The sequence below is a fragment of the Hipposideros armiger genome, unplaced genomic scaffold (assembly GCF_001890085.2).
Source record: "Hipposideros armiger isolate ML-2016 unplaced genomic scaffold, ASM189008v1 scaffold_523, whole genome shotgun sequence".
NCBI lineage: Eukaryota > Metazoa > Chordata > Mammalia > Chiroptera > Hipposideridae > Hipposideros > Hipposideros armiger.
Window position 1 is genome coordinate 1,040,385 of NW_017731873.1, and position 72,089 is coordinate 1,112,473.

The 72,089-nt window shown below is 39.4% G+C and overlaps 1 protein-coding gene across 1 annotated transcript; it reads left to right on the forward strand.

Annotated features, from left to right (window-relative positions):
- The first annotated feature begins 9,932 nt into the window (after nt 1–9,932).
- Nucleotides 9,933–34,771, forward strand: NUS1 (NUS1 dehydrodolichyl diphosphate synthase subunit). The gene is made up of 5 exons (XM_019668299.1): nt 9,933–10,529; nt 23,647–23,772; nt 24,638–24,787; nt 30,227–30,326; nt 33,951–34,771. The coding sequence occupies exons 1-5, from the start codon at nt 10,115–10,117 to the stop codon at nt 34,039–34,041; spliced, it is 882 nt and encodes a 293-aa protein (XP_019523844.1). The 5' UTR covers nt 9,933–10,114; the 3' UTR covers nt 34,042–34,771.
- Nucleotides 34,772–72,089: the final 37,318 nt, after the last annotated feature.

Consider the following 72,089-nt stretch of genomic DNA (forward strand, 5'->3'; position numbering starts at 1 on the left):
AAAAAGTTGCCCGTAATTGTTTAATGAGAGCCTATGTCTAAACATAATTTGTTTTTCTCTATTTGGGATCCTTCAATTTTGTATTCTAACTTTTCTACTTAACATTATAGATTTTGTTTTCAGTCCTTTTTCCCTTTTCTCTCTATTTTTCCTAAGTATCACTATGGACCCATGGATCTTAATTTATTCAGTGTGTTATGTATAGTTGCTAGTCTATTTTCATGTTGAAATTGTCCCAAATTTGGCTAGTGGGAGCCTTTCCTAGTTGGTTCTTGTGTTCATGAGACATGACTTCTTTATCTTTTTTTTTTTAATTGTAGTAAAATACACATAATATAAAATGTACCATTGTAACTATTTTTTTTTTTAAGCTGAGCCCTCCTGCCACCTGTTGGCAGCTCAGCGGCTGCTCAGCTCGGGCTGGACTTGAACTGCTGTTGCTCAGAGCTCAAACTCTTGAGCGAGCTCTTAACCAACTGAGCCACTCAGCCGGCCCTCCATTGTAACCATTTTTAAGTGTACAGATCACTATTGCTAAATATCTTCACGTTGTGCAGCTGATCTCCAGAACATTTTCATGTTATGAAACTGAAATTCTAGCCAGTTCAATTCCTGGCCCAAGCTGAGCTGCCTCTGAGCTGCCAACAGGTGGCAGGATGGCTCAGCTAAACAAACAAACAAACAAACAAACAAAAACCCAAAACTGAAATATACCCATTAAACAACAACTCCTCATTTCCATTCTCTTCAGCCCCTAGCAACCAGCATTGTACTTTCTGTTTCCATGAATTTGACTACTCTAGATATCTTAAGTAAGTGGAATCATACTATAGTTGTCTTTTTGTGACAGGTTTTTTCCATTTAGTATAATGTCCTCAAGGTTTATCCATTTTTTAGCATGTTTCAGAATTTACTTTTTAAAGCTGGATAACATTTATTGTATGTACATATAGCAAAATATGATATGTATGCTTATATATTCATCTGTTAATGAACAGTTTGGTTGCTTCCACATTTTAGCTACTGTGAATTCAATATGGGTGTTTGAGTGCATGAATATGTCTTCAAGACCCTGCTTTCAATTCTTTTGAGTATATACCCAGAAGTGGAACTGCTGGATCATATTGTAATTCCATTTATAATTTTTTGAGGAACCACAACACGTATGGATAAATACCATATGTGTTCCATAGCAACTGTACCGTTTTACATCCCCACCAACAGTATACGCGGGTTCCAGTTTCTCTACATTTTTGCCCATGCTTCTTATTTTGTTTTTTGTTTGTTTGTTTGTTTTTGTAGTAGCCATCCTGATGGGTATTCCATTAATCTTTAAACATTTTATTGCATTCTGGCTCAGAAGTTCTAGCTTACCTCACCCCAGATATGGGATCAGCCATTTCTCCAAGAAACCTTGGTTCTTTTAAGTGGAGATTGGAATTCTGAAACTAACATCTATGTGTGTGTGTGTGTGTGTGGTGTGTATGGTATTGGAGCAGTGCCGCTAGTAGGGTGTAATATTGCTTCTATTGTAATATTGCTTCTAGGTCCTTTCAGCATACAGAGCTAGAAAATATATTTTGAAAATTATAAATTCACATGGACATTTCCAATTCATAGTTAACATTAGAGATGGTTTTACATCTTCTATTTTATATTTGTATCTTTTTCTCTTACAGTGAAAATCTTGGTTTCTAATAACATTTATTTACTTGTTTTGTCTTACTGTGTTCATTAAAAAGTTTCAAAATTTTGTTACTAACATTAACAGTAAACAAACTGAGAAAAGTTTCTTTCAGGTCCTTTTATCCTTAGACCATAAGATATCACCACTAAGGATGTTCAGTCAGAGTCCTTTTTTCTTTTCTCTCTATGTTTATGTTACCAACATAAACATTTGAATTTTAGATTTGTTTGATTCTGTTTGTGTTCAATTTTAGGACTTGACTTTGTTTTCCTTTTTTGCTTTGTTTTGTGGACATGTAAAACATTAATGTGATTCAAACATTAAAACCATATGGAACCAAACACTCCCTATCAGTAACCATTTTTACTCACTACTGGTTTATCTTGTTTTTCCCCCAAATATAAGCAAATATGTGTATATGTATTCTTATTTCCCTTTTTCTTGCACAAAAACTAGCATATTATATATGCTGTTCTGCTTCTTGTGTTTTTTTCCCTTTAACAGTACTTTCTGAAAATCATTTTGGTAGTTCATATGGATCAGCTCCTTTCTTTTTTAGGGCTGCATACCTGTTCTTTTCTGATGTACTGGCTGTTTCCAATCTTTGCTATGATCAATAATACCATAATAAAGGCCACATACACTGTTTTATATTTGTGAAGTCATGTCTTCAGAGTATATACCTAGAAGTAAGATTGCTGGGTCAAAGGGTAAAAGCATATGTAATTTACTTAGGCTTTACTGAATTCTCCTCCACAGGAGCTGTGCCATTTTAGGACTCCCACAAGCTATGTATGAGAGTGTCTGTTTCTTCACAGCTTTGCTCACAGAATGTATTCTTTTTTTGTAAGATTTTTTATTAAAAATATAGTTAGCATACAATATTATATTAATTTCAGGTGTACACAATTGTTAGTCAACATTTATATACTTAAAGAAGTGATCACCATAAGTTTAGCAACCATCTGACACAGTACCATGCTATCACAATAGTATTGATTATATTCCCTATGCTGTACATTACATCCCCATGACTTATTTGTTTTATACCTGGAAATTTGGACCACTTATTCCCCTTCACCTTTCCCCCACCCTTTTTAATTTTTCATTACAGTTGACATTCAACCACTTTTGTCTAACCACTATGCTATACACCTGAAATTAATATAAAATAATAATGTATGTCAGAATGTATTTTTTTTTAAGATTTTATTGGGGAATTGGGGAAGGGGAACAGTGTTGGGGAATTGGGGAAGGGGAACAGCCAAGTTGTTGTCCTTCAATCTCTGTTGTGGAGGGCGCAGCAAGCTCAGCTCCAAGTCCAGTCGCGCAGTCGCGCCACTCAGCTCAAGGTGCCGAGTTCAGTCTTTAGTTGTGAGTGGGCGTAGCCACCATCCCATGCAGGAGTCGAAACCGGCAGCCTTGTTGTTAAGAGCGCACGCTCTAGCCACTGAGCCATCCGGGCGGCAGCTAAGCTCAAGTTGCCGAGTTCAGTCTTTAGTTGTATGTAGGCATAGCCACCATCGTACAAGCAACCTTGTTGTTACACCAGCTGAGCCATCCTGCCACCTGTTGGCAGCTCAGCAGCAGCTCAGCTCGGGTGCAGCTCACTGGCCCATGTGGGAATCCAACCGGTGGCCCTGTTGCTCAGAGTTCGCACTCTTAAGCTAACTCTTAACCAACTGAGCCACTTGGCTGGCCCCCAGAATGTATTCTTGAAGACTGGGATTTTTACCAGTCTGCTGGGTGAGAAACGGCATGGTTTTATTTTTCATTTCTCTTTCCTGAATATGGTTGAAGTTTCCAGTCCGATTTAAAACATTTATTTTCAAGAGTCCTTTATCAGCTCTTTGTCTGGGATATAAGTTGCAGTCTCCCAATTTATCATTTGGTTTTTGACTGTGCATATGTCTTTTGCCATACCTAATTTCTTTTAAATTATTTTTAGTATAGTTGACTTACTAATTTTTTGTTTGTTTGTTTTTGTTTTTAAGATTTTATTGGGGAATTGGGGGGCTAATTTTTTTATAGCTTCTGGATTTTAAACCATAGCTAGAAAAACTTTCACAGAATTTGTATTTTAAACATTTTTTGAAAACATGATTTTTATGAGCACATAATAGTCTATTATCTCTTAATTTCCATTAGTGGACATTCATCTTTTTTGTTTTTGCTGTTATAAATATGATCAAATATGTAACAAACATATTTGTAAATATGTCTCTATTTATTTCTCCTATTATCGCCAAGGTCAAAAGTCATGACATTATTTAAATTTGATACATGTTTTCAAATTGTTTCCAAAGTAGTACCAATTTACACTCCCAGCAACAGTGTTTAAGGTCTTACCTCATTACACCCTCAGTAGCAATAAGTTTTAAAATTTAAACCAAAACCGTTTTCTCATTTGATACATAAAAATATTGCATTATTTTTTCATTTGCCTTTTATTATTTATGATTTATAATTAAGAACATTTTTTCCATATTGTCATTTCTATAAATTATTATTCATGGCCTTTGTCAACTAAAAAATTGGGAACTTAGTGTTTTTCTTATTAATTTATTTATGTGATCCCATTTGACAAGAAAAATATTAAAGAGTTTTATGACTAAGAACCAGAAAAAAACAGCAAGTTAGAAAATAAGACATATGAGGAAAGGTTAAAGACATAAATAAGACTGAGGCTTGCATGTCTTCAGAAACAAGTTTGTTTTCTAGCTTCAGAAGGGACAGAGCTATAGAAAAGGCGGGTGTTGCTCAATCTGAGTTGCTTTGCAGTTATGGACTAATGGTCATGACCTTCTCTCGCATCCTGTTTCCCTGCTTTTGCAGGCTTCCCGGGACCTTAGCCAGGCTGGACCTAAAAGGCAATGCCATCCGGGACATTGCTGAGAGGGAGCTCAAGGATCTAAAGCAGCTTCAGGTTCTAAACCTTAGGAACAATAAGATCTCGGCCTTAGACCTCAAAGCCTTGGAGGGGCTACCTCGCCTCAGGCACCTGTATCTGGATGGAAATCCATGGAATTGCACCTGCAGTCTCCTAAGAGCAAGGGAGGTCCTGAAGGCCAAGGGAACAGACGTGAGGGGAGGACAATGTGCAGCACCCGCTGAAAGACAAGGGGAGAGCTGGATGTCTTCCAAGAAGATCATGAGGCAATGTGAGCATCACTTACATCTGACCGAGAAAAGCAAAGAGACCAAAAAGAAATCAAAACCTGAAGAGCACCCCAGCATCAGAATCAACATAGATGATGATTATTATGATTATGAAATTGATTAACTGTGAGCTTTGCTTATAGTTTAGAAAAAGGCTTTGTTTCTTTTTTTTTTTTTTAAATAGACTTCATTTTGGAGCAGTTTTAGGCTCACAGCAACATTGAGAGGAGGGTACAGAGATTTTCCATACATCCCCTCTCCCACGCATGTACAGCCTCCCCCATTACAAATGCCCCCACCAGAGTGGCACATTTATTATAATCAATGACACATCATAATCACCTAAAGGCCACAGTTTACATTGGAGTTCACTCTTGGTGGTGTACATTCTATGGGTTTGGACAATGTACACGTGTGACATGTATCTACCATTATATTATACAAAGTAGTTTCACTGCCCTAAAAATCTGTGCTCCAGAAAAGCCTTTTAATCTTCAATCTTTTAAACAGAAATATTTTATACATTTAGATATAGAAAAGACTCTTTTTTGTAAGTTTTTCTTTTTTAAAGAATGAAATGAGGTTAAGATAAGTTCAGATGGGAGGGGTAGGTAGAGAAGAACAATGGTAAGATGATATAAGATTCCTTGCATGTTAAAAATAATTTGATTGTGTTTTATACTGAAACCTAGATAAATAACAATGCCAAATAAAACTGCCATCTGGCTAACTTCCTGCAAATAAAGTTCATTTTATCAAATTAAAAGTGATGATTTTTGTATATCAAGTTAATATAGAGATATAGACCTACACTATCATAGGCTTTTTGACTGCAAGCAATAAAAACTGACTCTGACCTAAGCAAGAAGGAATTTTTGGAAAGATAAGGGACTAGGTCACAGAATCAAAGGAAAACCTGAAGAAACTGGAGAGGACAGGGAGCAGAATTGCTCTGTTGCCCCAGGCACAAGGACTTAATGAGGAGACCTCCAGCTTCTGGAGGTTTCTCTCTGCAGGAGGCACTCCTGCTACTCTTTTAAGTGTTAGAGTCCCTCAAGATTCATATCCTCAGAGGGAAAGGTTAACTGGCCTCGCAGGAGTCACATGTTTGCCCTTGGCTAAAGGAAGGTAGTAGGTCTTGTTTGACATTGTTACCAAGACCGAAGGGAAACAAGAAAGGAAAATATAAACTGGCACCTTATATGTCCCTACATTTAAGATGTCCCTACACAGGCAGATGTCCCTACACAGGCCTTCTTGAAAAGAATTGTGCTTTGAGCTAGATTCACTTCTCCTGGAGTTGACCACAATCCCGACACTGCCTGCCTTTCGATTACTGAATGCTTTTGAGAGTTGCCTGTCTGGGGATAGAGGTGGGACTGTAGAATTTTTTTGTTTCTATCCATCTACTTGTGAACACAATCTACTTACAAATAAAACTGAAACCCCATTCAAATTATTTTCTGTTGCAGTATTTTATAAATACCCCCAATGGCAGCGAAAGTGAACAGTGGAGATTGAGTAGCTGAGCAAAGATGCCCACCAACACTCTCTCCAAAGTGTCATGTTTCAAGTTAAACTTTTATGCAAAATTTGCATTACTTGCTTTATGTCCATGTTTTCTTCTTCCAACATCTTTATACAATTGACACTCTTGGAGAAGATGCCTTTTTATATTATGGTTTCTAGCACTCCCTGGCACATTAACAGGTATCCCACCCAAGTCCATGAAGCACAGAAGTAAGGGAACTCGGACGTGATTTTCCATTATTGTGTAGGGCTTCAACTCTTTTAATGTGTTAGACCTACAGTTTTCTCTAAGAAAGGCTAATGATGTTTGATGTGTAACGGTTTATACCCACTGACATTGACTAGATGTTAATAATCAGGATCTCCAAGCTGTGAAGACTTTGAGAAAGAATCCAGTCTGAGGGCGCTGAGGGACTCAGGCTCATAGGAGTGAAGTGACCATCAGTTCACTCACACAGGAAGTGGCAGAGCTAGAATTTGCAAATCTGCCTCTCTCTCTCTCCACATGGAGACATTGCTCTATCCCAGGGTGCCAATCACATGGTGCCATATGTTAGTGGTATCCCCTAGAGCTATGCAGTGGACAGTGTGTGTCCTACTGAAGGCCCTCTCGTCCCTCACTGGGTCCCCCCCCCAACCACTCAAATCATACCTGCTTAGCCCTGCCAAATGTCAGGACTAAACCACTGCCTGGTCACCCCCCTCCTCCCCCCTACTGGCTGCTCCCTTGGTCATGCAAATCCTGGCTGAAGCTTTTAGAATCCACCCTGTGGAGGCTTGATTGTTTCTTAGATGAAAGATTAGCCTCCCTTTCATCCTTGAGGAAGGGGGTGAGAATCCTAGTTTGGAACCCCTAAAGGAATAACTGAAATGAATGGTCTGAAAAGAAGGCATTGGTACTCCTGGTACACACACATGGTCACACGGAACCATAATGCTTTTATCAGATCTGATATTTTCATTCAGGAGCATTCTTAGTTCCTACTCAGACTTGCTCAGAATTTATAAACTTTAAAGAGATTTTTCCTCACAGACTTTATAAATTTCTGTTATAGCAGGAAACTGTAGACTTGTCTTCTTTTGATGTGTGGGCTTTCTGCTAATGCCTTTGCAAAGGGGCTCACAAGTCTGCTCAAATCTCTGCTTGGTGGTATCTGTGGGTCTCCTCCCTTACTTCAGAGAGAGGAGGTTCATGGATGTTCTGGCTTTAGATGGGAAAGGTGTCTTTAAGGCTGATGCTCAGAAAACTCCTTCCTGTGAGAGAGTCCTTTGTCTCTATAGTTGTTTACTATGTCCCTTCATCAAATAATGCTCTGGTGTTGAGGCCGTAGCCAAAAATTCTGGTTTACTCATTATAAAACAGCCAGAGAGGGGGGAGGGGATCTGTCTGTTGATGTTTAACTCTTTCATGGTTTTTTTTTTTTGTTTTTGTACATAGGTTGTACAGAATTCACCAGCCCTGAGAAAATGTATAATAATAATTTTTTTAAAGCTCTACTTTGCCAGCGGTCGGGGCTATTATGTCACTCATTTAACTAGATATTTTGCTCTTAGCTAAATTTGCTTCAATAAATATGGACACAAATGAAATAACTTCCATCTTTATAAGTCAACCAGAAACTCCGTGTTTTTCCATCATACAGTTGTGTAGTGAATGTTAAAAGTTGGATTCTTGCCAGCTTATCAGTCTGAAATCTCAAGGAATGGTAAAAGTACCCACAGCAGTTTTATGAGAATAAACTTTGTAGAGCTGGTGCCATCCCAGTAATAATAGTGGATTAGCTTAACATTTTGATTCAGGAACATTACTAGCACTGTCTCTGAGCTCTGGTATCTGCTCCTGACAGGGAAGAGCTGCTGTGATGGATTTCCCTACCTTTTTCTCTCTAAGGCAAGATATTGTTCTAATAGTCTCTATAGGCTTTCACAAAACACTGTTTCTATAAATCCAATATAAAGGATTTGATTTAATATCCTTTATCCAACTTTCAAAACAGTCACTGACAACTGCTTTTAGAGTATTTTTATCCCAATCTATTTTGGTTTTAGAAAAATACTTAGTAAATAGTCCATCCTTCCCACCTATTTTCTCCCTACAACACAAACCCCCACAATCTCCACTACCCAATATTGGATTATTGAGGCTGATAGTACTCATTGCTGCTGTAGGGTTTATCATCTACTTTAAAAAAATAAAATAAAAAATGCACTGAAAAGAATACTGTGAATAGAAAAAAAAATCCAAGTTATATGAAAAGTAGCTCATGATAATTATTCACTTGAAAATACAATGAAGTTCCAAAATGGGATCCCTTTGTTAAAGGCTATGTATATTTTTAACTTCAATTGATCCCAATAGATTATTTTACAAAGATTACTTCTTCCAAATGTTGTATAAACTCATTAGCAATGTTTGTAGACACTTGTTTTGAAACAGTCATCAGCATTTATCCTCAGTCTCTACAATGTTGCCAGTCTGATGGGTGAAAAAAGAGTATCTCATTGTTTGGCCGTTCACATACCTGACGACCAGTGAGGTTGAGCTTCTTTTCTATGTATTTGCAAGCCTTTGCATTTCCTCTTTAGTTTACAACCTGTTCCTGTACTTTGGTACTTTAAAAAAGAATTCAGTTTTCTGTTCTAAAAATCAAATTACAGGATTTCTTTGTATAGTAGAGATATCTCTGTTTTGTCAGTAATATTACTAATATTTTCTTCCAGGCTATTCTTTTTCTTTTGGCTTGGTTTATATCTTTTGCTTTACAGAAAATTTTAACCTTTAAATAGTCAAACTAGTCATGTTTTTATATACAAAGTATACATTATGCACATGTGTGAATATATACACTAAGATACATTTTAATGTGTATATATGTACTTACATGTGTGTATATGTATATATAGTGTATATATATCTATCTCTATGTATAGATATGTATCTTAGTAACCTGTTTTTCAGTATTCTGTTACTTAGAAGTTATCTTCCCTTTAGAGGGGAGTGACATGCGCTGAATTGTTTCAGGAATATTAATTACTAAGGATCTTTATTCTCACTCTTGGAAAATTAGCCTAGCTAGAAGGCTTGACCAAAGAACAATAGCAGGACCTCTTTAAGGGGCTCACTCCCACCTCTGCAGACACTTCCTTTCGCGGAGCCTGGATGATCCCAGCATCAACACTTGTTGAGAGCTATTTTCTACCCCTAGGTTTTTCTCTGGCATTTGTAATTCCAATCCATTTGAGCCACTTTTACTCCTTGGAAACCGTTTCTGGCGGGGTCATGAGATTAAACAGACAGTCTAGGACGCCCAGGACCCGAGAGATGCTGTTGTCCCTTGAAATCACCCTCTCCTACTGGATCCAGCTCTGGTGTCAGCAGCGTCTGCTCCTAGCCCTCCACACGACCAGGGGGCGCACTCGGTCACTGGCCCACCTACTTCGGAGTCGCGCGCTATCCCTCGCCGCGCCGGGCTAGGCTACATCCTCGAACCCAGAAGCCACGTCAGAGTTCCACGCCGACCAATCAGAGTTGTCTATGTACTAGCGGGGGTGGGACTGCCAAGGGCGGAGGAAGATGGCGGCGGGGGCGAGGTGAGGTGTTGGCAGTAAAAAGGGTTTGGGCGCGGGGGGAGGGGGACGCGGAGCGATGGCCCGCGCCGGCCGTAGGGGTAGATAAGAAGCCGTCGTGCCGCCGGTGTGGGACGGAGGGAGGGTAGGACACCTGGGCGCCACGAGAGTATGACGGGGCTGTACGAGTTGGTGTGGCGGGTGCTGCACGCTCTGCTCTGCCTGCACCGCACGCTCACCTACTGGCTCCGCGTTCGGTTTGGCACTTGGAACTGGATCTGGCGGCGCTGCTGCCGCGCCGCATCCGCCGCGGTCCTAGCGCCGCTCGGCTTCACGCTCCGAAAGACCCGGGCTGTAGGCAGAAACCGCCGTCAGCACCGGCACCCACGAGGGGGCCCGGGAGCGGCCGCCGCCCACCCCCGGCTACGCTGGCGCGCAGACGGCCGTTCTCTGGAGAAGCTGCCTGTACACATGGGCCTGCTGATCACCGAGGAGGAGCAGGAGACCAGCTACTCGGACATCGCAAGCCTCGTGGTGTGGTGTATGGCCGTGGGCATCTCCTACATTAGTGTCTACGACCACCAAGGTGAGATCCAGCGCAGGTAGGGGGACCGGGGCGTCTCCGACCGCGGGGACCTTACGGCGGGCTGGTGTGTACCCGGGGCGCACCGCTGCTCGCAAGCCCTCCCCGCTCCGCGAGTTTCCCGTCCTGCGGCCCTTACGTGCAAGTTACCGTGTTCGCGCTTTCGAGGAAGGGAGATGAGCTTTATTGAACACCTACTAAGTCTCTGAATTCGATTAAGTCGCTTTCTATACATTTAAAAAGTATGTATTAATGCCCCAGTAAGGTAAATAGCATTTGTATACCCTTGTTTCTTTCACAAGTGAAAGAAACAGAGCTGAGGATCAGCAACATTCACTGATTTGTCTAAAGTCACCAAGGTGGTAAAATAGGGAGATTGAAATTTGAGCCAGTCTGTGCTTTTCTACATCTTTGCCCTTTTATTACGCTACAGCGTTTCTTCAGAGGTTCAAGGCTCTGATCTTAAGTCACAGTCAGGCTGTGGAGGATTTATGTTTAAGCTGAATGTTTGGAGCCAGGTGGCATTTGAATTGGGCTTGTGAAAACGATGTGAGAGACTGGATAGGCAGAAAAGAAAACATCACCTTTTGTCTTGGAGGTCTGGGATGGAACCTTCATCCTCAGTGGCCAACACAGTACTTGACACAATAATTGTCCTTCCATGGTTTTGATTGAGGGAATTTTCACTCTAGGGAATTTTTGTAAACACCAGGTGGCTACAGACCTAAAGCACTGTGCTAGGCATTATGCTTGGAATCTTACATCGAAGTCCATGGAGTCGCAGGCTTGCAGGGAGTAGACACATGCTCACGGAAGTGACATGGCCATTAACAAGAAATGTTGAGAGTAAGGAACCACTAAGGAGAATGGGGGAGAGAAATTCTGAATGGAGGAACTTGAGAAGTTCATGCAGAGAGAGGGATTTCAGCAGGACATGAAAGAATGAGTAGGAGATGAGGTTATGGAATGCTCTGACTGTCAGGTTTGGGTTTCAGTCAAGTCCTGAAAGCAGGGGAATTTCCTTAGAGAAAAAGGTGTGACGAAAAGAATGATTTAGACGTATTGGTATGAAGGACAGAAACTAATGTTTTATTCTCTGTTCAATAACTTAAATTACTGGTATGATCCACAGAAGCTACAACTTGATTTTTAATCTTTACATCTTTGTCAGATGGGTAGGTTTAAGTGTGGATTTAGTCAGAAAGTGTAGGTTGAGGTCTGACTAACTCTTAACAGGACATTAGAGTTATCTTTGATCTATAACCTTTCTTTCAGCCAGTGAGAAATATGGGGACTAGGTAGCCTATCATCATCAAATGATGATTTGACCTGTAGGGTAAAGTTTAATATACTCAGGGACTGACATTTCATGGAACTTGCCGAAGAACTCAGCAGAGGAATAGAAATCAGACTGTTACTAGGAGACATATCTTTGCTTAAAGCAGTGCAGCAGATAGATTTATTGCCTTGGGAACAAAATAGGGAAGCAGAAATGGAAATTAGTTAAGGCCTTTAAGCAGTGTGGTGAATTTACTTATAAGTGAATCACTAATATCCAAGTGGTTCTTTTAAAGCGAGGTCCTTTACCTTCTAGTAGGGAAGGAAAATGTGGAGCAAACAGTTTAACTTGGTGACAGTGCCTGCTAACACAGATTATAATATTGTCACACTTCCTTGTTCTGACAATTCCTGTTATTGAATTGCTTATGGGATTCAGAAATATCCTGTGCCATATTCTGTAAAATAAAAATGATTGGTAATGAAGAGGAGGAAGTCAAGCTGACCAAGTATTGACTGACAACTGAAAGGAGTTTTAAAGAGCATTTTCAGTGAATGGACTTAGAGCACTTGGTGTCTACTATACAAGCAATTTTACTACTTCTTAAGGGATAAGGAATAATTTCATTGTCTAAAATAAGAGACTTTCCATTTACCCATTCTTGGTTTTGATTGATTGAGTCATTCATCCATTCATTTACCAGCTGACAATTGGGCATCTGTTAAGTACCAGATACTGTTCTGTACATGAGGGTACACCAGTAAACAAAACAGACAAAAATCTCTGTGTTTATGAAACTTAAATTTTAGTGGAAGTCTGACAAGTATTATAAACGAGTAAAATATGTAGTATATTAGATCATAAATAATAAGGAAAAATAAAACAGGGAAGGAGGATAGGAATGTTGCAAGTCAATGGTGGAGGAGGGGCTGTAGTTTTAAATAGACTGGCCTAGGACAGCCTCAGTGACTTTTGATCATAGACGTGGAGGACGTGAGGGAGCAAGTCATGTGGATATGTGAGAAACTTTGTCCTTAGAGATCCTTTAGCTTTGCTTGGTTTTCTCCAACTAACTTTAAGCTGTTTCTATGTAGATATTTAACTTATAAAAAACTCTATTGACATACTCACAAATGCCAGATTTCTTGAGCACCTTCTGTGATGTAAAGCACTGAGATACAAAGGAATACAAGAAGTTGTGTCCCTTAAGGAGTATGCACTCAAGTTAGGGGCATCTACTAAATATTAATACCAGCAAATACATAAATGCTAGTGAGTGGCACTTTTAAAAATGAGTATTCCTTCTATAATAATTATAATTGGATCTAGATTATATTTAATCTAAAAAAACCCATTGATATTTACCATGGTTTGACTCTGACAGCAACCTGAGCCTTTTATTTTCATCTACCTGCAATACTACTTGATTATAATAATTTCTGCCAGTATTTCTTTAATCTGTTGGAAATTGGAGTTTTCTCAGGAATTTCTAGAGCTCAGAATTCTAGTAAGGAAACTTGGCTGTTTTTGTTACGAGATTATAATCAAGAAATGACCGTAACTGGATAGTACAAAAATTGCAGTTTGGGAGCTTTTGGTGCTCTAACAGTGTGGGTGCTCTGCGTGCCTAGGTCTCACTTGAAGCATACTAGATCCAGGTTATCTGGATATGTATTATTATCTTCAGTGATGGAGCCTGTTCATATTGCCCAGCTGTGTTGGTGCCATGCTGGGAACCTTGCTATAGGGCAGTATTTTCAAAACATGGTCTGTGGGCCATCTGTGAATGAGTCATTGGGGATACTTATAAGAAATACAGATTCAACACAATTGATCAGACCTAATTAGGGAATGGGACCTGAGCATCTGTATTTTTATCAAACGATCTAGACGATACAGCTGTACACTGAAGTTTGACCCTAAAACAAGTCAAAGGATACTCTGCTACCTACCTTAAATGAAATCATTCATCCTTCATGTTCCTCTTCGTGAATGAGGATAATCTGGGTGGGTCTTAATATTACTGTACTTAGTGTAAATTTGAGAGATCCAGAATAGGCTTGCCTTCTATGCGAGAATTCAGTAAAAGACAAAATGTAGCTCTTTTTAGTGTCACATATGTTCATTGTACATCCACACTAGGTGTTTTATGAAATGGTTTTTGTGTACAGGTTTCTCATGCTTGCAGTTAAAAGGTCTGCCCACTGTACTGCCAACCTTCCAACCTATTCCTCACTATCTTATATACCTTTTGCTTAATCCATAATCAGGTTACTAGATGTTCCCTCATCCTCAAGTGTATTCTTGTCCTTTTCCTGGCAAATGGCTGTGACCTGTCAAAAGACTATCCTTGATCATTGTAAGTCTATCCTGTTACCTCTTACACATTCTCTACTATTCCTTTCCTAATCTTGTTCTATCCTTGAGTCTACTTAAAACTGTACACCTGTAAAGGTACTTCTTTTGTCTGTTTTTTTTTTAAATTGGGGAATTGGGGGATGGGAACAGTGCTGGGGGATTGGGGGAAGGGGAACAGACAAGTTGCTGTCGTTTTGTTCTTCAGTCTCATTGTGGAGGACGTTGCTTCACTGCCCCAAGTTGGCACCATCATTGTGCTCTTCCCAGGCGAGGCAGATCAGTTGCCGGCTTCTGGACGGCCGCTCACTGCGGCTGNAAAATAAATTGACTTTTTAGTTCTTCAATTATGAGAAGCTAAAATTTTTAAAATCCTTTGGAAAGGTTGAAGTCAGTTCAGAAGTCTGAATTGGGGCTTCAGTTATCCCCAAATAAATCTTTTTTTTTTTTAAAGATTTTTATTGGGGAATTGGGGGGATGGGAACAGTGCTGGGGAATTGGGGAAGGGGAACAGAAAAGTGGCCCTCATATGTGGGATCCGAACCGGGGCCCTCTGGCGTCCCAAGCCAGTTCTTAACCATCGCGCCACTCGGCCGGCCCCTTTTGTCTGTTTTTTAAAGTAGTAGTCATATGTATTTGTGCCTGAATTTTCTTCCTAGATTATAAGCTCCACAGATGGTATCCTTCTCATTTGCGTTTCTCCTACATAATGGAGCTTGGTGTTAAGCATATAATGAGTAGTCAGTATGTATTCCTTGAATTGAAAGGAAGGCTGCATTTTCTGTAGATAAGAATAATGAACTGAGTTGCAATTTGTTTCCTGACACAAATACTACCGACAAGCCTTAAAATAATGGAGAAAAATAACATAGTTTTCCCCTGGTTTACTTATCTGGCATACTGACACATGCTATTGGCAAATATGATTTTATTAAGTACGCTATTGTCCTTGTTTTGAAATACAGAGTTGCTGGAAGTGGTGAAAATCCAAATGTAAATGTCATTACGTTTTAATACACCAGACAGTGCAAACTAGGGTACCTGGCTTCCCTTATGCGGTCACTCATGTAAAGGAGCATTCGAGTCCCAGTCTCCACCTTGTATAGTTCACTTCTAGCACAGAATTTTACATCTATCTCAGCATTTGGGAATGTCCTCTTCTCCTTTTGCTGCCATAAGGCTAGCAACTAGCCAACAGGCTGTCATCAATCCTTGTCTATCCAGTCTGACTGTCACCTCCTGGGTAACCTTTCTCAACTGTTCCACCCCCAGTTTTACTCTGTCTTTGTCAAGTTCTATCCTGCTTTTGTTACCTTTTGAAATAACCTCATGCTCTGAGTATCCTTCTGTTTAACCGTACTGCTGGATCAATGTGTGAAAATAAAACCTTACTTGACAGTAATAATTACTCTGTTGAACTCTTACTGTGTACCACACACCATGCAGAGAATCTTTTATTTATTTATTTATTTATTTATTTATTTTTTAGCTGAGCCATCCTGCTACCTGTTGGCAGCTCAGCGGCTGCTCAGCTCGGGCTGGACTCGAACCGCTGTTGCTCAGAGCTCAAACTCTTGAGCGAGCTCTTAACCAACTGAGCCACTCGGCCGGCCCCAGAGAATCTTGATGTGAGGATTTAGGGCGACTCATGGCAGCCCAGCTCCAGGTCGAGCTGTTGTTCACCATCTTAGCTGTAGAGGGTGCAGCGTCACTGGCCCTCATGTGGGATCCGAACTGGCGGCGCTGCTGCTCAGAGCTGGCATCCCAAGCCAACTCCTAACCAACCCGCCGCTCGGCCGGCCCCGATATTCTCACTTTTTAAATGTGCAACCAGAGGCTGAGAAAGAGCATGAGCCTGTTCATTTTACACATCTCTTCTGTTGAAGGGCTGGGATTTAAACCCCAGCCCTCATTCCGTTATATATACATTGCCGCCACTGTACATATCCGTTCCCTTGCCACAAAATGCTAATTCCAGTAAAATTGTTTTCTGTGAGGTATCCTGGGGCTCTCTTTTGAGGTAAAGTTGTTTAGTGGCTTATAAGATTTATTTTATTATGACTACATTCACTCATGTAAAATTTTAATGGCAGATTTTTTTTCATTTTAAAATAATTGCTCTATAAGTATATGTTTTCCTTTCAGAAGTTTGCCTCCAGTAGTGTTATAATTTGATTGTTAGAGAATTAAATGAGAGTAACCACTAGATAACTTACATAGATGTCTAGTTTAAAAAGAAAAAAGGCTACTTTAATGACTGCATTTATTTATAAAGAGGTATTACTTGAATTCCATAGCTGGAGAGATGCTTTATAACTTAGATATTGTTTAAGTGTTTATCTCACTTTTTCCCCTTTTGCTTCCCTTGTTCTTATACATACTTGCTGTTAAGATACTTTTTAAAAAATCTTTTTGTATAGAAGGAAAGAATAACCACAGTAAAAATTCTAATTTCAGATTTAGAAGAACATATATTAAATGTGTATTTTAAAAGTCCCATTTTATAGAATTGATTCATTTCACATAAATTTTAAAGGAAGCAGTATTTAAGGGATACAGATAAGATTTGCTGACTGAATACTTGTTTAATTAAACTCCTTGTTACGTGGTTTTCTTAAGTTGAAAAAGTATGTATGTCATGGCGTTATGACCCAGTTACTGTGTACATGCTTGAGAGTATAGGTAGACTAAATATCGATACCAATGTGTAATTCTAAAATGTCATTTTAGCTAATATAGTAGAGATTTTTAAAGACTCCAATAATGTACCTGAGTATAGTATGAGGTTTCATTAAAAAACGGTGAATGTTTAAATAAAAAAATGTATTACAGTAAAAGACACATTGCCATTAATCCTCCTCAAAATATTTCCTCTCACTTCGAATACACTTATCCCATTGTTCTTGCCACTTTCTGAAGCAGGTCTGGAAGTCCTCTTTCATGTGTCTTTACTTCATCCTCCATCATGACCATGCTCCATGTCACACATCGCCTCTAGTATGGCAATATGTAGAGCCTATTGCTCCTAGGCTACAAACCTGTGCAGCATGTTACTCTACTGAATACTGTAGGCAATTGTAACACAATGGAAAGTATTTGTGTATCTAAACATATCTAAACATAGAAAAGGTGCAGTAAAAATACAGTATAAAAGAGAAATTGTGTGTGTGTGTGTGTGTGCGTGTATGTGTTTTAAAATTTTTTGGCTCTTTCATGTATCTTTTCTACCAATATATGTATTTCCATATAGTTTACACTTGGGAAATTGAGAGTGCCTAAAATATAGTCGTAGAGCAATGAAACATAATGTAACATTCTTTAAATCATTATTGCAAAAACTCATTTTATATTCCCAAGTCAGTCTTAAAGAATTCAATTATCTGGTAGCCCTGGGAAACCTTCTTCAAAACCCTTTTAAAAACAAACTGTAGTCCTGGTTTTTTCAAAAGAGACGGTTCATTTATAAAAACAAAAAACAAAAACAAAAAAACAGTTTCATTTATTTTATGGAATATAACTTTTTTGAAAGAATTCAAAATTTAATAGTGAAGTAGATTTATCATTGTTTATTAGCATTAGAAATCACTACTGAACTGAATAATTAGAAGCCAGAAGATCTGGATTTCAGTCCAAAGCCTTAAACTCTTGACCAAGGACAATTGCTTGACCTTTCTGGGTGTTATATCTGTAAAAGGATGGGATAAAATAATCCTTGCAGTTCATTACTGTATAATTCTAAAAAAATTGAGTATTTGCAAATGTTTTTCTCTCAGATCAGTTATTCCTGAATGAATGTAATCTCAACTTTCTTTTACATAAAATGACTTCTGTGATCATTTCTTTACTTTTATTATATCATTTTGGCTTTAGTTTAGATTCTATGAAGGTGAACAGATGAATTATGATACAAGAAAAAGAATCTCCACATAAACTATGATATTTCCTATCTTATTCAAAGGCTCACGTACCTTGTCGCATTTCTTTTGTATCATGTGAATGTGTACGTGTATGTGTGGACTTTGAATCCTGAACAGAATTGTAATCTGATAATATTGCTTATGGATAAGTGAGGTAAGTACCACAGAGTATAATCAGATTTCTGGATGGGAGTGAGGCTATGAGGTATCAGGAATCATCCTGCGGATAATCTGTCTTGTCTATGCATTTAGCATATCTCAGAAACTGTGCTTTTTAAAATTTCATCTCTTCATCCAAATCAGCCAAGACAAAGGTTCTGTTTAAAATAACTTTATGAAAATCTTCTTTATAAAAAATACTTGTAGCTATGCTTTTGTGTATTATTCTTCCTTTTTAACAGAATTTCTGCCTGTGTGCAATAAGGAAGTGTCTGCTTTATTGTGAGAGGTTCCTGGAAACTTTAAGAACATTCCATTCAGTGACATGTCTGTTAAGGTTTTGTTGTTACGTGGCACTCTGCACTGATAATTCAGTTTATTAAAATTGAATTCCTGCTATAATGGAAGGTGCCTTAGGGGAAAAGAGATGAGTAAGACACAAGTTCACAGCTAACACTGTAGTTTGTTTGTTTGTTTTTTTAAAGATTTTTATTGGGGAATTGGGGGGATGGGAACAGACAAGTTGCTGTCGTTTTGTTCTTCAGTCTAGTTGTGGAGGACGTTGCTTCACTGGCCCAAGTTGGCACCATCATTGCGCTCTTCCCGGGTAAGACAATCAGTCGCCGGCTTCTGGACGGCCGCTCACGCTGGCTGCTGGCTACATACGATAGCCCATGGCAACCCACTGCAGCAGGGGCTGCAGCCTACGCCGTTGCCAGCGACTCAAGGCAGCCCAGCTCCAGGTTGTTCAGCATCTTAGCTGTGGAGGGCAGTGTCACTGGCCCTCATATGTGGGATCCGAACTGGGGCCCTCTGGCATCCCAAGCCAGTTCTTAACCATCGCGCCACTCGGCTGGCCCAACACTGTAGTTTAATATGGAGTTAAACTATCACTATAGATAGTAAAAAGTAGAATATTGGTTTGTTAAAGAGTTTGAACAAAATGTGTATATTTGGAGTAGGTGAGGGCCAGTCAGAGGAATGAGGCACATCTGGCTGGGGGACTGAGGGTAAGTGACATTTCAGGTAGCCTGTGAAAAATTAGGAGAATTTTACAGATGTGGGACTGGCTAGGTTACATAACAAAGGCTGGAAGTTGGGAGTCACTGTTTTTTGGAGGAATGTAAGACAATCTGATTTGCTGAGGATAGAGCACTATAGAGAAATAGATTCATTTATTTTATAAACAAATTATTTCCACCCACCGAGTGCAGAAGTATGGGCTGGAATGTTAATACTGACCTGAGCAGCTTGTTCTTAATACATTAAGCATTTTGGGAGTCACTGAAGATATTCAAGTTGGAATGTGCCGGGTTTGAAGATGTACCCAAAGAAAACTGATCTTGTAGTCAATCTAGTGATATGAGAAGAGGCAGGAAAGACCCATTAGAAAGAAGGTGGTTGTAAAATTATAAAGAAGACTGTTGCTTGAAACAGTGGGGATAATGGACAAAAGGAGATGGGTGCAGGAAACATTGCTGTAGAAGAGCATATGGGTTCAGCATATTAACAGGGTACTGGCGGGTGGTGCCGATAATGCTGGAGGGTAGAGAAGGGACCTGGGTGACTGGGCAGGTAATGATGCCTTTATTAGAAATAGAACAAGAAGAGCCGGCCGAGTGGCGCGTTGTTTAAGAGCTGGCTTGGGACGCCAGCTCTGAGCAGCAGGGCCCCGGTTTGGATCCCACATGGGGTCCAGTGACACTGCCCTCTACAGCTAAGATGGTGAAAAACAGCTCGACCTGGAGCTGGGCTGCCATGAGTCTCCTGCGACGGCGTAGGCTGCAGCTCCTGCTGCAGTGGGCTGCTATAAGCTACCATGTGTGGCTGGCAGCCAGCGTGAGCTGCAAAGAGCCGCCCTGAGCGGCTGTCCAGAGGCCAGCGACCAATCTGCCTCACCCGGGAAGGGCGCAATGATAATACCAACATGGGCCAGTGAAGCGACGTCCTCCACAACTAGACTGAAGAACAAAACGATAGCAACTTGTCTGTTCCCCTTCCCCCGATTCCCCAGCACTGTTCACCTCCCCCAATTCCCCAATAAAATCTTTAAAAAAAAAAATTTTTTTTTGAACAAGAAGGGCAATTTTTTTATTTTTTTCATGCTATAAACAGGTTTATAGCAGTTATATTTTTAAATCACCTATTGTCTCATTACCCTTATACATTACTGTTCTCATATTGCCTTTTGTCCTCCAAGCCTTGTCCCTAAGTACATATAAGTTTCACACTTACAGACTGCTCCATTTCTTTTAACTTGATGTAATAATATAAGTGTTTGAGAGCTAGCTTTAAAATATAAGCTGCCAGGTTTTAGATTTGTTTCTTTTCAGATGCTTACAGAACTTCTGGGTAGGATTAGATGTTTGAATGCACTGGAAATGTTAGGAACCAAATGCTCTTCTTAAAATTTTAACGTTTTATTCTTCAAGGGTGTCGTGCATTAATTTTAAGTTTTTAAAGATAATGCATTATTGTTATGTATCTCAATTACTGAGTTTTTGGCACGCCCATAAATTTTGCCTCACAGATTTTACTCTTGTCCTGTTCCTGAGTGGTTTTAAAATCCTGTAACTAGAATCAGAGCAGGAGGAGTACTTGGACAGAAAGAGAGGGCTGAAGTAGGAACTTTGAGGAGCAATCTCCATTTAGGAGTGGAAGGAGGCAAAGGATTCAGTGCAGAGTGAGAAGGGGCCACTCAAGGAGCAGGCTGGGAGTTGAACCAGGAGAAGACATTTCAGATAAGCATGACTGAGGATAGAATTTTGAGAGGAAGCAGTGTGGTCATGATGCTTCAGAAAGGTTGAGAAGGAAAGACTAAAGATTGAAAAGACATAGTGACTATTTTGTTGATGAAGAATGTCATCCATTGCCTTGGAGAGAGCTGGAGAGGAAGGGAAAGATGAGTGAATTGGTGAGAATTGAAGCATAGGTCTTTTAAAGAATCAAAGAAAGGAAACAGTGTGATGTGAAGAGACAAAAGCAAGGGTTCCTAGTGTTGGGTTACTATTAAAATGAATAAATCATAGTTCATATGAGAAATAGATTTGTTTAACATTTTAGTTTTCATAAACTCATTGTCCTAGCAGTAGTGTTGTAGAAATTGTACATTTTTAGCATAAGAAAATTTTGAAATTCACATGCATTCTCCAGTTTAACCCTATAATATAGACCTAAGTGTGGTCTAAACTATTCTTTTTCCTTTACTTGTGTAGGTAATTGGAAATCTTGTAATAGTTGTAAACCTTTATCATATATTTATATGCTGTTTTTGTATCATACATGTGAATTTTAGGATTGACTTGAGGATAATGACTATATCCTGTACATCTGTATTGCTACACAAAGTATTGCTATTCTAAACATCGTTATTCTAATAGCTCCTGATATTAATCACCTGCCTTTAAGGATTTTCTTTGTATTTGGGAGTATCTTTTTTTTGGTTTAATCTTGCCCTGGATATGGCTGTTAAAGAATGTTCACTGTTATCTTTGCCAGCTTAGCATCTTAATGATTCTGAACTTTCATAAGGAGCCACACCTTCAGCCCTCTGTCCCTCTCCATGGACACTCTTTTACCTTCGGAAATCTTCTTTATTATTTCGTGTGTGTATGCTCTCAGCTTTGGGGGGATGACTCCCAAATGTGTGTCTACATCTTCATCCTCCATTTTTGTTGTGTTACCGTCCCAGCTTCAACCTGTAAAATTCTCATTCTTCAAGGGGCCAGGTGACATGTCACTTACCCTGAAGAGGCCTTCCCCAGTCCTCCAGTCATCTCTGACCTGTCATCTTTCATTAAGTGTTTATTTGAGTGTCTGTTCTGTGTCAGGCGCTGTGCTAGCTCCTAGTAAGCAAAACAGTTAAGATCCCGACATACTGGTGCTTATATGACGACCTCTTTTGAACATCCTTCCCTCATGTCTCTAATCACTTTTACAGTAAACTCTTAACCTAAGTAGTCTGTCATCAGCTATGTTAATCTTTTTCTTCACACCAGTTCTCTTTGTAGAATTGCCTTACTTTAAAAAAATGTTAGCGTTTTCTATTACCCAGGATTAAAGCCATGGAATTTTATGTGTTCACCTCTAATTAAGTCATGTTCTTTATTTTATCAATTCTTCTTTTCAGTGACTCCTTTTCCATTGCTTCATCACATTATACATGGTCTTCTGCAGTAGTCTACTGCCGGGCCTTGTCTGTACTTTTACTAGGTTAATTTTCCTAAAGAAAAAAATTTCCATACCTTTCCACATTACTCAGAAATGGTTGGTTACCTTTTGAGCAGGCAAAATGGAATAAAAATTAGGCCTATCCCCTGGTCCTTTTTCTCAGATCTTTTGTACCGGCAGCATTTGTCTGTCTTTTGAGCGTCCAGTGTTTTTTCTTATGCGTTTTCTCCATCTTAATATCCTGACCATTTTCTTCTCTAACTTTCTGAGGTCAGCTCAGCTTAAGTCTTGCTTATTTACAAAGCCTTTTCCTACAAAAGGAGATGGCTTTTATCTTTGAATTGCTAATACACGTATACTACCAAGTAGGCATTTATATACAGCATATTCAATAGATTCTGTGCTATATTCTCTCACAGTTAATCCCTGAACTGTTTTTAAACAATCTATGTCTGAGAGGAAGGAACACTTGGTAAAGGCCAAAAGGCAGTAGCCACTAGAAGGTTAGACTCTATGAAAATAACCAAAAACTTGTTTATTTTTAGTTAGAGCTCCTTATATTAGTTTTATATTAAATGTATGTCACATAGTTCCTTCATCCTCATCAATGACATGATAGTAATTAAAATTTTAACTTTTCTGTGCATGGTTGGAGGATCAAAAACAATTTTAAGTGGTGTATTTCATACTTTGTTGAATTTATTAAATTTTGTTAGTTTTGTCTATTTTCTACTTTTTACATAATTTATGGCCCCTCTTATTTAAAACTAATCAAATGGAGATAATAGTTTTGAATGCACTAAGTAAATCTGCAGGAAAATTACATGAGCTTGGGAGTCAGGAAGATATGGGCTATAGACCACTGCTGCAGTTTATAAATTCTTGGACAAGTCCCAAGGACATTGGGTCACAGTTTCTTAATCTGTAAATAAAGATGTCAAGTACATTGATCTCTTAAAATTTCTTTGTATGGCTAAATTTCTATCATATTCATTTTGACACTAAGTAGTTACCCCTATTTTGTTTTGTTTCTGACTTCAGCCTGAAGCCAGGCTTGTGTATTAACAAAGTTTTGTAGTTAATGTTTTCTGTTCAGATTCTAGTTTAGAATTAGCCATCAGTACTTCATTTGGAATTTGTTTAGTTCTGAATCCAGTGTTATTTTCACAGCAACATCCACTAATTATTAAAGAGGATACATTAACCTAGTTGGGATTTACTTGCTTTTATTCTTTTTAAGGTATTTTCAAAAGAAACAATTCCAGATTGATGGATGAAATTTTAAAACAACAGCAGGAACTTCTGGGCTTAGATTGTTCCAAATACTCAACAGAGTTTGCAAATAGTAATGACAAAGATGATCAAGGTAAGCATGAATGTAAAATGGAACACCTAACATAGGCAGATGTGTTTTGTGTTTCAAGGCAAATTCTGTCATTCATTCATTGATCCATTCATTTTGCCGTTAGTCTTTATTGTCACCATCTTTAATGATCAGATTTAGGATTTTCTTTCTTCATCTTGTTAAAAGATAATTTTCAGAAAAAGAGAAAATCATGACTTTCGTAGATACTAAAAAATAAACACATGTTCAAGTTTTTATTTAACTCATAAACTACCAGGCAAATTTTATAACTGGCTCAAAAGAGAATCCAAAGAATGGACACATTTCTAGATCAGGACTATTGAAATGGTGTTTATGTGGAGTGTGGAGTTAGAGGGAACTTCTGTAGACAAAATTTGGCATTGCTGTTACTTACCTAGAATCCTATCAGTTGTAAAATAGCTTTGATAGAATCATAGAATTTGATAAGGTGGGTATGAACTATAGACAATGCATATTCCATTGAAACACATTTTTTTGTCTTCAGTTCCGTGTTACTGCTAACTGTATTGTGATTGTAGATGCCATTTTAGACTTGCAGAAATTGTAACTTACCCTATAATTAAAATTTGTATTTTCTAGAGGATTTATTCACAGATACAGGTCATTCTGAGTACTTTGAAAAGACACTATTTAAATAGGTACACAAATACCATGTGTTTGTCCATTCAAAGGAGAGTAGCTTAAGTATGTTTTGATATGGAAATTGAAGGGCTTAAATGGAGTTTTGTTTACTCTAAGAACTGTACCTTTATCTTGATCTGAATGTAATATATCTTGAGACAGATTTTGAAATATATCTGGAAGAGGATGTTTCTTTTAATGTCTTGTTTGTGTTTTCCTCCAGTTTTAAATTGCCAATCAGCAGTGAAAGTCCTGTCCCCAGAAGATGGAAAAGCAGATATTGTGAGAGCTGCTCAGGAATTTTGCGAGTTAGTAGCACAGCAGCAAAAGAAATCCACAGATTTGGATGTACATATGTTAGACAGTTTACTTAGTAAGTCATATGCGTTTGTTTTTAGTTTTGTCCCACAAATATACAGCATGAAGGAGACTGTCTAGGTTCCTTTCACATTATAAAGCCTGATTTTTGTTATTGTTATATGTGTTATATTTTTGAAGTTTAAAGACCCCTATTGTGAAAATGGTTTGGGGATAATAAAATATGTACTCTACTCACTTATATGAGGACATACTGGTAAAGGAGAGGACCTAAGAGGACTTTGGTGGGCGTGGGGGTGGAGGCGTAATGAATTTTCTTAAAAGGAGGACATCTTGTCAGCCTGCCTCCCTCTGGGATGTTGTCTAACACTGACAGTGAATTTTCTAACTCTCCAGACACCAGCTGGGTGTAATTCCAATACTAACTACCCAGAGTTAGTGTCAGAGCCTACCAGCTTTAAGGGCTCAGTCGTACAAGACCGCCGCCCCCACTTCAGACGCCAGCTACAATTCTCTGGCCACCTGTACTTCTGATCAATTGGCTATAAATAGGGGGTTCCCATGACTCCCTCCTAAGGTTTGATAGTTTGCTAGAATGGCTCCCAGAACTGAGGAAGGCACTCATGTTTACAAGTTTATTAGAAAGCATACAACTAAGCAACAGCCAAATATAAAAGATATATAGGGCAAGGTAGCAGTAGGAGGTGGTGGTGGGGCGCATCCTCTGATGTAGGTATCAGGTAGCCATGCCCTCTTTGAGTACACCACCTCTCAGTACCTCTTACCAACTTGGACGCTCTCTGAATCCTGACCTCTAGGGGGTTTTACTGAGGCTCTATTACCTGGAATGATTAATCGTGGGCCATTAGTGATTGAGCTCAATGTCCAGCCCCTCTCCCCTACCTGAAGGTTGGTGGCTGAAAGGTACAACCCTCTAATCACATGATTCCTCTGGCAACTGGGCCCCATTATGAAGCTATCTAGAGGCCTACCCAGAATCACCTCATTAACATAAACTGCTGTGGTTGAAAGGGGTTTATGAATAACAACATATACCGCTTTTACCTCTATCACTCAGGAAATTCCAAAGGTTTTAGGGGCTCTGTGCTAAGAAACTGAGACAAAGACCAAATATATATTTTTTATTAGACTATAAAATCACACTGCCCTTTTCTCTCTTTTTAGTTTGAACTCTCTATTAAGTTTGAACTTAATAGCTATTTAGGAAGTGGTCCCAAGAATATAATCTTACTGTCATCCGTGAGTCCTTTTTAGTGTTCCTTCTAGTATGGTATAACAAATATACCACTATATTTGTCATGTTGTACCAAATACAACTTTATATAATTTATTTTTCTTCAACTGTTTATATAAAAGCCTTTAGTTTTTTTATTCTTTCTAGAGCTCTCTAGGAACTTTTTGCCTTAATGTTATGGTCCCCCTGTTTATAGCATTATCCTTGATCTTCTTCAAGAAAGGCAATACTTCTAACAAATTCATGTTCATTGCACTTCCGTAGTCATACAATTTCAGACATATATTTTTATTCATTCACATGGAGTCTCCATTTACCTTAGCTATTAATCATGCATTTCCATCTTATTTATTTAACTCTCCATTCTTTGTTTCTCCACTTTGACACATGTCCATCACAGAGCTCAGCCCTTGTCTGGCCTCTTGGTCTCACTAACTCTCTACTTTGATTGACTGCTCACTTCAGACCCCACTCTTCTCTGCTCTGTCATTGCCTAGCTGTATTCAGGCTGCATGAATAGTAGACCATTGTAAGGCTGTCTGCTCAGAGGATACTGTGATGTTGACTGTTCCCTGGATCCTGTAAGGCCCCAACCAGAGAGTGATGTGTGAGGATGTCCTGAAAGTGCTGCAGACACCAAAGGTGGTCCTTCAGGTAGCCAGCCTGTGGAGAAGTGCTGAGCCCAGATGTTGCTGTCAGGGGTTGAAGACCCACGATAAATGAAAATGTACGGTCTATAAGTTAACTCATTCTGACAGCAACAAACCCTCTGAATATTGTCATCCCCCAAAGTTTCCCTGTGACTGCAGTTAAACTCCCTCCTACCCTCAACATGAGGCAACTACTGATCTGTTTTCTGACTCTGTTTAGCTTTTTAAGGAATTTTATATAAATAGAATCATATATAGCCTTTTATGTCTTGCTGTGTTTATTCAGCATAACATTTTAGAGGTTCATCTATATTGCATGTATTAGTAGTTCATTGCTTTTTGTTGCTGAATAGTATTTTATTTTATGGATATACCACATTTTGTTCATTCATTCATCGGCTGATGTACATTTGGTTTGTTTGAATAATACTGTGACCATTCATATCCTAGTCTTTGTGTGGACATGTTTTCCTTTCTCTTGGGTATATAACTTATAATGGAATTGTTAGATTGTGTGGCAAGTGAATGTTTATCTGTTAAGAAACTACCAAACTGTACCATTTTACATCCCACCAGCAAAGTAGAGGAGTCTAGATTCTCCATATCTTTGCCAAAACATAATTGTTCTGTTGTTGTTGTTCTTGTTTATTTTTACCCATTCTAGTGGGCATGTAATAGTATCTCATTGTGGTTTTAGTTTATATTTTCCTAATGATTCATGATAGTAAGCATTTTTTATTTGTATTTTCTTTGGTGAAGTGTTTATTCATATCTTTTTCTTATTTTTAATCCATTATTTATCTTATAATTGTGTTTTAAGAGGTCTTTATATAATGGTATAAGTCTTTTTTTTTAATCAGTGATAAGATAATGTAATTTGCAAATATTTTCTCAGTCCATGGCTTATCTTTGCTTTTGCTTTTTCTTAATGTTTTTTTAAAAGAGTTTAACTTTTATGAAATCCAGTTATCAATTTTTTTCTTTTGTGGATCTTGCATTAGTGTCATATCTAAGAAATTTTTGCCTAATCCAAAGTCACAATTATTTTCTCCTGTGTTTTCTTCTAGAATTTTTATAGATTTAGCTGTTATATTTAGGTCTGTCATCCATTTTGATCCTTTTTTAATGGTTTGAGGTATAGGATACCTGTTTTTCTTTCACCACCACTTATTAAAAAGACTGCCTTTTCCCCCTTGAATTACTGTGGCTCCTTTGTTGAAAATCAGTTTATCATAAATCTACGAGTTTATTTCTGGGTTTTCTATTCAATTCCATTGGTCTATATTTTGTCCTTATAATGCTACACTGTCTTGATTATTGTAGCTTATATAGTAAGCTTTGATTTTCTTTTTCAAAATTGTTTTGCCTGTTCAGGGTCCTTTGCGTTTTCATATACATTTTAAGATCAGCTTGTCAATTTCAAAAAACAAAAAACCCCAAAATTCTGTTTTTGTATGCATTGAGTTTAATCTGTAGCTCAATTTGGGGAGAATTGCCATCTTAACAATATTGAGTCTTCTGATCCATGGACATAGTATATATCTCCATTTATTTGGGTCCTAATTTTTCTCTTAACAATGTTTTATAATTAGGTTATGGGGTTTCTACTTCTTTTGGTAAATTTATTTGTAAGTATTTTGTCCGTTTTGATACTAGAATTTAATAATAGAATTATTTTCTTAATTTTATTTTTGGATTGTTTGTTGATAATGTATGGAAATACAGTTGGTTTTTTAATATTGATTTTGTATCTTGTGACCTTGATAAAATTTACTTAATAGTTCTAGTAGTGCTTTTTGTAGAGTCTTAGGATTTTTTAAATACAAGATTGTGTTGTCTATAAATAAGATGACTACTGCTATCTCTGCTCAGTTTTTTTATTTTTTATTTTATTTTTTTAGTTTGGCTTTCTGTGTCCACAGTTTAATGTGGCAGCCAATGATTTGCACACTGATTGTGCTCAAACATCTTAAGTTTGTAAGGTTTCTAAAATCTCTGGGATGTTGGAGAGTGCATTCAAGTCAGTTCACAAGTTTCCTTGCCTATTTTCACTGGACTTTCTTGCCACCCCTCCTCCCCCGCCCCATCCTCCTTCCTCCTTTTCCTTTATGTTTGTAGTTTCCCAGTCAGCCATGGATGTCTGGAGAGCTGCTCTGAGCCCTTATTTCCAGGATCTCCCTGTTAAATTTCTGGCCATTGTACTGTTTGCCCTAACTGGGCTATAATTTAAGAGGAGTGAAGCTGTGGGTTTTCCTCATTTGTATCCTTTGGAGTTTATCACTTTTAGCTTTCAAAACCATAGGTTTTTATCATTGTCCCCTCCCTGTTACTCACAACCTCCAATTCCACATTGAATCATATCTTTTGGCAGCAAGCAGCAAACCTGCCAGTTTTTGCTGTAGCCCTGTGCTGGTAAAACTGCAGTTTTCTCCAGTTGATTAGGGGGTAGAGGCTTGAGCGTTCCCAGGAAGGAAGGCCAAAGATTCTTAACCTGAAGCTATAGCTGGTATGTTTTGTTTTGTTTTATAAAGAATAATTGCCTGCTTCTGGTTAATATCCAGTATCCTTTAGTGGTTGGTTTGTCGAGTTGAATACATTGTGTTTGTTTGTTTTGAGAGAATTCATCACTTTCTTCACACCACTATTAGCTGGAAGTCCCTCCTTGTTATTTTCTTTACTGAAGAGAACTTGCTTTTTCCGCAGGGAGAGGAATATGTGTTTTTCTTTTATATTCATTCACTCTGCCAACATGGACTTCTAAAGAGACTTCGTTAGGAAACATTCTTTATTACTGCGGGATGGGCCTGTATAATGTAGTCTCCTTATTTAACAAATGAAGGAACTAAGTGCTGGAGAGGCTGTGTGACAAGAAAGTCAGTGGCAGAGCTGAGGTTATTAGAAAATGTTGGAACCTTGGTCTCTTGAATAATACCATCTTTTCTCTTATACCAGTGATGTTTATTTTAAGATGTTTTACTCTATTTTTAAGCAGTTCAAATATCCTTATCCCCCATTTTTTTCTCAAGCCAAGTCTCATATGAAACCAGTTTGTAAAGCAGAAAGTGGCCATGCCTTTTCCCCTTCAAGGGGGCTCAGCCCCTGAGGAACACTGAGAACATTTGTACCGTATAGTTGGAACTTGGTCTTTCTGGGTCCTTAGCTGTAAAATGAGGGGCATGGGGGAAGGAAGGAGTGACTTTTTACGTCTCTTTTCATCTAAAGTTATTTGACTTTGCAACCAGAATAAGCACTTGTGCCATTAAAGCAGTGCGGTTTCCAGGATGCCAAGAGAACACTTAACAAGTTGAGTCTTGAAAGATAGATCTGATTTGGGGGCTACCTGTAGGGTTTAGGGATTCCTCTTTATCAGGGAATTACTCCAGTTAAATGGACTTGAGAAAAAACATCTACGTTTGGAAATAACATAGATATTAAAGTATATGTTGGGCAGTGGGATGGGGGTATGGAAACAGCTGAAGAGAACTGATACTCAAAGCATAAGAAGCCAATTTGACGAACAGATTTGCCCCTGGTCGTTTCATCTGTAAGCAGCGCATGCTAAGCTCGTGTGTATTTCTTTCTCTCCAAGGTTCAAATGGTTTCCCTGATCCTGATGTAGTATTGAAGTTTGGTCCTCTGGAGAGCACACTAGGCTTTCTTCCCTGGCAGCTGAGATTGACTGAGATTATGTAAGTAATTCAAAGCATACTGACTTGGTTCAATTCAGCAAGTGTTTCTTGAGCCCAGCCCTATACTAGGTGTAGTGGGAATTCCTAAAGAACTACTATACTGGATCCTTTCCCTCAGGTGTTTCACAGTATCAGTGGTAAAATAAAGACATGGAAATGACTCAGACCGAAGGGAGTGTGTGATTGTGCAAATGTTTGGAACTGACATCAATTATCATAGGAGATCAGGAGTTAAAGATTTCTCTGTGGGCCAGAGTTGTTGATTATACAGAAAAGATGTGACTTGATCTGCAGTATATAAAATTTTAGAGTGGAATTTTTGTGACTAGAGAAGAAGTAAAAAGTGTAGGGTGGGCAGGGAGAAAAAGGAAAGCTGGGGTAGGGGAGTGAACATTACATTTTAAAGAAATAGTGAGGGACCTGGCCACACCACAGCAGGGAGTTAGTGTCAGTCATATGAGGTGAAATCAAATAGTTTCGGGATGTGGACATTGGGAACACTGTGAATACCAGCATAAGGAATGTGTATAATTATTTAGACAGGCAGTAGGAAACAATTGAGCCTGTGGATAATGCAGGAATGATGATTTTGGAAGATTTGTTTGGCAGCTGTGTGCTAGAGTAGATAGGATTTGGGAAAGGATGAGTTTAAAAGACAAAGAGGCCAAAGCTGTAATTTAGGGGAGAAAAGAGTGGTGAGAATGAAATTGCTTATTTATTAATGGAGCAGTTTGGCAAGCTTTTTTCTGTAAAGGGCCAGATAATAAATATTTTAGTCCTTACAGGGTCCTACAGTCTCTTGCAACTATTCCTCTCTGTTGCAACTACTCAACTTTTACTAGTACGTATACCTAAACAACCACAGGCAGCATGTGAACAAATGTGTGTGGCTATGTTCTAATAAAACTTTATTTGCAAAAACATGTGGCTGGCTCCTGGGCTGTATTTGCCAGTGGCTGATTTAAAATAAAGGTGAAGACCGGCCAGGTGGAGTATTGGTTAAGAACTGGCTTGGGATGCCAGAGGGCCCCGGTTTGGATCCCACATATGAGGGCCAAATGACACTGTCCTCCACAGCTAAGATGCTGAACAACAGCTCAACCTGGAGCTGGGCTGCTGAGAGTCGCTGGCAATGGCGTAGGCTGTAGCCCCTGCTGCAGTGGGCTGTCATAAGCTACCATGTATAGCCGGCAGCCAGTGTGAGCGGCCAGCAGCCACCGTGAGCGGCTGTCCAAAAGCCAGTGACTGATCTGCCTCGCCCGGGAAGAGTGCAGTGATGGTGCCAGCTTGGGCCAGTGAAGCAACATCCTCCACAACTAGACTGAAGAACAAAACAACAGCAACTTGTCTGTTCCCCTCCCCCAATTCCCCAATAAAATCTTAAAAAAATAAAATAAAATAAAGGCGAGACTTAAGAGCCTTAAAATACACTTAAATTCTGGATTTTAGGAGGAAAGTATCAAAATTCTACTTCTCATGAGAAGTAATTACCAAGTATAATTGCAGGCCTAAGACTTTGCTAATTGTGTTAAAAAATGAGAGAAGCAGTGACTCTTCTAAGTTTTTATGTGTAAGTGACTGGGTAAATTACAATGTTATTGAGAGAAACGGAAACGTCAAAGGAGCATTGATTTTTGAAGGGAAGATGTTGAATTCAGGAATAAGGTGATTTTGAGGCCCTTTTTAGATGGAAATGCCTAGGAGGACAGATGAAAATGGAGAATTGGTGCATAGATGAGAAGTCAAGGTTGTAGATGAACATTTGGGGATGGTCAGTCCCTAGGAGGGAGAAGTAGTTGAACCTGTGAGAATGGGGACCACTCTCAAGTATACATAGAACAGCACAGTTCTTAGGGCTCCAAATCTTCTGGCTCGGGGGCTGGAGGGAGAAGAGTTGTCAAACAAAGAGGCAGAAAAGATGTAGCGCGTTCACGTCAAAAAGGGCTGGAGATCGTTTGGTGCTGCCGCCTCATTTTATATGGGGAAGAGACATTGCTCAAGCTTGTAACAGTGGAATTAGAACTCAAGTCTCCAGACTCTGGGTTTCCTTATGGTGGTGTGTGTTTCTCTGGGCTCTTTTTCTCTAGGGGTTTTTCATGTTATTTCAGGTGCCTTTCAGGTGGCGTACAAGAAAGGTAGCAGTGATACTTTGTGAGGCTGGGAGTGGTTTGGAGGGAAGAGTGTGTTTTAGAACAAATCTTGGTTTGAATCTTTGCTGTGCAGCTCAATAACATGACTTTGGAAAGCTATTTAAACCTCTGTCTATTTGTAAACTGGGCAATTCAATACGGAATGGAAGATTTAAATTTGATAATGGACATCAGATACCTAGCACGTAACTGGCTTTCTCATGGATCTTTGTACATATGTCTGTCATAGCTCTCTGTTATATTGAGGTTTGCTCTATATTTATCTACCACCCACCAGACTACAGGCACCCATGATGGCAGGAAAAATGTCTGAATCATAATACCAAGAAGAAGGATAGATCCCTGACCGAACAGACTGGGAAATAGCAAGACAAGACACTTCTGAGGCCCTGAGGGTGGTGACTCTAAGTGCTTCTTGAGGAGTGGTAGGAGATGAGCCTATTGATAAAAGAGGTAAAATATGGAAGTCTTAGGAAAATGGGTAGTTCGAGGAGGATGACTGAAGCAAGCTTTCGTGAGAATGTTACTAAATTTGTCCTTTGAGGATATCATTTCAGTCGAGTAAGAGGTTGATGGCAGAGATTATTGAGAGATGAAGAAATGAAGGAAAGCTGGAGACTTGTTTTAGAAATCTTGGCAGTTAAAGGAAGGATAAAGACTACGTGTCAGTTATCTCAGTAAAGCTGGGGGCGGGGAAGGAAGGATGAAGAAAGTGGAGCAGAAGTGGCATGGGCAGGCAGAGCTCCTTCCTGGTCAGCTTGTCGAATCCTTCTGCGGTGCGCGTGACTAGAGTTCCGAGTGCGACTCTTCTACTCTGGCCAGGTGTTGGGCTATGATACTGCTTGGAATTTCCAAAGCCTCACAGTAAAGCTGTGTAAGTTAGAGATTTTTAAAAAATGTTAATTATTGAAAATTATTTAGGTGTTTAAAATACTTAAAGGGGAACCCCTCAGCTGTATGTTAACTCCGCCTTTAAAGTACTTGTCTTCACATTATAATTGTCCCCTTGAGCAATTGGAAACGGCGGAGGTAATAGTCTTCATTTCTTTGTTACTCGCCACATGACTTGAGTATCTTATCACGTGGGGATGCTGTGCCGCTCCGCCAGTGTTAAACCTGGTGTTCATAAACGTTCAAGTAGAGCCGGATGAAGTCCTGAAGCACATTTTAGTGAAATTATTTATAAATAGATCTCCAGTTTTTCAATAACCTAGACTTATGCTTTAATAGGTTTTGAATCTCTAGCTCACTGCAAGTTGCTTTTCTCTTCTTGTGGAAAAGAGAGATTATATTTTACTTGGACTGTTTCACAGTGAATGTAGTAATCATTTAGTAGAAATGGTTTGCATACTCTATGCTTATCATTTACTTTTTTCTGCCCTTAGCCTCTTTTTGGTCATTATCCTTCTGGTTACCCCCTCCAAATTACGATATGTCATCTAATTGCTTTTTTCCCCCTGTGCTTTCTTTTCAGCTCTTTGCCTTCCCACCTAAACATCAGATATGAGGACTTTTTCTCAGCCCTCCGTCAATATGCAGCCTGTGAACAGCGTCTGGGAAAGTAGTGACCCCTGGTTGCATAATTTGGTTTCAGGCTTTTGGAGAAAAGGACCCAAGTGACTGATGTTTACAAAGCACCTACGAAACCCTATATACACCTAATTCATAATCTTCATAATTTATCAACAAACAAAAAAGTGTCTTACTTGAGAGTAAGAGTATGTGTGAGTGAGTGTGTGTGTGTGTGCGCGCACGCGTGTGTGTGTATAGAAATAAACTTATAAATGGGGAAATACTAGAGAAGGAAATACATGGACTTGCACCTTTGAGCAAATAGCAGCACTGTTTTATGAGCTGAAATTTTAGTTTTAAAGGTTTCAGTCCCAACTACTTCCCTGTTTTTGTAGGGAGATGAGTGGGTATTTAGGACTGTTTTGTTGTTGTTTTGGGGGGGGGGGGAATAATTTTTTTTTCAGTCTTTCCTAGTGACCAAACTTTGATTTTTAAGAATAATATATTGACTTATTAAATGGAGGCATTCTGAGTTTGAGGGATTTCCAGAGGAATGGAGTTCTGTGTTGCTCACATTTTAAAAACTTGGTCAGCATTGGAGCAGAGAGAATACCTATTTTCAGATATCCGTCCATTTTCATCTCATCATCATTGTCAAACAGTGTGACTTGAGAACGTTGATCTGGTGTCTTTGTTCTGGGTTGTGAAAATCATTTGAAAAAGAACTCTTACAACATTGAAATGCAGAATTTAAAATTATTAAATACTGTATTAGGCAGTCAAAAAAAAAGTGAAAAAGTTGTAATCTTAAAAAGTAAATATGATGGAAAATTTTCTAAAAAAGGAAAGAAAGCTTTGATTTCCCTTTTTGTTGGTGGGCAGTGTGCTAGAGAATACCCAAAGCTGGTTTAATTTCCATTAACTATGTTTGTTTAAAATAAGTATTTGAGAGAAGTTACCAGGGGAGCTCTTTTCCTCAAAAGTAACCTGTTCCTCTTTGGAATAGCACACGTACGGCCATGTTAGTGCTCAGGGTTTTTACTCAGTAAATCCTGATGGTGACTTTGCATAAGAGATCTTTAAGTAAGAGTGAGGCCTGTGTAAGTAATAAAACATTACCAAAGTCTACAAAAGTAAATTAATTTTACATGTTCTCTTGCATGATAGAGAACAGCACTGGTTCTGTTATTTTTTAAATGAATAAATGATTTTTTGATAGGTGTTTAATATTTCTCCCCTCACTGCTGATCTTTGGACAGAAACCATTCTTTATATTTGATGGACTGTTTCCAGTATAATGGTTATCTGAAATTGTACATTTAGGATGGAGTAGTTTAAATACTAGGTCTCAGAAGTCTGAAAAGGAGCAGAGAAGACTGGATTTGGAAGGGAAGATCTGGAATTGCTTGTCAAATTCTGAAGCTGTGAAGAATAAATGTTCCAACTTTGGATTACAAAACCCATAAAATTTTTATGATTTTAAAAATACACTTGAAATAAAAATGATTAAACTACATTTTGGTTTAGTTGACATTACTTTGCACTTCATAGTCCTTTATATATTGTAAGACTTTTTTTTAAAGTCTTAATTTATTGCTGAAAGTTCTGTGTGAAGCTACAGCATATCTCTAAACTTTGCCAGAGAATTTTTTATTTCTGTTCCCCTGTACTGTCATTCATGTTCTATTGAGGCTTTTTGGCCTTAGTTTAAGACTTGAGTGTATGCCTTTTATAAATGTGTCTTTTTAAACATTCTGGAGTATGTATCGCTTTAATGAATTTAATTTAATGGGCCCAATCGAAGTGAAGAGATTTAGTATTTGTTAAAAGGAAGTAAGTCGAATGAATTACCCATTGGGATATAGCTAGAGTTGCTAAAGTTTTAGTAGTTGAGTCTTTGTACTTTATTTTCTCCTTCCATTTTATAGCAATGTAGTTAGTGTTACACATCAGAGTAAATCTGTAACCTGTGACCCAAGTCTGTTCAGTCCTAGGAAGAGACCCTTAAAACAAGTTGCTAAGGATTCTGAATTCAGATATAGGCATTCCAGATCCTTCTCATGAATTCAACTGCAAGTATGACCTCCACAACTTGAGTGGAATTGGTCATTCTATAATTCCTGCCAAAATTATCACCAGTTTTGCATTGTCAAGGCTCCCTTTGTGCTCCCAAGAAGAACTGATTATTTTAAAGAGAATTGTTTGTCTTTATGTGTATTGAAGGATATTGTCTTTAAGTTGTTTCTTCCTGCTACTCCCCACAATGGAAAAATGATCAAATTAAACTTACATTATAGATGGCGGCTTGGAGCATAACAAGAAGTCAAAGGGTTTGAATTCTGTTCCCAATTCTGGTTGTGTTTTGTTTCTTAAAAGTGATCACTGTTACAAATACTGAAATCTGGTTTTGATACGAATAGCAAATTCTGGTATATTGTGACCAAGGCCTAATAATGCCTGTCTGAAGAGAGGAAGGTGTTATGTTGTTAATGAACAGTGCCAAATACACTGCATATCTACAAATTAATCTTGGAATGTATGTTACTTGATAAGTTCCTCCTCCTGTGTGTTGGTAGAGTCAAATCCTTGTGATGTTTTGTATGGCTGTGGACTTTGGCAACATGTAAATAATGTGTAAAGCAAGTTTTTATGATTAAGGAATCAAATTTATTGAATTTTATGATTGAAAGTTGAAATTTACCATGTATGAACAAAAACAATAAAAGAATATACTCTTTTCATGGACTATAGTATTATGTGAATGATACATTTATTCTAAACATGTAGAACTTGCAGAAATGTAATGAGAAACTCATATGACTAGATAGCAATACTATTTTTAGATGATTGTTCTTAATTGAAATATATTCTCATTTTTACCGGGTTAAACATTTGAAATCGTATAATGTTATTTGGTTTTTGCTAGGTAACAGCAAGATAAAATTCATTTTCACCATTGTGAGAATTGTCAAAATTCCACAGTAATTAAAATCTGAATTGATTTTTACTGAATGTGGAATGCCAAATTAAAAATGTATATGTGTACTCTTTTAAAAAGAAACTTGACAGTTTTTATTAAACCAGGAAATACAAAGGTAAGAGCTGTGGTTTGTCTTATGTTGCATAGAGTATTCCCTTTCTAATGTGAGGATCTAATTATAAGATAGTTGGCTTTTTACGTGTAATTTTCATCTGAAAACAAATTATAAAGTTCACGTTTTAACTTTGATTAATAGGAAATGCCTTTAATGAAAAGTAGTGTAGGAAAAGTTCAGGATACATTGAAATAAAATCCAGGAAACAAGATTAGTGTCAGCAATTGTGCAAGTTGGCCATAAACTGATAAAATTGGTGGAAAAGGGCAATGCAAAGAGAATTTTGCTTAAGGTTTGAAAAAAACATTGATTGTGGAAAAAGTCTGAGAATTCAGCAACATAAAGGAAAATAACTTCTAATACCATCGCTCATTGATTCCTATTTTTGGTGACAATCCTAGAATTTTTTTGTATTTATATTTTAAAGGGATCCTACTGTAAGAGGTTTAATAAAGAGTTTTTTTTTTAATACAGACTATAAAATATGAGTCTTGCATTCTGTTTTGTATTTGATTGTATTTGGATGTAAACCATTACATCAGCACATGAAAATAAAGTGTTTGGAAAAAATTATAGTTCACATTCAGTTATCCTTAATGAATATTTAACCTTGGTCCAAATTCTTCAGGTAATTTTGTACTCATCTCTCTTTCCTCTGTCTTTTAGAGATTCAAGGGCTATAAATTAATATTGCCATCTGGATTCCTATCCAGATGGCAAAAAGTAAAAATTAAATGTTCTCCCACATCAAGCTGTTTGGATTATCTGCTGTTGACCATATCTAAACTTTTCTTTAGCACTGATAACTTAAGTTGCTATAATGAGGATAAGAAAAAATCTGTTTGTCTCGGAGAAGGAAAGTTTGAACAAAAGAAAAAAAAATCAGAATGCAGTCAAGTGCTAATAGCATAGTTAATATCTAATATTTCCATTCAGTTGAAGATTGACTTCAACTGCTTTATCTTTTATGGATTTGGTTCTATGAACCCTTTATTTTGATAAATGTGTATTTTGTAATATTACTATTCCTCAACAGCTGTACATAACTGCCTTAAATTTCTTATTTTTATAAACTTACGGAGAAGTAGATGGGTAATGGTAATAGTAACCAAGTTTTCTCCAGAAAGGAACCTGTATTTTAACTAAACTTCAGATGAGAAAATGGGATATAAAAATGTGGAAATTACTTAACGAGATATTTGACAGCATTTGTCTGATGCAGTGGCTCTCAATTGGCGTGATTATCCCCAGTGGACATTTGACATGTCTAGAGACTTGTTTCACAACTGGAGGAGGAGAGGCCAGGAAAGCTACTAAACGTGTTGCAATGCACATGACAGCCTTCAAAATAAAGAGTTATCTGGTCTCAAATGTCAGTAGGGCTGAGGCTGAGAATCCTTGGTCTAGTGTGATTTATTTGGGGAGGGGTAGTGATGGATGTTGCCTAAAATACACTAGGATAATTGTAAAAAAACAAATTTGAGATTTGAATGTATAATTCATAATTTAGAGATGAAGTAAACATGCATTTTTTTAAAAAGATTTTTATTGGGGAATTGGGGGATGGGAACAGTGCTGGGACATTGGGGAAGGGGAACAGACAAGTTGCTGTCTTTTTGTTCTTCAGTCTAGTTGTGGAGGACATTGCTTTACTGGCCCAAGCTGGCACCATCATTGCGCTCTTCCTGGGCAAGGCAGATCAGTCGCCAGATTCTGGACGGCCGCTCAAGGCGGCTGCTGGCCGCTCACGCTGGCTGCTGGCTACACACGGTAGCCCATGGCAACCCACTGCAGCGGGGGCTGCAGCCTATGCCGGGGCCGGTGACTCATGGCAGCCCAGCTCCAGGTTGAGCTGTTGTTCAGCATCTTAGCTGTAGAGGGCAGTGTCACTGGCCCTCATATGTGGGATCCGAACTGGGGCACTCTGGCGTCCCAAACCAACTCTTAACCAATGTGCTACTCAGCCAGCCCTATATTAAAGTTTTTCCCACTCGTGAGTTCTATTATTTTCATATTTATCTTTGATATTTTGAGACACCTACTAGTTTTTCAAAGCTTGCCAGCTTATTGTCTAAGTTTATTTGAAAGTCATGTTCTTTGAGAGAGAGTAATGTTTTACATATGTATAATTTATAAGAAATCCCATACTTCAAATTACCCATTGTGTAAATATCACGTTAGCAATTCATTCATCCTGTAGGTAATTGATTTCCACATTGTAACCACTGACATTGTTCTTAAAAATAATCTTTAAAATGCTTGTTATATAACACGTCCTGTGCTTGTTTTTGAGGTCATATCTCCAAGAATAGTGACTAAATCATTGGTAAATTTCTTCGCCTCTTGTTTGTAACTAATTCATCTACTGGCTTTTTTTAGCATTCTGAAACCAATGCTGATTGAAATGGCTTCAATCTAATGTGATTTCACCAAATATTACCTGCAGTTGAAATAAGGAATTAGAGTGCTCCTCATAAGGAGATTTTCCTTGGCCCAAAGAAAGATGACTTTTCTGAGGGATAATTAGAGATAAAACTGCTTATGTTCAGGTGTACATGGGATATATATGTGGATGTAAAAATAGGCCTGATAAGACTGTGATTGACTTTGTACTGTGAAGTGCAGCACAAAATGTAAAGTATTCAGGAGATAACAGGAAGGCACAAGAAATATCCAGGCAAATGATTTCATTAAATATTAATTTTTGAGTTACTTGGAAGCTGAAGCTCATCTATACATAAATATGCAGAATATTAAGTTGCTTGCAAAACCAGACCTCATCAGATAATACTCAGGTCCTCTCTTATCAGGTGGAATATAAGACCAGCCATTTGCTAATAGCATATCAATTGGTGATGCTTTTAATTAAAATAAAATCATTGCTACACCACTGCCTGCTTTTGTGGGCCCAGGAAAAGACATGTGGAGGTAATGAAATGAGTATGTGTACATATTGTACTCGTGAGGGTGGAAGTAGGATTATGATCACTGTGTCAAAGGGTAATATCACCAAATTCTCCATAGGACCTGTACCAATACAATACGCCCACTTGTAATATATGAGAGTGCCTATTTCCCTAGAATCTGTTGTCAACTTTTAGATTTTTGCCAATATGATGGGTAATAAATGGGTTGGTTTTTTTTATGGTAGTTTTCATCTGCATTTTTTGGTAGATTGTGTTTCCAAAGGTGGCTGTAACAGTAGTTCTCATCCCACATGCTTTTTTTGCAGTGTTACCTTGCCAGTAACAAGGTAGATTCTATTTCCCCTTTTTTAGAATCTGGGCTGGCCCTGTGACAATGATTAATAATAATAGTATGTGTCACAAGTGACACTGCAGCTTGCAAAATCTGCATCTTTAACATCTTGCTTCCTCTTTCTTGTTCTTGGAGCCCTGAGCTCCACATGGGGGGTGGGGGACAACGAAAGATAGGTGATGAATAGGTAGATGATAGATAGAGAATGAGAAACAGGTAAATCAGCCCTCAGTCTGTTCCACCCATCCTAGCCATGTGGAGCAGAACTGTCCAGCTGAGCCTTGCTTGAGTTTCTAACCAATAGAATTGAGCCAATGACATAGTTATTATTTTAAACCATTAAGTTTTGAGGTGATTCATTCTGCAACAATAGAAAACCAAATCACATTTCATTGCAAAAAAAATTTAAGGTCTTTTCAGATGTTTATAAACCATTTCCTTTCTTTTTTTCTGTGAATGTACATGTCCTTGCCCATTTTTCTTGTTTTCTGGTATATTTTTTTCATAAGCTTTTTATAAATTAGGGTTATTTATTCTTTGTGATATAAGTTGCAAACATTTTCATCTCAGTTTATCATTTACCTTTTGATCTTAGTTTTATTTTTTACATGTAAACAGTTTTAATTTTTTGTGGTTTGTCAATATTTTACTGGTTCTAGATTTCGATTCATAGTTAGAAAATCTTTCCCCACTTACAGATTATAGAGGAATTCACCCATGTTTTCTTTTAGTAATTCTGTAGTTTCTCTCTTCCCCCTCCCTCTCCTCCTTACTCACCTCCCTTTCTCCCTTCCTCCCTCTTTCTTCCCTTCCTTTTCCTTCCCTTCTCTATTTCTCTTCCTCTGTTCCCCCCATCCCTTTGTTTCTAACATTCTGATCTCTGATCCATCTGGAGTTTATTGTGATGTATGGTTTTAAATAAGCATCCAATTATATCTTTTTCCAAATGACTAACAATTATTCCATTTTTTAAAAGTCCATCTTTTGCCCAGTGATTTGAGATTGCCATCTTTATCATATACTGAATTTTGATTTGTATTTGGATCAATTTTTTTACTTCTTACATTCCATTGGTCTGTTTATTCATGCTCCAATATTACATGTTTGGTTATAATATGCCTTAATACCTATTGTTATTTTTCAGGATTTCTCAGGGTATTTTTCTTACTTTTATAATGAACTTCAGAAAAAGCTTATTTACTTCCAGAAAATAACTTTTGTTGGTTCTTTTTATTTATTTCAGGTTAAATTTTTCTTTATTGTTAGTTTCAGGTGTACAGAACAATGCAATAGTTATCCTTTTCACCCTTCACACAGAAACAATCCCCTCCCCCATCTACTGCTCTCCCACCCCCGATATCATACTTATCTATTACAATTCCATTGACTCCATTCCCACACTCTACTCCACGTCCCGTGACTATATGTATATATAATTATAGTTGACATACAATATTATTCAACATCAGCTTCAGAAATACAGTGCGGTGGTCAGGCCTCTACACCAACTATGAAGTGGTCTCCCTAACAAGACATGAGTCCATCTGGCCCCCTAAGAAATATTTACAACATTATTGATTATATTCCCCAGACTGTCTTTTCTATCCCTGAGGCCGTATTGTAGTTACCAATTTGTATTGTCTCGTCCCTTCCCCTTCTCCTTCATCCCCACCCCCTCCCAACTAGCAACCCTCAGTTTTTCCTCTGTGTCTCTGAGACTATTTCTGTTTACATTTCTCATTCAGTTTTTTAGATTCCACGTGTAAGTGAGATCATATGGTAATTGTCTTTCTGTGACTGACTTATTTCACTTAGCATAATGCTCTCTAGGTCCATCCATATCGTTGCAAGTGATACTATTTCCTTCTTCTTTATAGCTGAGTAATACTCCGTTGTGTAAATGTACCAAAGTTTCTTAATCCAGTCGTCTACCAATGGGCATTTCGGTTGTTTCCAAATCTTAGCTATTGTGAATAGTGCCGCAATGAACATAGGGGTGCATATATTTTTTTGAATTAAGGGCTTGGGTTTTTCTGGATAAATCCCTAAGAGTAGAATTGCTGGGTCATAAGGTAGTTCCATTTCCAGTTTTTTGAGATACCTCCATACTGATTTCCATAGTGACTGCACCAGTCTGCAGTCTCACCAACAGTGCACCAGGGTTCCCTTTTCCCCACAACCTCGTCAGCATTTGTTGTTTGTTGACTTATTGATGATAGCCATTCTGACCAGGGTGAGGTGGTATCTCATTGTGGTTTTTATTTGCATTTCCCTAATGCTTAGTGAGGTTGAACATTTTTTTATATGCCTGTTGGCCATCTGTATGTCCTCTTTAGAGAAATGTCTCTTTATATCCTCTGCCCATTTTTTAATTGGGTTGTTTGTTTTTTTGGTGTTGAGTTGCATGAGTTCTTTATATATTTTGGATATTAACCCCTTATCAGATATCTCGTTGACAAATATCTTCTCCCATTCAGTAGGCTTCCTTTTTGTTTTATTGATGGTTTCTTTTGTTGTGAAAAAAACTTTTAAATTTGATGCAGTCCCATATGTTCATTTTTTCTTTTACTTCCCTTGCCCGCGGGGATGTAGCAGTAAAAATATTGCTCAGGGTAATGTCTGCAAATTTAGACCCTATATTTTCTTTTAGGAGTTTTATGGTTTCAGGTCTTATATTTAAGTCTTTAATCCATTTTGAGTTTGTTCTTGTATATGGCGTAAGGAGGTAGTCCAGTTTCATTTTTTTGCATGTGTCAGTCCAATTTTCCCAGCATGTTTCAGGTTAAATTTATATGTCAACTTGGAGAGAACTGACATTTTTATGATGTTGAATTGACTTTACAAGAACAAGGGACCTCATGCCATTTGTTCAAGTTTACTCTTGAAAATTTCAGTCCTTTAGGAATGTTTTAAAATTTTATTCATAAAAGTGTTGCAAATTTCTCAGTCTATACCCAAGAATTTAATCTTGTTTTTTTTCTTTTGTATTGCTTTTTGTGTGTTGATTTTACATTCTACTACCTTATTAAATTCTCATATTGTTTATATTAGTTTTACCTTTTTTTTATAAAAGTTTTTAGGTATTCTATGATATTATCAGCAAACAAATAATTTTACCTCTTCCTTTCCAATTCTTATTAACTGTTTTCTCTTTTCCAATTGCATTGGTCAATATCTCCAATATAATGAGTAGTGGAGAAAATGGGTATCTATGTGTTAATCTTGACTTCACTGGGACTGTCTGCAGTGTTTCTCTTCTTATCAGATGCTGATTTGGAAGCTGAGTGTGTATGTATTTATATACTTATATATGTACACACAGATGTACACATACATGCATGATTGTCATTAAGAAGAATGTAAAATAACCCCCGCCCCCATATCTGTGGTTTTGCTTTCCTCATTTTTAGTTACCTGCAGTCAACCACAGACCAAAAATATTAAATGGAAAATTTCAGAAATAAGTTTTAAATTATGCTTTTCTGAGCAGCCTGATGAAATCTTGTGCAGTCTTACTCAAGACATGAATTACCCCTTCGTCAGCATATCCATGCTGTGCATGCTCCCTCTCTTACCTGTTAGTCACTTAGAAGCCGACTGGGTTATCAAATCAACTGTGGCAGTATGGCACTGGTTGTGTCCAAATAACCCTTATTTTACTTAATATTGGCCCCAAAGTGCAAGAGTAGTGATGTTGGCAGTTTGGGTATGCCAAAGAGTAGCTGTAAAGTGCTTTTCACACTTCATCAGAAGGCCCACAGTAGCCTTATTACAAAGCCTACGTCATTCATCTCACTTCATCTCATGACAGGCATTTTATCATCTCACGTCATCACATGAAGAACCATGAGTATAGTACAATAAGATATTTTGAGAGAGGGAGACCACATTCACATAACTTTTATTATAATATATTGTTACAGTTGTTTTATTTTATTATTAGTGTTTGTTATTAAACTCTTGTGCCTAATTTATAAATTAAACTTTACCATAGGTATGTATGAATAGGAAAAGACAGTATATACAGGATTTGGTACCATTCAAGGTTTCAGGCATCCACTGGGGGCCTTGGAGTATATCCCCCACAGATAAAAGGGGATTACTATGTTCATCATTTTCTATTTAAGTACTTTTTATCAGGAATGGATGCTAAATTTTGTTCAAGACTATTTAGAATATATGGAGATGATCACGTGATTTTTCTCCTTAGAACTTTTAATATGGTGAATTATGTTAATGGTTTCCTAATATTGAATCATCCTTATATTTCTGGAACAAACCACACCCAGATATATTATCTTTTTGTTAAAAAGTACTATTCTATTTGCTAGTATTTTAATTAGATTTTTTATACTGATGTTCATAAGTGAGCTAGGTCTGTAGTTTTCTTTGGTTTGCAATATAATTCATGTTTTGGAATCAATGTTATATTTTATTTACAACAATAAATTGCAAGTTTTTTCTTTTAGAATTGTTTAAATAGCACTGGGATGATTTGGTCTTTGAAGATTTGGTAGAATTCTCCTCTGAAACCATCTAGACCTGGTGCTTGTTTTGGGGTTAGTTCTTTGATAGTTTTTAAAATTTCAATTTACATTTTCTGTCTCACCAGAGGCCAAATTAATGATATGTATTTTTCTAGTAAGTTGCCCTTTCCATTGAAGTTTTAAAATTAATTTGCAAAGACATGTACTAAGTATCCTCTCAGTGTTTTCTTTAATATAGGCTTTGTTTCCAAGTTATTTTCCATTTTCATTTGCTCTTTGTGTACTTGTGTTTTCTGTCTTTTTTTATGCTTGCTATCTTTCTGTTGAAGTTCTCACTAAGTTCCTCAAGCATCCTTATAACCAGTGTTTTGAACTCTGTATCTAGTAGGTTGCTTGCCTACATTTCATTTAGTTCTTTTCCTGGAGTTTTCCCCTGTTCTTTCATTTGGGATGTATTTCTTTTCTTTTTTTTTTTTTCATGTTGGCTGCCTCTCTGTGTTTGTTTCTATGCGTATGTATTAGGTAGATTTGCTGTGTCTCCCAGTTTTGGCCGGGTGGCCTTAGTAGGTGCCCTGTGGGGTCCAGTTACACAGTCTCCCTGGTCACCTGCACTGGGTGCTCCAGGAGTATCCATTGTGTGGGTTGTGTGTGTCCTTCTGTTATAGTTGATCCTTGATTGCTACTGTCACGTTGGTGGGATTGGCTCCCTGGCTGACTGGCTGTGGAGTTGGCCATGTCTTCAGCTTATAGGCTGCTCTGTCGGGAGCTCACCACATGGAACGGAATTCCCTCCAATGGGCTCTAGTGTCTGTTGAGACCACCCTTTGGGTGTGCCACTTGTGGGGATAATTGGGTGGTGCTCTGCTGTGGTCTGAAGCCAACCTCCAAGTGTGTTGGTTCTATGGCCTCTTGGGAGGGGCTCCAGTGCAGGCCCAGGTCACTGACTGCCTATGACCAGCCGGGGACTACTGGTAGGAACTACAAAGCAATTTGTGGTTGTTCACTGCCTGTGCTAAACCAGGAGGCATGTGGGAGAGGCCATGCTGTGAACCAAGGATGGCTGCCATTATTACCAGTCCATCCTGGGGTAGCTCCACAGCAAGCCAGAACACCGAGGCCTAATGCCACCTGTTGGCTCCCTAAGGTTCAGCCACTGATAAAGCCTCATGCAGTACACAAGTTCCGTGAGGCAGGGTCTCAGGCAGTCACTAGAGTGGGAAGAGGAATGTTCATCAGGTTACTGTAGATTCCAGTTTAGTGCCAGTGCTGAGCATGGAATGACTCAGGAAAAGTCTCAGAGCATATTGAGGCCAGTTGCCTTCCTGCCTGGAGCCTGTGGATTCAGATAGTTTTCCAAGAAAGAGTGCAATTCAGACAGGGCTGGCTGCTCCCGAGAAAGTGCCTCCAGAGGTAGGAGAGTTGGGTGTCTTGGCATCCCAGTGAGTCAGCAGTTTGGAGCAGCAGAGCTCACGTGACCAATCAGATTCAGATTTAGCCATGGTGGGGGCGGGCTCAACACAGGAAAAATGGCACCCACCTGCCGGCTGCTCAGAAGGAAAACCCCACACAGGGAAAATTTTAACAGTCTTTCAGCCCTCACGCCATAGCCACACACCTCAGCCTGTTCCCAGTATGCCTCCGATGTCCCGTGAGTCACCATCCCTCCGCTGGAGCCCAAGGTGAGTGCCTGAGAGTGTGTGAGTCTGTGCAAGGCCATTTAAGAGGACGTTTGGGCTTTCCACAGCCTTCCATTCCACCCAGATGGTTGGAATCCCCACTGTTTTTCTCAGTGAGATGTTGTAGGGGCTCCTCTTCCTGGCACCAGTGCTCTGGCGGGGTGGCTTGGTGTGGGGCTGGTGTCCTTGCTCCTCTGTGAGGAATCTCTGTGGCCAAGATATCCCTCCCAATTTTCACCCACCACAGGGAGGTTTGAGGCCGGCCCATTTCGGGTCTCTGCCCTTCCTACCCGTCTTGAAGTGGCTTCTTTACAACTTCTGTTCAGCTGGATTTCAGATGGTTTTCTACATTGATTGTTCTATAATTTAATTGTAATTTTGATGTGTTCATGGGATGAGGCAAGCACAGCGCTGATCTACTCTGCCATCTTGGATTCTCCCCCACCTATTCTCTACTTTATACAACTTTTTGAAGTTTTCTTTTTGACATAATATATAGTCAGTTTCCTCAGATGTTTCATGTAGCTTGAAGATAGATTCTTCAATATCAGGGTACAAATTTATATATGTATTAAAAAATATATATATAAAATCTACCTTATTAAGTATGTTGTTTAGGCTTTTTATATACTTACATATATTTATTTTTATTTGATCTGCCTTGGACTAATAATGATGTATTATTAGTATGTTTCTGTCAGTTTCTCTGTGCATCTTCTGAAGTTCCTGCTTTATGAAGGTGGCTGCTGTGTTATTTGGTATATAGATTTTCAAAATTGCTATGTCTTCATTATGAATTGTGGACTTAATGTTATAAAGTGTCCTTCTTGGTCTTGTTTAATACTTTTGGGTCTGAATTCCAAATTTGTCAGATATCAAGCTCACAATCCTGCTTAGGTAACAATTGCCTAGTCTATTTTGCCTATTTCTTGATTTTTAACCTTTGTTTAGTGTTGTCTCTTGAACATAGGGTTGGATTTTGCTTTGTTAAACTTTATGGAGAAAAATTTTCTTTAAATAGTTGGTTAAGCCCATTTACATTTACTGGTATAACTTACTGGTGAGCCTATGCATTGCAGTGAAGAGAGTCGGCGTAAGATTTCCAAATTCATATTAGAGCTACCACCCAGGCAGTTTTAAACTCTGTATCAATGCTAAATATTTTGCCTTTGGACAACAATTCTCAGTACCAATGATTTTGCCTAGCTTTCATTTCCTTGAATGTCATAAGCATATTTGGCGGCTTTGTCAAAAGAATATGGCCACCCTTCATCAATGGTTTAAAAATGTAGTGTTTTTTTTGTTTTTTTTTCAAAGATTTTTATTGGGGAACTGGGGGGATGGGAACAGTGCTGGGGAATTGGGGGGAGGGGAACAGACAAGTTGCTGTCATTTTGTTCTTCAGTCTAGTTGTGGAGGACGTTGCTTCACTGGCCCAAGTTGGCACCATCATTGCGCTCTTCCTGGGCGAGGCAGATCAGTCGCTGGCCTCTGGACGTCCGCTCACTGCGGCTGCTGGCCGCTCACGCTGGCTGCTGGCTACACACGGTAGCCCATGGCAACCCACTGCAGCAGGGGCTGCAGCCTAGCCGTCGCCGGTGACTCACGGCAGCCCAGCTCCAGGTTGAGCTGTTGTTCAGCATCTTAGCTGTGGAGGGCAGTGTCACTGGCCCTCATATGTGGGATCTGAACCGGGGCCCTCTGGCATCCCAAGCCAATTCTTAACCATCGCGCCACTCGGCCGGCCCAAAAAAATGTAGTTTTAAAATTACTTAAGAGCAAAATTGCAAGCTTTTGAGTAGGACTATTATATTTTTATTCTAGAAACAAATTCTAATGGCAAAGCAATACACCATCAAGTATGCTAGAGCATCATGCTTTGGGGGAAAACTACCAGAGACAGGTAAATAATCTCCAGGAGACCCCATAGTTCATTCAGTTAAGGAAAATGCACAGAACTAAGTATATAAAAGCAGAGCTAAGAGTTCTATTCCAGGAGAGGGACAGTTTTGTTTTTTTTAAATTTCTCGGCTGCATGACTAAGAAACCACTGGGCTTTCTGCTGTTGTAATCAGGGCCAAGGGGAACCTTGGTTTCAGTCCTATCCTGATAGGTCACTTAGGGTTTGGGGCTAGGGTGTGTGTGTGAGGGTATGGGTTGAAGTATTTATCCTCTCGTAATTGCTGGGCCCAAGTCCTATGTGGCAAGCTAATTGCAAGATTCACATGTTTCTTCCCTGGTATGACCAAGACACAGGTGTCCAAGATTTGGGGCTGACTAGTAATGATTGCCTTTAGTACCAGGCATAGCCAGTTTCCATGGAGTTTTGTAGGTTTCAACTCCCTCTTCTGGGACACCAGTCCTTGGCGAATCAATATTAGACAAATAAACAATTAACCTTCAATTTCTATTACAGAAATGCCATTATGTTATTTAATATTTATCTCAGAAGCACTATATGTTTTATATAAAAATCCTTAAATATTTGAAATGGCTTCCACTGCTGTCACAATATTATGATTTGATGCTGGTCAATTGTGAGTTACTTCTGATTGCAACATTTAAATTTAGATGTTTTTAGTATGCAAAAAAGAGAAAAGTGCCAATTATCTTTAAAAGGAAGTAAGTTCCTTGGATATGAAATTTGCTTCCCTTGAGGGGAAAATATAGTTTGATTAGTGCAAATAATTTTCAGCATACTTCTTCAAAGTTATTGAACGTAGTTTTTATTATAATTAAATTCCTCTAACGAATAGCAGCATGTGAAGCATTTTTGATGTGCCATTAAGTTATAACTGATCCAGAAGAGAAAACCAGAAAAAAAGAAACTTTGGTTGGGAGTCTGGTGGAGATGATTGTTTAACCCATTTTTTTTTGCATATGTGAAAGTAAAATATAAATAACTGAAAAATGAAATACTGATCATTCTCTTTCTTATCTCTGTTTCATGCTTCCTAAGTTTGCAATGATTTGTATTTTTTTTATAAAGGAACATCTATATAGTAAACTTTATATTTAAAAAGCCAAGGTTTTATATTTTATACATATGGTATATATTTTATTTTACTTTCATAGACTTTATATATGTATTTTTATTTTAAATTATTCTATGTAACTTTTGTATTTTTTTGGATGACAGTTAAAATAATCAAATGTGCTTAGTATTTTTATTGATTTTTTTTTTTTAAGATTATATTGGGGAATTGGGGGAGGGGAACAGCACTGGAGAATCGGGGGAAGGGGAACAGACAAGTTGCTGTTGTGTTGTTCTTCCGTCTAGTTGTGGAGGACGTTGCTTCACTGGCCCATGTTGGTATTATCATTGTGCTCTTCCCGGGTGAGGCAGATCAGTCACCGGCTTCTGGACGGCCGCTCACTGCGGCTGCTGGCTGCTCACGCTGGCTGCTGGCTACACACGGTAGCCCATGGCAACCCACTGCAGCAGGGGCTGCAGCCTACGCCGTTGCCGGCGACTCACGGCAGCCCAGCTCCAGGTTGAGCTGTTGTTCAGCATCTTAGCTGTGGAGGGCAGTGTCACTGGCCCTCATATGTGGGATCTGAAGCGCGGCCCTCTGGCATCCCAAGCCAGTTCTTAACCAACGCACCACTCGGCCGGCCCGATATTTTCTTTTGTTCCTTTTTGTTATACCATCTCCCACCCCCATAATAGTGACATGCTCATAGTGGGTACTTGATGAATACTAGGTAAATGAATGACTGTCCCCAGGCAACTTTAACCTGTTTGAATGTGTTCGCTGGAACCAAATCTGTGACCTACATAGAGACTGTTAACATTATTCCACTCAGCCATTGATGCAGCTGCCATTCTTTTTTCAAACATAATTTAAAGCGCCACTCTTCATCATTTTCTTGAACCCAATTTCCTCTAAGTCAAGTCTTTTATTTTTATTTTCTTAGGCACTTTTATCTTTGTTACTTATATATGTCTTTGAGAAAAAGGAAATTTAAACAATATACAGCAATAGGTTATGATGGTGTCATAGGTTGAATAATGGCCACTCAAAGATATGAAGCCCTAAAACCTGGAATTTATAAATGTTACCTTAAGATTTGGAAAAAGGATTTTGCAGATGTAATTACATTAAGGATCTTGAGAAGAGGAGATAACCCTGGATTATCTGGGTGGGCCCTAAATGCCATCACAAGTGTCCTTAAAAGAGAGAGGCAAAGAGAGATCACAGGGTCACACAGAGGAGAGGACACACAGATGGGGGAGGCAATGAGACCATGGAGGCAGAGACTGGAGAGATGCCTCTCCAGCCAAGGAAAGCCTGGACCCAACAGAAGCTGGAAGGGGCAAGGACTGCACTCTCCCCTAGACACCAGGAGGGGATTCAGCCCTACGGACGTTTTGATTCTGACTTCAGGCCTTAAAAACTGTGAGAGAATAAATTTTTGTTGTTTTTAAGCCACCAAGTTTGTAATTTGTTACAACAGTCACAAGAAACTAATACAGATGGAAAGTTACTAAAGTGATCATTAAAATGGTTATCCTGATAGGAAATAGCCTGACTGGTAAATGTGTGTGTGTGTGTGTGTGTGTGTGTGTGTGTGTGTGTGTGTCCGTGCACACTGATGTGTGTGTCAAATAAATTTACAGGTAACCAATTTGTCTTAGTATGTCATTGATTATTTAAGATGTTTATACAATATGTTGCTATTTGTCTATAATCTCTGAATTATAGCACAAACTGTTGTGCTAGTGAAGACAAAAATGTTAAGGCTAATTGCTTAAAAGGCAGAGTTCATTGAGGGCTAAGGGAATGTGAATTTGGCTTTCTAAGTCAGGCATGGTTTGCCCTCAAAAATCATGAAACTGGCAACCACCTGGTGAAACCTAATTTTTAACAACCATTCATAAGGTGAATGCCAGCCTCATGATGCTATGTCTCCCAATTCAAAGGTGCAGTGGACAGTCAGCATTTTTTTTTTCCCACCTCCCAAACTTTCCCCCGTTTGGGATAATCCACCATTGGTCTCGATGGAACACAGGGTATTACCTCCAATTACAGTAACCAAAATGCCAGATCCTCCCTCTCTTCTTCTGCTTGGAGCCAGGACATGGTCATGTGACCAGGGCTTAGTCAATCAAACACTCCCACCCAGGACCGAATCGTTAGTGACTGACTTATGCACAGGGACAGTTAGGCATGATTTGCAGCAGCAGGGGCTGCTGTTTCTGCCAGAAGTTTCAGGTTTCTTCCCTTCAGCGCCACCTTTCTGTTGGTTTGTATTAAGGTTTGGTCCTCCAGCATCCCACCAATGATGTGAACTCCCACTGTCCTTTCAATAAGTTCCCTTTCTATTTGAGAGAATTGACGTTGGTTTCTGTTACTTTCAGTGTGGAGGTTTCTAACGGATGTAATGGTTCTTCTTAGTATCTCAATATTTATTGTAGTTATCTTAATATTTTCTTAGGAGTTCAGGCTTCATTAATTCAATAGGTTTCTGACTCAGAGAGAGTGAAAATGAGCCATCATGTACAGCCTTAGAATTATTCGTATTGATTATGTTTTCAAGACATGCCAAATTATATAAAGTAATAGAAACATTTAAGCAGGTCTTTTGATAAGCTATCAAGTGTTTCAGCATTCTTGTTATCCACCAGGAAAATTCGAATTCTACTTGATACTTTAAGATAGAAATGATGAAGTATTTTGGTTAATTAACAAATAATATGCTGCATGAAGAAAAATATAATAGACAAAATTTATTATTGAGTGTTTACTTCCTGCCAATCATTGTTTTATGCATTTTATACATACCATTTAATCCTCAAAACAGTCTTATGAGGCAGGTACCATTAACATTCCCAGAGAAGGAAATGGAGACACTGGCAAAAGGAAAAAAAAAAAAGGAGCAGCTGATAGTTTTGGTACTCTCAAAACAACTTCAACCTTTACTAGTAAGCCAGTTCTCTAAGCTTTCCTGGCTTCTCAGGGGCAGTCAGGTCTAGACAATTCAGTCATTACAAGACTTAGTGTGTCCTTGATTTGTGACGCCCTCAAGACATCACCACATATAAATGGTGCAGATGACCTAGCAGAGGTAGATTGAAGCCATCTGCAGAATTTCACAAGTGAATCTATAACTTAATTTGCTACAGATATATGTGTATATATACACACACATGTATACATATACATGTAGACGTAATAATAGTGTGCTTTATTAATGTATAATTATTTTTTAAAGGAAAACCTTCTTCACCTAGAAAATTACTTGGGATTATGTAAGGCGACCTCAACTTTATAGCTCAGCTGAAAACCACATAGAGAATCTTGATATAGAGATGCAGACAAAAATAACACTTTAAAGTTAAGTCAGTAGGCTTAGGTTACATGATCAAACTGGCAGAAATAGCTAGCTTGTTAGGCTGTTCTGTCCTAGCACCTTACTTTGACCCAGTGATATTTTACCTCTTTACTGTGGTCGTTGAGCTGGGCACTGGGGTCAGCCCGGTACCTGGGTCCCCAGATTCTGAGTCCACGGGGGCTTGCCTGGCACCAGGGTCTTCTGGGGTCTGACCTAGTGCCTGGGTCCACAAAGGCAGGCCGGACATGGAGGACTTGGTGTTGGGCGTGAAGACGGGGCCTGTGGGAGTGGGCCTGGATCTTGGGTTTCGAGGGCCAGCCTGGTGCTGGGGTCAGTCTGAAGCTTGAGTTCACAGGGGGCAGTTCTAGAGCCTGGGGGGCCAGTACAGTGTCAAGATCTACTGGGGCAGGCCTCGACCCCGGTTCTGCTGGGGTGGGCTTGGAATCTGGGACCTCTGGGGCAGTCTGGAGCTTGGATCCATGGAGTCTATCCTGGAAGCTGGGTCCACAGGAGCTGACAGGAACTAGGGCAGGCCTGTGGGTCTGAACCACAGGAGCCAGCCTGGAGCCTTGGCCACTGGAGCCTGGGTCAACGGGGGGTGACCTAGCACCAGGGCTCCCTGGGGTGGGCCAAGTGCTGGGGTCCACCCTGAAGTTGGGTGTCTAATTTGCTCTCCTTCTCCCATGGGGAGTGTATCTCTTTCTTTGCTGGGCTGCCTGGGCTTAGGGGAGGGTGATGGGGAGAATCTGAAACTGTCTTTTCTACCTTCTTCAATGCATCTTTGCTTATTTCTGTGCTACATCCAGGTGCTGGAATCTCTCACCCAGAATCCTTAGCTCTTGTGAAGGTATTTTTGTGAGTGGATAGTTGTTCAAATTGATGTTTCTACGAAGGGACAAGTGTTGGAAACTCCTATCTTATCATCTTGCTGATGTCACTTCAAACTATTTTAAAACTAGACAAAATAAGGGCCACTTTTTTTTAATGCAGTGCTCTTGTTGCAACTTATGGTTTGTTGTTATAAGTCCCATTTCTCAAAAAGAGTTGCAGCATCAGCAGATTTCAATGAAGTGGTTAATAAGCATATTTGTCTAGGATGTAGGCAGGTTTACTTCCTAATGATCTTTATCAGACTGAAAATAACAAGTTTTGAATATGCTAGTCCCTGTGCAGTAAATACTAACATTTTCTTTATTTTTTCCAGTGATACTGTATCAAAATGGCATTTGACAATCAGTCAACTGAAACAAAATTCTGAGGTCACCTTAATGTCTATTCATTTCATCAGGTGTAGAGTTATATGCATTATTTTCATTTTTCTTGCTTCATTTTCATGGCTAGATACACAATTTAAGGGCAATTTACTTGGAAAAATCACATTTTTATTACATATGCTAAATGAAATAGGAAGAACCAAATTCTTTCGTCAGAGTATAGGAGTATATATACACCCCTACCTCTTAGGAGAAAAGACTTTCTTTGGGGTCTCTTTAGAATATTCAGGGGTGGGGCTTCTGGAATAAAGAATTCATTGCACTTCTGAGTCGCTAGTTGATGTTTCTCCTGTCGACACTGTTCATCTTCATGTACCAGATTGTGTTTCTCCCTTTGTATCGACTAGATGCTCAGAACCATGTGGTGGATCTAATTCTACTGAGCATTATTATTAATTCTACCATTGTGTTATAATGTTTTGCCATATTTTTTTGTTAACCCCAGTTTCCTCATTCATTTATTTTGGTTTTTGAAAATCTTAACAGCCATATTTAGATTGTCCTAAAAAAACGGTTCTCACCTCTTGTCTACATTAAATCAAAGGGTACTGAGGATGGGGTGAGAGTTGTTACCCAGGCTCCAGCAGCTTGAGAAGTTATTCCCATCAGCAAGAATAACCCAAGTCTTGCTGACTCTTGGCTTTGCACTTCTCTCCACTGCGCTCTGACATCTGTCCACCTGGTGACAAAAACACAGGCTCTCTCCCTCGCTGTCTCCTTTCCCATGCACGTGGACACAACCTGCTCTAGACAGACGTTCTTCCCCCAGTTCCTCTCTCATTTAAATCAGCTCATGCAAACAGGTATCACAGGCTTGCAAATGGCACTACTTCATTAAAATTCCTGAAATCTCTTTAGCTCAACCCAGATCCACACTACAGGTTTATCCAACCTGGGAAGTCAGAAAATGTTCCACAGTGCACAGGGGCATGACCAGACTTGTTCTATTTTCTCCCCCTCTGGTTCATCTCTCTGCAGCCCCAGGGCTATGGTTCCATTCCAGGCACTCCAAATGCTTTTACTGCTCTCTCTTCTATCATTACTCAGGTACAGCATTTTTGCCAAGGTGCACCCCTGCTGGTCACGCCCTCACATTACAGTCTTTCCATCCATAATTTTCTTGCCTCCGACATACATGCTATTTATGGGATGTAGATGGAGATAACTCAGTTAATTTCCTGACACTTGGATGAATATGTACTTCTTGAGAAAAACTGTATGCCAATACTTCGTTGAAAAAACTACGAGGGTCCTATGCCCTTTACAGATTCAAGGAAAAAAGCATTAAGGAAACTATGCTATTTTTCATTTGAGTCCTTCCAAGTTATATAATCAAAATATGGTTTTATAATTTTTCCCATTTGTGTGTTATCCCCATAGCTATTTGATTCAAGTTAGTTCAATTAAACATCAAACTATATGAAAGGCAGAGTTATGAGACATAAAATAAATAAGACATTGTTCCTAACTTCTAACATTTTAGAGTACACATTCGTTCTCACCTCTGGCTGCATGAAGGAGTCACTTGCGGAGGACTTAAAACCACAGATGTCAGCACTTTATTCCCAGGAACTCTGAAATAAACAGTTTGAGGTGGGGTCCTGGAAACATTTTTAAGATGTTTCTTAACATCTTAACAGGCAGAGCTGAGGACCACTAAGGTGGGCACATTGGTTATGCACAAAATAGCTGTACTGCAAAGCAGAATGTAATCTCACTGTTATAAGACAGATACCATTACTAAGATAACGTCCCCACAACCCACAGCTTCCTCATAACCACCTGCCCCTTTCCCCCTCTCTGTTCTGGTTTAGTTGCCTCATCTCTCGTTTTTCATAACTTCCTACAGTTTCTGCAGACATAGCATTTATGAGTAACAATTTTTTTCTTCCATTTATCAATAACCAGTGTTTCTGGGCTGGATTCCTTCAAGTCAGGGAACAAGGTCTGCATTAGATTAATGTGACTTCACGTCTGGGTAGCCCATGGTGTAGGCAAGTTACTTAGCCTCTATGTATCCCAATTATTTATCTGTAAGATGTCAAATATAATAGCATCTAACTCAGGACTGGCATGAGTATGGAATAAAATAATGCATGTAAGACACTTAGTTCAGTGCCTGGAACATAGTGAGTGAGCCCTGAATGTTAGCTCTTGTTATTACTAGCCTCTCTTGCCCCAGAATCTGGCATATTGATTCATATTTGTTAAGTACTTAATAAATAAAAATACCACTATACATGACTTCACAGGCCAGATTTACTGAACTTTGGTAGGTGTTCTTTAACAAAAGGCAGGCTGCTGCTAGTACCAACAGGTGACTATGCAATGTAGAAAAAGGGCCCTGTGCTGGTTTGGCTGTTTTTTTTTGTTTTTTTTTTTTCTGGGACCAATTTGTTCTTCATAATTCCCTGCCTCAGGAGGCTGACCTCTCTTAATTGCATCACTTGGGCTCCCTTGCCAAAAGAATGGGAGACCCCAGAAGGACAGTGGAAGGGCAGAAGGAGAAATGACATTTCCACCCCCTACCTGCTTGGAGCTGCATTTCTGGTAGGGGCTGCATCTGTCCACACCTGCCCTTCCTGTCCAGAAGAAGGCTTAGCCACCACAGCTGCAACTTTCACTGGATTCTGATAACACCATTTCCTTCCCTTGCTCCTCAGGGTCTAGGAGTGGGTCTAGGTGATGGCCTCCTCCTCTTGCTAGTCTCCAAGTGCAATATCCCTTATTGGTTTCCTCAGCCCTGTCCACCCACAGAGGAGGGGTGGGGGACGTAGTTGCTTCATTAAAGTCTTTTGAACTAAGTTGGGCTCATTTTCCGATTAGGTGCCTGATGCCTGCTCCTTCCTTAAAGACATTTTACTGCCCTCTGCTGGAAATTTGTTGTAAGCAATATACATTTATTAGGTCTCCAATGTGAATGGTGCCACTTGGATGTGGGTTGAAGCAAACAGCTCAAAGCACAGCAAAGTCAGAGACACAACATGTATAGCAATATAGCTAACTGGCTGTCTTGTAGCTCATAAAGCAACACCAAAGCCTCCTCACTTAGCTGTTCAGAGTACCATCTGTGGATGCTTCCTCATTCTGTTTCTCTTCGGTCCTTTCCCTCAGCAGCCTTTTTTGAGTCTCCTCATTGAGTAGTAAGTCCTCCCTTTGGAAATGCCACTCTTCCACACCAAGTAAATAATAATAGCTTCGAGGGACATACTTATATTTAAATTACTCATTGTTTATCTGAAATTTAAAATTTAACTGGGCATCTTGTATTTTTATTTGCTTAATTTGGCAAAGACTCCCTGGGCCATTAGCTGGCATTGGCAGCACAAATCTTGTTCTAGAATCAAAAACATGAGAGGAATGTGGTTGATTCCAGAGTCACAATTCTCCAGAGCAGGTCTGATTTGTCCTAAAAGACATATTCCTTTCTCATTGCTTGTCTTTCACTTAAACAAACTCCTCTATCAGCATCAGTGTGCTTGTTCCACATTCAGCTGTGCCCTTCTAGGATGTGAAAAGAACAAATATTACCACTTATAGTTGGGATATTAATTTTATTTGTTTCTATGGGATCTAGATAGTGAGCAATACAGAAAGGGGAAATTTTTGTTATGTTTGCATAATTTTTCAACTTTAATATCTTAATATTATTTATTGATAATTAACAATAAATAATCAATTACTTGCTGCATCTTTATTATGGCATGTTGCTCATATTCTGGTATAAGTTTTCACACATCATTCATCTCAAAGGCCTTATTAAAACACTATCAGTTATTCAATTTTCTACCAGTTCAAAAAATTACAAAAATACCCAAACAAAAACTACTCAAGATCTTTGTCTATGGTATGTCTGTCTCTTTTTTTTGTTTGTTTATATTTACTCATTCATCAACAGGTAATTTTAATACTTGAAAAGGACATTACAGGATAGATACAGTGTACAAACAGTGTAGGACTCTCTCACTGACTTTCTGAACTTCATACTTTGACAAGGGCACAACTTGGTAGTTTGTATTAGTTATTGATATATAACAAATTAACCCATACCTTAGTGGCTTGAAACAACAGCATTTATATCTCATGGTTTCTGTAGGTCGAGTTCCAGGTGTAGCTTATCTGCGTCCTTTGCCCCAGAGATCTCCCAGGCGTCCTCAGTGCTGGCCAGGGTTCCAGGGCTCATTTCCAGGCTCGAGTTGGGAAAGAGCTGCTCTAAGCTCACCCAGGCGGCTGTTGGCAGGATTCGGCTCCTTGAGAGTTTGTTGGACTGAGGCCTTGGTTCTTCATGGGCTATTGGCTGGAGGCTGCTCTCAGTTGTTTTTCACATAGGTCTCTCTATACAGGAGCTCAGGACATGTCAGCTAGTTTCTGTCAGAGCAAATAAGCAAGAGGGCCAGAGAGTGCCAGCAAGACTGACGTCACAGTCTTTTGTCTCTTAATCATGGAAGTGACCTACTAATACTTTTGCTCTACTCTATTTATTAAAAGAAGTCTGTTAAGTCCAGGCTTTAGGCAAAATTAACGTTAGGGGCAAAAGCTGAAGTCGCCTTTAATATACTCCGACTTCTGGCTTTTGTTTTCCAAAAAGTCTGACCTCATTGAAGTACTTACCTTGAGGGACAGAAGAGAATAAAGGGATGCTTTTTTTTTTTTTTTTTACGTTAAAGAGAGGAAGCTGGGGAGAGTTCTCCAGGAATGAAGAAGCTGGAAGTCAAGAAGCCATTGAGAGCTTTGCCCTAGGGTTGAATGGGGTGAGGGAGCAGAATTTACTTTAAATGAATTTAAAGACAATAAACAGATATTTCTTACATACCTGTGTACATCTGTGGACTGAGAGTCATAGTAACATATGATATGTATTAATGTTTCTTCACTTTAAGAGTAGATAGGTGATTGAACAGGGACTAACACCAATGTTTTAAACTAACTGCATAGTTATTATACTTTATGGATTTACATCTTGGTGTGTCTAATTTAAATTGGTTGTTTGCAGAATTCTGTAAAGCCTATTAAATTATGTTGGATAGAATTAGCTCTAGGACAATTATTGATACTTCCACCAGACTTAATATTCCTTTTCATAATTATTTTCCAATACATGAAATGCTGTAAAAAGACCAGAACAAATGAGTTTTTGCTCATTTAACTTGCTATTTCTAGTTATCAGAATATGGTGTTTATTGACTTGGGAGATAAAACATTATAAACATTTTCCAGTTTGAGATAAAAATCTTAGTAAAATGAACAAAAATAATGATACATGTCGTGCCTCATTCCTAATTCTATTGCTCCTTCCATTTGAAAACGTTCAGACATTTAGTGTTACCTCTTGTTTCCTCTGCCTGGGACTTCATAACTATTCCTCCAATCCCACTACTGCCATCTTAGTTAGAGCCAGTTCTTGCTCTCTGCTGGACTCCTGCCAGAGCCTCCCAACAGCTCCCCCACTGCCCTTTTGCCCTTCAAACCCCTATACATAGCAGGAGACTGATCTTAACGCATAAATGAACAAACAAAAAATGTCAGATAACACCATTTCCTTCTTAAGACCCACCCAAGCTTCTCATGTAACTTCAAAAAAGGACAAACTCATTCAATTTTTTAGATTCCACATATAAGTGAGATCATATGGTATCTGTTTTTCTCCGACTGACTTATTTCACTTACCATAATGTTCTCTAGGTCCATCTATATCGTTGCAAATGGTAAGATTTCATTCTTCTTTATAGCTGAGTAATACTCCGTTGTATAAATGTACTACAGTTTCTTAACCCAGTCAATTACCGATGGGCATTTTGGTTGTTTCCAAGTCTTGGCTATTGTAAATAACACTGCAATGAACATTGGGGTGCATATATTTTTTCGAATTAGCATCTTGGGTTTCTCAGGATAGACACCTAAGAGTGGAATTGCTGGGTCATAAGGTAGTTCCATTTCCAGTGTTTTGAGATACCTCCATACTGATTTCCATAGTGGCTGCATGTCTTGTTAGGGAGACCACTTCATGGATGGTGTAGATGCCTGACCACTGCACTGTACCTCTGAAGCTAAAGCTGAATAATATTGTATGTCAACTATAATTTAACATACATATAGTCACGGAATATGGAATATAGTATAGGGAATAGAGTCAATGAAATTTTAATAGATATATACAATGTCAGAGGGGCAATAGAATGGGGTAGGGAGGTTATCACGCCGTGAGGGATGAAATGTATAACTGTTGCATTGTTTTGTACACCTGAAACTAATAAAAAAATTAAATAAAAAAAAGAATAAAAAAGGACAAACTCTTCAGATCTCCCCAGCCATCCTCTCCAATGTCAACGCCACTTTCCCTTTACTCCACCCTTTGTTCTGGGCCTCGTATTTATTAAACTCTAGAGCCTATTCAGATGAGTCAAGCACATAAACAACAAACAAATGAATAAACAAAAAGCAGATCTACCTGAGGTAGTCAGTGTGCATACTGATTATTTTCAAGAGATAAATTTCCCATTAGCTTTTGCCTGGATCCATTCAGGTTCTGTTTCTTGTATTAGCTTTCAGTTCATTCTGTCGAATAACTGAATATAATTGAGGACTTCGTGTGGAAAGCAGATTAACGCTGAGTTCTTTGCCATTATTCTCCAAGGTGAATGAAGATGACCTGTTTGCCTTTCAGCAAATCTTTTGCTGAGAGGTAAAAGACTCTTAATTTATCTGTTTGATGAAGTTTAGCAGTAATATATGTGGGCCAGATATTTTGTGGTATTTACAGACTGGGCAATGGATTTTGAGCCTGAGGCAATTTTTTTTGTTGCTGTTATTAAATTTTCTCTCCCTTAGCTCATCAGTCCTCATGAATAGAAAGCTTCTAGTTTTCGAAATAACCTATCTGTCAACAACTTTGGAAGCTCTTCCTTGACCATGCCCTTAACAAGGAGATATATTTTCTTGATTAAACAATACACTATCACACTGGGCAGTCTTAAATGGGATGGAGAGAACAGACTTATTAATCATCCTCAATGCTCTTCCGAAAGTGTAATTTCTATTTCAGCAAAGCAAATTATTTCTCTTCTGGTTAAATAATAAAAGTGGGCTCTAAAGTCTCCTCACCTTTGGCTCATGCCTGAAAACCTCAGTCTGTGGAGATTTTGTAGGGCCAGTTTCTCCTCTATGGAATCCCTTCTCCTGGTTGTCTCTGCGCCGTGCAGAGTGGAGGCCAAGCTTAGATCTTCTTTCCTGGAGATCTTATATTATGACCCTTATAGCTCTCCCAGAGCACATCCTACCTAATAGGCTTCATGTTCTCAGAAGCAAAATAAGACTCTATGTAAGCCATAGAAATATGTATTAAGAGATATTGAAAACAGACAGCAAAATGGTCCATTAGAAGCTTTCATCACTTCCTCCTGAGAGTCAAAGAAATGCCTAATAGGCACCTACAGGGTGCTTAGTGCTTGGCTAAGATGAACAAACCATTTATTTGGGCATTCAGTAATGACATATATATAGCAATAAATAATATGAATAACATAGAACATGATGAAGACAAAATCAGAGGCTGTAGGAACCAATAGGATGGGAATCATGAGGACTGAGGTAATCAGCAAAGCCTCAATGAATCTCCAATGATGAGAATGAGTTGCCCAAGAGCCAAAGCCTTAATTGTTTTCTTTATGAAGCCTATATGATAGCTTCTTTGTTTCTGTTTTATTTCATTTTTTCAGCTGATATTTCCTTCCCTCAGAAGTGTGATTATTTTGGCCACAGTTGGCGTAAAGAAACCCACATCTTCCTGAGTCCTCCTGTGTACCTGAGGATTCCAGGTATTTGCAATGTACAGTTGAGGTGATGGAACTATCCAGTCCCGTGCCTGCCTTTAAATCTGAACTCAGGTTTCTTTGAAGACAACATAATAATTTCTTACCAAAACTCTGTTTATACCTGCAAAGGACTGATGGCCACAGGAACCTCAGGATGGGGCTAAATGCATTCTTCTGACCCCCAACACAGGCAGAGAGCTGTTATTTTTTGCAGGCTGGTGCAAAATCCCTCTTTGAAGGCTCAGACCTTTCATCTTTCTCTTCTTCATAGCTGTTGTAGTGGGTCACTCTTCTAGGCTCGGTAATAACTGTGGACTCAGGCTTACTGTTTCCTCTCCATCCCAAGCCCCACCGTCATTCTTGAAAGGAGCACGGGCTTTGGAATCAGAGAGCGGGGTTTAAAACACAGCTCCACACTCTACTAATTGCATGATCAAAGGCAAGTTGCATAACTTCTCTGATCCTTTCTCATGTAAAATATAGTAATGGTGCTTACTTCAAAAAGGCTGCGAGACCATGAAAATCAGTGTCTAACCACAATGCCCAACTCATAGAAAGTGATACATAAATGTTTAGAAGGATTGCTATGATGTGGACAACACACCCAACGCCCACTGTTCAGTTGTACCAACCCCCACAGCACTAAGTCACTTTCAGCTTTGGGCTACACCGCAGTGATCCGAATTGCTCCTCCTGCAAAACCCTAAACATCGATATTTTTTACACCCCTTTTTTCTACTATTTTATTATAGCTCTCTTATTTCTGTACTCCCATCATACCTGTTCTTCATTTTTCTTGATCTTCCTTTCTTCTGGTTCCCCGTCCACTCTTTTCTTGTTTCTGAAAGAAGTATAGACCTCATGATGTTATTCATCACATTTTTTGACAACTCTCTTGCTTCCTCATCTTTCTGGCAAAACCCTACCGTTAAATCAAACCAGGTGATTACCTCATCTGTTTTTGTACCCAGCCTCCAGAGAGCTATTTGAATAAACGTTCCTCTTCAGCGAGAATCTATGAGCTTACAGTCTCCAGCCTAGTTCTGGTGAGTTGCCTGTGTGCCATGCCTCCCATTCCGACCTTCAGCATTCTCCTACATATCGCCTCTCCAAAAGCTGTGATGGAGACTTTTGCTGCCTACATCATGGGAGGAACATCCTTAACTTTCTGCTCTGTCTTCTCTCTCAGTCCTTTCTCAACTCCTCTCGCTCCAATTATGTAATCCACGTGCTCTTGGAGAGGAAGGTTCCGTACCCCATCCTTTCCTGTTTCCTGAGGGATTTCGTCCCATTGCTAACTTCTGCTCTCTTCTGTTGCTTTACCCTTCCTCCGCCTATTTGCTTTCTCTTTCAAAATATGAATGTGTTAAAGATCTTCTCTCCTACATATGCTTCCCTTCTCTAGACGCTGTTGACTGTACTCCCTGTTTGAAACATCCTTTGTGGTGTCTCCTGGTATGAAATCTCCTACCTCTCCTTTTTTCTTCCCTCCACCCCCCACCTCCTCCTTTTTCTTGGTCCTCAAGTAAACACATGAACATTTTTGGAGGTTCTTTCCTCAGTTCTTTCCTATTGTTATTCTGGATCATCCCAAACAGAGGTGGTAGTCACGATACTTAACAACTGGCACAGTTGGGCACTGACCAATCAACACAGATTCTGGCCATAATCATCTGATATAACCCTGCCAGAGCATGCCAGCTGAGCATTAGACCTGACTCCATGACATCCATGATCACCCGTGTCCCGGATCTGTACTGCCATCCCAAACCTCTTTGTAAATCGAAGTGAACACACTCCCTGGGACGTATCACAGGCACCATAAGTTTAACACTTCCAAAACTGAGCTCTTCTCTTCCTCTCTCCTCTTCTCCAAATGTTTCTTCTCCTGCACTCCCTGTACTTCTACTGATTGGGGAATGGCACGTTGCGCTATCCTGAGCAGAACTGTTTTACCACTGTGGTCTTGGGTTGATTTTCTACCTTTGCTGCAGTGGGAAGAATACAAATCTTAAGCTGTGATCTTTCCTGCTAAAAGCCTACAATGGCTTCCTACTGCTCTCAGGATAAAACTCAAGCTCCTTAGGGAATATGAGGCTTTTCTGGATCTGGCCCCTGCCTACAGCTTTAACCTGATCTCTCAGCACTTCCCTCAGCACCCTTTACCCTTTGTGCCCTCCCCCCTTCCATGCTTAGATGGAACCCCAAATATCAGCCCCCAAATTATGCTAATTTTTACCTTGTGCCACAGTATCTCTTGGATACCTGGTCCTTATTATCACCATATAGTCACCCTGACCTGTTGGTTAGAATTACCTGTTTACCTTTAAAAACCTAGTCAGATATGTCATCTCTTTTAGGAGGACTTCCTTGAGCTCCCCCACTGTCCAATTTGGGTTAAATACACTCCCCTCTGCTCTCATTAACCCCATGATTATCTCTTACATTTCACTTAGCAGAGGTTATTGTATCTGTCTATTTACCTCTCATTACAATGTGAAGTCCTTGAAGGCAATCTGGATTGGTGCTTGGCACACAGTAGGGAATCATAAGGAGTGTATGGATTGAAGGGCTGATTGCACCAAATAGGGAGATTATAAATGATGAACACCAGCACATTAGGTCTTCTCATTATTGGTATAGGGGTTTTGTTTATCATTTGAAAAGACATTAGCAATGCAGATAACACTGCCTGGTCTTTGTTCAGTGTTTGGAGAAGCTATCAATGCATACAAAGTGTCCCTCAGGAGTTTCCAGAGAGTCTAAAACGGATTGGAGGGCTCTGTGAGCACCTGCTGCCTTCCCCTGGGTGCCAATGGGTGCTTAATGATTCTTGACTGACTGACTCTACCTTTCTCTGTTGTTTTGCTGAAACATGCCGATATGCCTTAAGTTAGTTTCATTTGCCATGATACTGTCCTTTTATCTAGATTTTTCTTTCCCAAAGTAGAAATGTTGGCAAGATGGACATAAGAACATCCTCAAATCTTCTTATTTTATATTTTGGATGCTTTCTCAAACCCTGCTTCTACTTGAATCACTTCAGCACAATTAAATAGTTTATCTCTTAATGTATCTCTGTGCCCTGTAATTCTTTTACATCAAAAGTGTGTTCTAGACACAAATTGTGATTTAGCTTGTTGGTCTGGATCCTGTATTACCTGCAGCCATTTAATTAAAATTACTAGTGAGCAGTAAAGGAATAGGTTGGCTTTAGGCATCAGGAGAAGTAAAGCAATGATGAGCAGATGAGCTGCACAGTAGTGAAGGAATCTTTCCTTAAATCATCTTTTAAATCTCTGCCCAAATTGCAGTTATAACTTTCCCTCACTTGCCCTTTGCATTCTCCTCTCTCATTGCCTTCTGAGGAAGATTAACAAAAAGTAGAAAAATTTTTTTTCACAGTCTTAAGAAGATAAAAGTGTAAGCCTATATTATGTTAGAGTATTTTATCTTTCTAGTGCAAATACTGTTGATGACAATTTGAATTTTGCTTATGATTGAAATGTAAAGTACCTCTTCTTTTTTTTTTTTAAGATTTTATTGGGGAATTGGGGAAGGGAAATAGCCAAGTTGTTGTCCTTAATCTTAGTTGTGAAGGGTGCAGTAAGCTCAGCTCCAAGTCCAGTCACACCGCTCAGCTCAAGGTGCTCTGTTCAATTAGTTGTGGGTGGGCATAGCCGCCATCCCATGCAGGAGTCGAACAGGCAGCCTTGTTGTTAAGAGCACACGCTCTATCCACTGAGCCACCTGGGCAGCAGCTCAGCTCAAGATGCTGAGTTCAGTCTTTAGTTGCGGGTGTGAATAGCCCACCATTCAAACCAGCAGCCTTGTTGTTAGGAGCACGTGCTCGCACCAGCTGAGCCATCCTGCCACCTGTTGACAGCTCAGCTTGGGCGCAGCTCACTGGCCCATGTGGGAATCGAACCGACTGCCCTGTTGCTCAGAGATTGCGCTCTTAACCAACTGAGCCACTCGGCTGGCCCGTAAAGTACCTCTTCTTTCATCATGTGATCCTTGCTGGGGTTTCTTATTCTTATTATCCTTCTCAGACCTTTCTCCTTTTATTTCTTTCCAAGGCTAATCTCCACTAGACCAGTGCTATGTTGTAAATGTCCAAACGGCAAACCTGGTTTTTATTAATTTCATATTGGAATTAAGGAATATAAGGGAATTAGCATTTATTGATCATACATGAAGTGTTAGAACAGCACTAGGTGCTTTCATATGCTATCTGATTTAATGCTTACCATAATCTAGTGATGAAAAGATTATTTTCATCTGGTTACATAAGTGCACTGGGGTTCAGAGAGTTGAAGTAATTTGATTTGACCAACAGAGTACAGAATGGGGGGAAGCCTGGATTTGAATTCAATTATGGTTGATTCTGGAAGCCCATTACCTTTCTACTACACAATGTGACATCCTACTGTGCCTAGGGAGTATCACAAAATTTAGTATCTAATTTCTCTTTTATTCTTATTGATATTTTTCTCTTAAAAATATTCTTGTGATTCCTAATAGGTTCTCTATGTCTTTTGTAAACTGCTTTGGAGGGTACTGTGTGTGCACATATACACACATGGCTATGCATTAGACATTACAGATAGTTTTATTTATACATTAGGATATTTAGCCAATAGCATTGCCTACTGAGAAAGTTTCCCTTTTCTACACTTCTCAATTTGAGTTTTATAAAATGGTCTATAACTTACAAAATCAAAATGTGCGACAACAAATGACTTCTCTGCATATACTTTGGGATAGTTGGCATGGTCCAAAATCTTCAGCTCTTGTTTATCCATCCTCATCTCCTTCCAGCCTTATTTTCCTCTCCTTTCCATTGTGTTTCCCTACAACTTGGCCTCAATTGACATCAATTTCTAGCAGCTCACTCCGCCCCCTTTGCTTCTTTCTCTTTTCCTGGGTCGTTTCATTTTCTATGAAATCTTCCTCTATCTACTCTCACCTTTTTTTTGAATTTTATTGGGGAACAGTGTGTTTTTCCAGGAGCCATCAGCTCTAAGTCAAGTAGTGTTTCAATCTATTGAGTTGTTGGAAAAGTCATGAGGTATTTTTTCTATGTTTTTCGTTGCCAAAATGCGTCATGACTTTTCTGAGATCCCAATAGTTGTGGAGGGTGCAACTCAGTGGCCCATGTGGGGATCGAACCGGCAACCTTGGTGTTATGAGCACTGTGCTCTAACCAACTGAGTTAACCGGCTGTGCCTACTCTCATCTTTGATCTCCTTTTAGTCAGAACCACACAGTTGAACAGTGAGATAAAGAGCGACTGTGAGCAGTAGTTCTACAACTGAATTAAAAGAACAAGGACACTGGTGTATGAAGTTTTTCTCTTTTTAAACTCATCCACAGTAGTTGGACAATGCTGGTGTATAGTGAGTCTTCAACAAATATTTCTAGGCTGCTGGTCAGGGCTGCCTATGAAGCTATACAAATTCGGGGGCTATGGAAAATGGCATAGTTTGTAGTTGGTTTCCATGTCAAGCACTTTGAAAATGACCAGCCCAGTGAATGGGGTGAGACCCACCGTCTGCTAGGCACATCTTGGGGAGGGGTCTTTAGTGATGAAAAACTCCTTCATACAAGGAATACTTTGGCATTACTTAGTGCCAATTTAATTAAATGAAATGATGTAAATCATCAGCAGGGTCTCATATTACTCAGGAACTTTTTAGTCTTATTGCTCTTTTGTCCTAAATAAACCCTGTGCCTCCTAACACCTGTTTGGTGCCATCCACCCAAATCGGTCTTTTCTGCCTTTTCACTTGCTTAAATTTTTAAAGGCCTGTGTGTGTTTCCAGCGCATCCTGTACGTCTGCTAGCAAAGCATTAGGATAATTTAAGTTACGTGTGTGGCTGGCTAATCTATCCTTCCCTGTGAAGCTATTATACCCTCATTCCTTCAGAGGAGCAGTGGGGAGAGCAGAAAACAAAAGGCTTCAACGTTTTGGAGGGAGAAGGGCTTCTCCGCTGTATTGGAGTTTGCTAATGCGCTCCCGGAAACCTTTTCTTTTTTTTTTCTTGAACACACAGCTAGATGACATTTTCCAGACTCCCTTGTAGTCAGATGAGACCATAATTAAGTCGGATCCATAGGACATTGCCAAAGTGATGTTTGCCTCTTACGTACATGGCCGATAGGAACCTCCTAAATAGTTAGTCCTCCACTCTACACCTCTTATACAAGGCTGGTTGTGTGGAGATGGCTGTGAGAACCTAGAAGACAGTGGAGCCATCAAATGGAAGGAAAGTAGGCCCCTGAATCATCACATGAAATGTTTCCTGCTAAACACAGCTTTAATGAGGGGATTGGATCTCCCTAGCTGTTCATACAATGTGAAGTCCTCAAAGACAGTCCCGAATAGTGCTTGGCACACAGCACGAGCTCAACAAGGGTTTCTGGCATGAAGGGCTGACTGCACCAAGCAGGAAAATTATAAATGATGAACAGCAACAGGCTCTGTCTGTTTACTGTTTGTATATGGGTTTTGTTTATCATTTTCAAAGACTTGAAGTTAGAGATGCCAACAAAACTGCCTGGTCTTAGTTCAGTGTTTGGAGAAACTATCAAGATACACAAAGTATCCCTTAGGAGGTTCTGAGAATCTAAAACCAAGGGGATAGAGTGGGAGGCAGAAAGACCTGATACAGACAGGTTTGTGGAATCTGAAAACAGACATGGAGCCCTAGGTTCGTAGCAGAACTCGACCAAAGGAGCAGGTAGTTAGTGAATCTGGGGTCTCAGAGCACCGCACAGCAGAATGACCCCCATCCCCATAAGCACAGCTCAGACCAGTATACAAAATGCTGGTCATGAAGGCCGACACGGGTGGGTCAGGGGCCACTTCTCAGTGGTGAGGGCATGGGCTGATATCAAGCATGAAACGGAATGCTGGCTATCTCAGCCCAATGTGAGTGGACAGAAAGAGGAGGTCTCTCGGGCTGAGAGGAAGTTTCTGGTACTATGGGGGACTGGCAGTTTGAAATAGAGAGTAGGTTGAATTATAGAAAAACTAAGAAATATATGTTTGTTTGTTTTTTTACCACTGAGTATAAAGTCTAAGATTCACCCCTGCTCCCGCATATGCTTCTCTGTGTTTCTTCCTGTACCGAGTGCTCTATGGGTCAGGGCTTGTCTGGTTCACCAGGGTGTCCCCAAAGCCCAACCCATGATAGGCACTCAGTGATGATTTATGAACATGTGAACGAGTGAATAGTCTATGGGTAAGAGAGTGGTCCCATTTCTATCAACGGTGGCTGTGAAAAATAGCTTCATATTAGCAAGAGCAGAGAACCAGGTTTGGAGAGACTTCTGTTGGAGATTTTGTTCTTTTCTTCTAAAGGTCGAAAAGCTAAATGTCACTGAGTCTATTTCCTTTGAGAGAACATTAGCTACTATGTCTTAAAATAAAAATTAGCAATGGCAGAACACTGTCACCTTTGTGGAAGACTTCCTCTCATCCACGTTTAACTCTTAGGGTGCTAAGCTTAGAAGAAAATAAGCAGATGATGCGTGTCAAGCTTCCACTCTGATATCTGTTTTTATATTAAAAAAAGCTTATACGTTTTATATACTGTGTCTCCATAGTATCGATTTCAATCTTGTTGAGCACAAGCAAGTATCAATAATGCTTTTACATGAAATAGAAACTACATTTGTTAATGACTTGAGAGTGGTTATTTTTGATATACAGTGATGTAAGATAATTTCATTGCCAGATTTTCATATTACATGATATTTTTCCATAGGAAACTTCTCTTCATTCCTAAAAAATGACATTTTTCAAGTCCCAGTGTTTGAAAACCCTAACATGAGTTTTTATCTGTTCTACATAATGCTAAGCACCCAGATTAAAATGGAAAATGTATATTTTTTTAGTTACACAAGAACAAACATTTGCAAATACCCATAGCAGTCTATTGAGGTTATGTAGAAAGAGCCAATGTTATATGCACCAATATGCTAACTATTCAATAATGACCCAGATTTAATTTCCTTCCGAGTTAACATGACTTTCATTAATTTGACAGTGTATATCTCTTGCTGCTTCTAATGAAAACTTATATAGAAAAGACTCCTGGATGGACTTTCAGTGGAAATCCGCAGACTATTAGAATCATTTATCTAATGTTGGTAAATTCATAGCTTTTCTTTAATTTCAAAAATCTTACTCTACATGGTAATTATAATCAGAATAATAATTATCAACATTGTCAGAGTGAGGACCATGTATTGAGTGCTTACTTGGAGATTCAGTTGTTTTTGAATTACTTTTTTTTTTAAAAAGATTTTTATTGGGGAATTGGGGGATGGGAACAGCGCTGGGGAATTGGGAGAAGGGGAACAGACAAGTTGCTGTCGTTTTGTTCTTCAGTCTAGTTGTGGAGGATGTTGCTTCACTGACCCAAGTTGGCACCATCATTGCGCTCTGCCCAGGCGAGGCAGATCAGTCGCCGGCTTCTGGACGGCCGCTCACTGTGGCTGCTGGCCGCTCACGCTGGCTGCTGGCTTCACATGGTAGCCCATGGCAACCCACTGCCACAGGGGCTGCAGCCTACGCTCGTCGCAGGCGACTCACAGCAGCCCAGCTCCAGGTTGAGCTGTTGTTCAGCATCTTAGCTGTAGAGGGCAGTGTCACTGGCCCGCATATGTGGGATCCGAACCGGGGCCCTCTGGCGTCCCAAGCCAGTTCTTAACCATCGCGCCACTCGGCCGGCCCGTTTTTGAATTACTTTTGAACCTATGGTTTAATTGGTTTTGAACCTATGCCTAGAGAAGGTGTCCTCCCTCTATCACTTTTAGGATTGCATCTTGAGAGTCACATCGGGGGGCAGCAGAAACTTCCAGAGCTATCTAGAGAAATCAGAATATTGGAGGCTGATGCCTCACCCTCCTGGATAGCCTGGGGAATTGCCAAGACAAAGAGAAGCTTTGAGTTCAGGATGGTAGAGGGTTGAATTGTGGCCCCCAAAGAATATGTCCACCAGGAACCTCAGAATGTGACCTTATTTGGAATAAGGGTCTTTGCAGATGTGATTAGTGTAAAGATCTTGTGAGGAGATCATCTTGGATTAGGTTAGGCCCTAAATCCAATAACCAGCATCCTTATAAGAGATAGAAAAGGAGACATACAGAGAGAAGAGGACCATGTGAAGACAGCAGCAGAAATTGGAGTTAGGCAACCTTAAACCAAGGAGCACAAGGGCTGCCAGCAGCCACCAGGAGCATAGAGGAAGGCATAGGGCAAATTCTTCCTCAGGTCCTCCAGAAGGAATGAACTCTGCCATACTTTGATTTCCTATTTCTGGCCTCCAGGAATGTGAGGCAATAAATTTCTGTTGCTTTAAGCCACCCGGTTTGTGATAATTTGTTATGGCAGCCCTAGGAAATGAATACAAGCAAGGAGCCAGACAAGAGCAGCAGTGGCTAGGCGAGCGGGCTGGAGGGCAGCCTTACAGAGCTGTATCCTGCAGATCGGTGTGCAGATAGCAGCTGAGCATTCCAGCCCAGTGGTGGTTCTCCAACAGTGTTGGCGTGGTCCAGAAGTGTCATCAGCCAAGATAAAGGAGGATCAATATGTAAAAACCTTGGGCCCAGGGGTCATGGCTTGGGTTGCCCATTCTCAGTGACAGATGCCAGCATGGTGCAAGAGTGGGCTAGCCACTCCACAGGGAAACTGGTAAAGACCCAATACAGCAGGTGGGTACCCAGTGGCCAGGAAAATGAGGGACACCATGGAGGAAATCTTCAGGGTCTGGGTGGCAGCTTATAGCCCAAGGACATCTCTGCCCACTGCCAAGGCAGTGTGAGCTGCCTCTGTTGTTTTATTATTCAGAAAGAAGAGCGGGGGAGAGGAAGGAAAGCCTGAAAACCGAATGTTTACTCAAGAGACCAAGCATTCACCTGAAAGACACTATTTTATTCTGGAAAGTAAAGTTACCTTTACCTGACATGTTTAACTGTTTTCCCTGGTATTTGTCACATAGAGGCTCAAAGAAAAGGTGAATTGTAGAAAACAATCTGCTTTTTTGCACATCTGAGTTCTTTGTGTGATTGCAAGACTTCTAGAATTCATCTTCCTCTTATCTGAGATGAGGTCTTCCTCAGGTGACTCTTGTGAATCTCATGGCATCCAGATG

Bases quoted from the DNA above. Each gene is read 5' to 3' on its own strand.
- NUS1 (XM_019668299.1), top strand. From the start codon at position 10,115: ATGACGGGGCTGTACGAGTTGGTGTGGCGGGTGCTGCACGCTCTGCTC. The intron at 24,788-30,226 runs GTAAGTCATATG...TTTCTCTCCAAG, and splicing joins TATGTTAGACAGTTTACTTA to GTTCAAATGGTTTCCCTGAT. The intron at 30,327-33,950 runs GTAAGTAATTCA...CTTTCTTTTCAG, and splicing joins CTGAGATTGACTGAGATTAT to CTCTTTGCCTTCCCACCTAA.